General features: G+C 57.1%; 1 protein-coding gene across 1 annotated transcript; it reads left to right on the plus strand.

Annotated features, from left to right (window-relative positions):
• Window positions 1–248: 248 nt before the first annotated feature.
• Window positions 249–12,777, plus strand: IQGAP3 (IQ motif containing GTPase activating protein 3; the record flags this gene model as incomplete). Its single annotated transcript, XM_086478198.1, has 35 exons — window positions 249–326; window positions 527–603; window positions 762–829; window positions 1,100–1,213; window positions 1,553–1,731; window positions 2,034–2,112; window positions 2,387–2,550; window positions 2,731–2,818; window positions 2,931–3,094; window positions 3,254–3,414; window positions 3,626–3,750; window positions 3,936–4,099; window positions 4,247–4,337; window positions 4,453–4,620; window positions 4,741–4,883; window positions 4,957–5,127; window positions 5,451–5,534; window positions 5,816–5,887; window positions 6,412–6,481; window positions 6,884–7,092; window positions 7,355–7,507; window positions 7,623–7,786; window positions 7,951–8,175; window positions 8,261–8,401; window positions 8,896–8,980; window positions 9,275–9,507; window positions 9,598–9,730; window positions 10,037–10,139; window positions 10,298–10,442; window positions 10,609–10,696; window positions 11,250–11,462; window positions 11,568–11,734; window positions 11,915–12,016; window positions 12,274–12,382; window positions 12,664–12,777. Coding segments are annotated over 35 exons (4,644 nt in total), but the record flags the coding sequence as incomplete, so codon positions are not given.
• Between the last annotated feature and the right edge of the window lie 52,972 nt (window positions 12,778–65,749).

The following is a 65,749-nucleotide window of genomic DNA, read 5'->3' on the forward strand; positions in this document are numbered from 1 at the left end:
TAAAAGCTGCAGGGACCTTTCCATGGCTGATGAACGCCAAGTGAGGAGGGACATAGCCATCGCAGTCATTAAGGGACAATTTAATAGAGTGCTGCTGTCAAGGAGGTCTCTGAGCTGTGCTGCCCTGAGGGGGTCACGGGCTTTACCTCTGTATTTAACCTCATGCCCCAGCTGGGTGGGTTTGGGGGAGAGGGTGACCCCAGGGATGGGAGAAGGTGGGGTTCAGCCTGCCCCTTTCTCTCTTGCAGGCAGCTGGGCTTCACTTTCGGCACACGGACAACATAAACTACTGGCGCGATGCCATGAGCCACGTGGGACTTCCCTTGGTAACGTCCCCCGCTCCGCTCTCCCTGGGCCTTCACCCTTGGGTGGCACCAGGGCTGCGTGCTGCAGGCTTGGCTCTTTGTGGGGAGTAGTGGTGTTGCAGGGGGTGCTTCGGCTCTGTCCCCCCACCCTTAGACACCATTCTCTCTGTGGACCATCTCGGTGCCATCTCCACCTGACCTGCCTCTTGTCTTGTTGGCAGATCTTCCACCCGGAGACCACCGACATCTACGACAAGAAGAACATGCCCCGGGTTGTCTACTGCATCCATGCGCTCAGGTGGGTGTCCCTGGCCTGGCCCTGGGGCCAAAACTGTTGTCGTGGTTTGTGTTTGTGCTCACGAACCCTTTGGTGGCATCACCCCCAGCGTTGGGATGATAGCCTCAGGAGGGGGAAGCGACTGCACAGTTGTGGCACGTGTCTGCTTCATCTTTCAGCTTGTACCTCTTCAAGCTGGGGATGGCTCCGCAGATCCAGGACTTGTATGGGAAAGTGGACTTCACTGGTACGACACAGCACGGGGGAAGCTGGGCTAGGGGTTGGCGATGAGGGTTTGCCAACAACGTTCTTGGATCCCTGCGGTGGGAGGGATGCGAGGAATGAAGACCTTGGGCAAGCTTTTCCAGAGCTGCCCCGGTGATGCTTACCCTAGCGTGGGTGTTCTCTGCACCCCTCCAGTTTGTCAGGGGAGCGGGGGGCTCTGCTGGTTAGCCCTGCTCCAGTGCTGGAACATGGTGGTGGTGCTGAGCGGTGATGCCTCTGTGCTCTGCTCCAGAGGAGGAGATCGACAACATGAAGCGAGAGCTGGAGAAGTACGGCCTGCAGCTGCCCGCCTTCAGCAAGATCGGGGGCATTTTGGCCAACGAGCTCTCGGTGGACGAAGCAGCAGGTAATGGGTGCCTGCAGGGGAGCGGTGCTGGTTGGACAGGTGTGTGGGTGGTTGGAGAGGCTGTGGAGGCACCTGGTCGCTCCACTTCAGACCCATATGTGGCTGCAACGGGCTGGCCCAGCCCCTTCCTAGCCAGCAGCCCCTGGGGTTTTGCATTAGCTGGGATTGCTGTAGAGACTTCTCAGGCACTGGAGGCTGTAGGTTGCTCTTTGAGAAGTTTGGGGTTTCTCACCATCACATGCGGCGCAGCTTGTCCCACCGCACACAGGGACATAGTGGATGGCCCGTCGCAGCCCTCTGTGCCCTGTCCCACCCACCTCCTTCCCACTTCGCCTTCAGTCCATGCCGCGGTGCTGGCGATCAATGAAGCGGTGGACCGGGGGGTGGTGGCTCAGACGATGGCGGCTCTCCACAACCCCAGCGCGATGCTTCTCGACCTGCGTGAGGTGCTGGCTGGTGCCTACCAGGAGGTGCTCCACCAGGCAAAGCTGGAGAAGGGCAGCAATGCCAGGAACAGGGTGAGGAGGTCATGGGGGTGCTGGGAGAGGAGCAGCTCCTTTGCTGGTGTGCTGGTGGGTGCTTCCAGCTGGAGGGGTCTCTCGGTCAGAGACCTTTCCCATGTTTGGGGGGGTAAAACACAGCCTGGAAGCCCTTGGGCTGATCAGAAGATGAGGGTGGGAAAGTGGTGGGGAAATGATTCCTCTTTGGAGGCTGCTTGAACCTGGGTTTGGGGTCAGGAAACGAGCCCAAGCATCTGCAGGAGACCCCTGCTACGTAGGCAGCAAGTTCAGGGTGGGGAGTCTCTCTCCAGTACCTGCAGGTGATCCCCGAGGGAGAGGACATCTACGATCGCTGTCTGACCCAGGCTGAAATCCAAGGGAACATCAACAAAGTGAACGGTGAGCAAAGCTGTGAGGGGGATCTCCAGAGCTTATTGGTGGGACTGTGGTACCCCAGGCTGGAGGGGAGAGCCTGCCCGGGGTGGTGGGCACAGCAGAAAGGAGGAGCTGTCTGCTCAGGCCAGCTTTGGACACGGTGGGGAGCAGGGCTGGGTGTGCATTTCCAAGGAAAAATTAAAATTATCGGTACACAGGCTTCAACTGGAGCTCCCTGGAGCTGTGGGGTGATTTACCTGCTTCACCTTCTCTCGGTGTAAACTGGCCTCTTTCCTAGTGCACGGAGCTCTGGAGGAGGTGGACGATGCCCTGGAGAGACAGGAAGCGCCGGCACTGTACCGTGCGCTGCAGGACCCCGTCCTGGCCCTGCACTGCCTCCACCAGGACAACATCCACCACTACCTGGAGCAGCTCAGCATGGACCGGGAACAGAAGGCACTGGTAGGGACTGGCCGGAGCCTGCGGGTGTGGGGTATCCGTGCTGGGGTGGCACCCCAGGAGCTGCGGTGGTCTCCAGGAGGAGGGGGTTTCCCCCTGGGCGGGGGGGTCTGAGTGTGGCTGCTCCGTCAATGGAAGCAGTTCTGGTGTGAGAGCAGAGGTCCCAGTTTCTGCCCGCTGCAGGAGCTGGGCTACGTGGACCTGCTGGAGCAGGAGGAGGTGGAGGCAGGGATCCTTGTGGCGAACAAGAAGGGCAAGGAGGAGCGAGGCAGTGAGTGGCTGGGGTGGATGCGGTGCTCGTGCCAGGTTTTGCTGCCTGGTGCATCCCCTGCGCCACCTCCTGCAACCCACCCATGCCCACTCCCCCTGGTCCTCCCTCTCAGTGCTGCAGGCCATCAGCCGCATCAACGCAACCATCCGTCGAGGGATGCCGGCCAAAACGTTGGAAGCGCTGGTGGACCCTGCGGCGCGGCTGCCTGACGTGTACCCACCTGCCGCCCCCCTGTACCAGCACCAGCTGGCCCTGCTGCAGTGCCAGCACCCACGGGTGAGAGCTCACCCAGGGACAGGCTCTGGGTCCCATCGGCAGGGGGGGGATCGATACCTCTGCTAGGATGGAGGTGGTGCCTCCCCCTGCACCTGGAGGGGCTGCTGGGGCTGGAGAATGGGAGTATGGGGGGTCAGTGTCTCTGCCCACCCCGCACAGGGGGAGCTGGTGCAGGAGGAGCTGTTTGTGGCTGTGGAGATGCTTTCGGCCGTGGCGCTGGTTAATCAAGCCTTGGACGCCGGGGACCCCGATGGGCTCTGGAGCAGCCTGGTCAGCCCTGACCTGGGCCTCTCGGGTGTCGAGGATGCAAATGCGCAGCGGTGAGGAGACTGTTGCCATGTTTGGGGTCAGTGGTGTGAAGCAGACCCTTGGGGAGGAGGTGGTCAGGGGCCTGGGCTTTTGGGGCTTGTTTGCCCAGCCTCCCTGCCCTGTGCCTTACCTTTTCCCCTTTGAAAAGCAAGGCACCTGGCTCTGGCAGGCGCTGTTCCTGCTTAAAATGCACCACACCAATCCCCCATGTCTCTCCTGCAGGTATTTCGAGGACTTGCTGCAGCTGAAAGGCCAACCTAGGGAAGTAGGAGCGGAGTTCCTGAGCTGGAATGACATTCAGGACAGTGTGACCAACACCAACTCATCAGTGCAAGATGAAAACAACCGTGAGTCCTGCCCATGAGGGGTCTAGTCGAGCAGGGGGTTCTGCAAACTTTCCAGGAGGGAGGTTGCACTGGGAGCCCAGCCGTAGCGAGACACCAGAGACACTCACACTACTCTGGGCTGCAACTCTGTTGGGCACTCGGAGCATTTGGGGAGCTGAACAGTCTGTTCCTTTCCTCCCGTGCAGGAGTCCTTGCTGTCAGGCTGATCAACGAGGCGCTGGTGCAGGCGGACCCTGAGAAGACGCTGGCGGCATTGCTGCTACCGGCAGCCGCCCTGCCCGACGTCACCCTCCCGACCGCTTGGCGCTACCATGATGTCCTGGCCCGGGCACGAAGGCAGAAAGCCCAGGTGGGGTGGCATCCCCCCGGCAGCATGGCATCCCCCTGGCCATGCGGCATCCTGCAAAGCCAATGGCGCTCAAGGGGTGATTTAGTGTAAGACCAATGTGATTGGGGCTGCCCAGCTCCCCCTCCACCATTTCCCCCTGTCTCGCAGGCCACAGAGGACGATGGAGCTGTGCTTTGGTGGGAAGAGATCCAGGAAGGGGTCTGTAGGGCCAACCAAGATACGGTGGCAGCCAGGAGGAGTGAGTGCTCTTACCAACGTGGGTGCTGGGTGCAGGACCTGTCGGTCAGGGTGCTGCTGTGGGGTGGGGGAGGAGAGAAGGGGCTCGTGTGAGCTGCCCTTCTCTGCTCCCGCAGTGGCTCTGGGCATCGCTGCCATCAACCAGGCCATCAAGGAGGGGAAGGCGGAGCAGACGCTGCGGGTGCTGCGTAACCCCAATGTGGCCCTGTGCGGCGTGGCGAGCGCCTGTGCCACGGTGTACCAGGAGCAGCTCCTGGCTCTGATGGCCACCAAGAGACAAGCGGGTAAAAACTCGTGGGCTGCAAAAATCTCCCCCCCCCCTCCCCCCCCCCCCCGAGCTTGGGGTGCTGCACCCTTACCTGAGCCATTCAGGGGGAGCAGCACCTCTCCGTCTCGGCATGCAGGGGGTGCAAACCCGTGCTGGATCCGGCACAGGCTGATGGACGGTACAGAGTACTACCTGAGCCTGCAGACCTTTGAGGGCAGCTGGCAGCACCCACCTGACGGCGGCCTCAACACCACACACCTGAGCCGGGAGGAGATCCAGGTATGGGCAGGATGGGACTCGGCGGGTGCTGGCAGCATCCCTGGGGCTGAGCTGGTGCACCGTGTCCCCACAGTCAGTCGTCACTAGAGTGACCGCGGCACATGACCGGGAGCGCCTGTGGGCGTCCAACATCGCCTTCGTCGTGAGGCTGCAGGCACGACTGCGAGGCTTCCTTGTCCGTGGGGAGTTTGCAGCACGACGGCACGTCCTGCAGGAGCGGGAGCTGGCTGCCATCAGGATCCAGGTGATGTAGCCAGAATCCATCCCACCTCTGTGCAGGGGGGGATGCAAACCACGGGCAGCTGCTTCCAGCATCCTCTGGCATGTTCAGGGAGCACCGGTGCTTGCTGCTCCCTGTGTTTAACAGCCAGAGCTCACCCAAGGTACTGCAGAGGATGGTACGGGGCTTGTTTCTCTCACAGCAGCCACTTTGGGTGCTGGTTTCCTCCCTTCCTCCCCGCCCGCCCTGTGTTATCCTCTCGTCTCGGATGTTATCTGAAAAACCAACCGGCCATCGCAGCGACCTTGCGCAGATCTCAGTAGCTGGTTTCTTTTCCCCATGCCCAGGCTTGTTGGAGAGGGTACAAGAAGCGCAGAACTTACCTGGAGAGGTTGCGCTATCTGGAAGCCAATGCAGCTGCTGCGATAAAGGTTTGGAAGACTCTTCCTTCCCCCTTTGCTCCCACGCTGGGCATAGCTACCTGCTTGCTTGGCGATGAGCGTGGCGTTTCCCCCCTGCCCAGTAGAGAGGCAGCTGAGGGAGAACATGGCAGCTGGACCAGGACAAGGCCGGGCAGCATGCGAGGGGCTGGGGGAGCTTGGGCTGGTGGAGAACGTCGTGCAAAAATCCCAACGGTTTTCCCCCTTTTCCACCCACCTGCTTTGGCCAAGTGAGTCCTTCCAGTATCCAACTGCTTGAACCTCTCTCCCAGATCCAGGCGGGCGTGAGGATGTGGCAGGCTCGGAGAAGGTACCAGCAGAGGCTGTGCTTCTTCAGGCAGAATGTGAGTGGCGGGGTGGGGAGTAAATGAGCTCCTGGGAATGTGTCACCATCTGCGGGGATGGAGGGAGATGATCCTGAGTGTGCAGTCAGGTCTCTGCCCCCTCGAGTGCTCGTGGCGCAGCCTGGAGGGAGAAACTTGGTGCATCCTTGCAGGGGGACAGATGAGAAGGAAAAGGTGGGTCTGGAAGATAAACAAAGCATAAGGAGAGGAAAAACACTCCAGCTCCACCAAAAACCAACAAGGACTTCAAGATGCCCATTAGAGAGGAAGGAAATTTGGGGGGAAAGGGGTGTGTTGGCTGCAGGAAGCGAAGCTGCGCCTCTGGGGTTGGTGCAGTGTGTGAAATACAGCCAGTGGAGGGGAAACAGCCACTTAAGGAGGGTGAGATCACTCCTGGGCTGTGGAGACCCTCATCCCAGGCATGGGCAGAGGCAGCCCGGTACCCAGGCAGCTCTCCTCCACTTCCCGCGTGTTTCAGGGATGCTTTGGGGGAACATTCATCACCCCCTTGTTTGTCTTGGCAGGTTAAAGCTGTAATTAAAATCCAGGCTTTTATGCGAGCTCACAAAGCCCGTGGGGATTACAGGAAGCTGGGTAAGTGCCTGCTTGTCTCTGCTCTGAAGTGGTTCTAATTAATTGGGAAGGGGACTCTGCCTTCTCCCTCGTTGGCCCTGCGTGATGGGGAGGCGGTGGCAGGACGGACACCAGCATCCCCATAACAAGCATGAGAGTGGCAGAGGCTTGGTGTTCCATCGGCATTGGCTAGAGCAGCCCTGGGGCTGCTCTTGCTGCCCCTCTGCTCCAGAAGGCTTCCCAGGGAGGTGTCACAGAGCACAGCACCATCTTGTCCTGTGTCGTGGTGCTGCAAGATGATGCTTTTGTGGGGAGGAGGATGGGGGTGTCTTGGTGAAATGCTGGGGGTCCAGGGGTCTGTGGTGGGGATGGCTGCTCAGCCTTCCCTGCGAGCGTTCGTGGTGGTGCCATGCCTTGCTGCAGTCCATGCCAGGAGCCCACCACTGAGCATCGTCCGGCGCTTCATCCACTTGCTGGAGCAGAGCCAGCATGACTTTTGGGAGGAGTCAGAGGTGCTGCGGCTGCAGGAGGAGGTGGTGAAGAGGATCCGTGCCAGTCGGCAGCTGGAGAGTGACCTGGACCTCATGGACATCAAGATTGGGCTGCTGGTCAAGAATAGGATCACGTTGCAGGTGGGGAGTGCGGCAGCGGGGGGAGGACCTCAGCCACTTCATGCGGCTCAGCCGCAGTGCCCAGGCTGTTCAGCCAATGCAGAGCTGGTCCTCTCCTCCTTGGCGTCACAGCTTGAACTCCTCTCTGCTTTGCTTTTGAAGTGGTTGAAGGGGTTGGGGAGCATCAAGGTGTCTCTGGCTCCCTTTCCCCAAAAGCTGGGCTGAACGCTGGAGCTTGCTGGTGGTCACCAACGCTTTTCTCTCCTTGCCTGCATGGCTGCAGGAGGTGGTCTCCCACTGCAAGAAGCTGACCAAGAAGAACAAGGAGCAGCTCTCGGAGATGATGGCCATAGACAAGCAGAAGGGGCTCAAGTCGCTCAGCAAGGAGAAGCGTCAGAAGTTGGAGGCCTACCAGCATCTCTTCTACCTGCTGCAGGTGGGGCTGGTGGGGCTCTGCTGCGTCCACCACAGCTGGGAGATCAGCGCAGGGACCCTGGCCCCCTGCCACCCCACAAGACTTGGGATTAGCTTGGTGTTCCTCATCCCTGCAGACCCAGCCTGTATACTTGGCTAGGCTGATCTTCCAGATGCCTCAAAACAAGTCGACCAAGTTCCTGGAGTCAGTGATCTTTACACTTTACAACTACGCCTCCAACCCGCGGGAGGCTTACCTGCTGCTCCAGCTCTTCAAAGCGGCGCTGCAGGAGGAGATCAGGTGGGTGACTGTCAGCGCCCTGGTTTGGGGACAGGTCTGGGAAAAGGCTGAACCAGGGGCATCATCTTGGATGCCATTATCTCCTCTGGCTGCTGCTTTCTGTGTTGGAGAACAAACACACTGGTCCATCCCCTTCATCCCATCCATCCTGTCTCTCTGCCCAGGTCCAAGGTGGACCACGTCCATGATATCCTGACAGGGAATGCCACAGTGATCCGGCTGGTGGTCAGCTTCTACCGCAACGCACGCGGGCAGAATGCCCTGCGGCAGATCCTGGGTAGCCCGGTGCAGGAGGTCCTGCAAGACAAGACCCTCAGCATCCGCACCGACCCTGTGGACATCTACAAGGCGTGGATCAACCAGACCGAGTCACAGAGCGGGCAGAAAAGGTCAGGCCCTGGGCAAGGAGGCTTTGCCCAGCTGTGAGGTGATGGGCATTGGGACGCTGATGGGGACCTTGTCTTCCATCCACAGCAAGCTCCCATATGAGGTCAGCCCTGAGCAGGCTCTCAGCCACCCCGAGGTCCAAAGGCGGCTGGATATTTCTATCCGCAACCTCCTCGCAATGACGGACAAGTTCGTCTCTGCCATCACCTCTTCTGTAGACAAGATCCCGTACGTATTTCGATGGCTTATGTGCACGTCCAAGCAGCGGTGTCGGCTTGAGGGTAGCTTCAGCAAGGCCTTAGAAAGCAAGGTTGGTGTGACGGGGGACTTCCTGGCCCCTTGGCTGCTCTAGGACTGAGTTATTGCACTGTCGACAAGGGGAAATCCAGATATCAGCGGGTGCTGCTGCTCCAGCAGTGCCCTGGTAGGCTGGCTGCTCTTGCTGCTCCATTTCTGAGTGCTTTCCTACTGCTGTTGAGGTGCCTGCAAGGAAGAAGCTGAGCTTTGTCGTCATCTCAGAGGATGAAGGTTCCCCCAGGGGTGTCTGGGCTGACAGCAGGGTAGGGGAGCGAGCTAAGGGATGCTCTCCAGCCCCTCCTATGGGCTCTTCCATTGCCCCAAGGCTGGGGACTTGTTGCTGCTTGGGTAGTAAGCATGGGGCAGGGTGGCCAAGCCTGGTGCTGCCCTGCATGCTGATGAACCCCTCCCTGCCCTCTCCTCAGCTATGGGATGCGTTACGTGGCCAAAATCCTGAGGACATCCTTGGCTGAGAAATTCCCCAAGGCCTCGGCGGAGGAGATCGACAAGGTACCCCGGGGCTGGGGGGCCTGTGCAGTTTGGTGGGGTTCAACCCTGGGTGCGTGTGAAGGGCCAGTATTCCTCCACAGAAGGTGAAGTCCTCTTGACTTAAAAATGCCTTCAAGTCAACATTTTCCTTGAGCCACTAAGGCAATGCCAATGGTGGGCTCTTCTCTGCTGCTGTCCCCTCCGGGAGGGTCCCACCGGGCAGTGCAAGGACAGAACAGTTTTTCCTGCTGAGCTACCACCTCCTTGGGTACCATCCTGCATGCTCCCCAACACCCAGCCTGTCTTGTGCCCTAGATCGTGGGGAACCTGCTCTACTACCGCTTCATGAACCCCGCAGTGGTGGCCCCTGACGGCTTCGATATCGTGGACATCTCAGCTGGGGTGACCCTGCATCCCGACCACCGCCGCAGCCTGGGCTCCATCGCCAAAGTGCTGCAGCATGCGGCCGCCCGCAAGGTGTTCAACGGGGAGAACGCGCATCTCTGCAGGGTGAACCAGTACCTGGAGGACACCCACCACAAGTTCAGGTGGGCACCAGGGTGGCATTGGCGCAGGACAGCAGCTGCGAGCCCGTGGCAGGGGGTTTTGGGGCCAACTGAAGAGGTCCTTCTCTGCAGGAGGTTCCTCTCTGCTGCCTGCTGTGTCCCTGAGCCAGAAGAGAGGTTTAACGTGGACGAGTACTCAGAGATGGTGGCGGTGGCCAAACCTGTCATCTACATCACAGTGGGGGAGCTCATCAACACGCACAAGGTAAGGGCATAAAACTCATCTGCAGGTTCTGCTTCTGCTCCCACCTCCTGGACTTTCTGCTGTGTTTTATCATGCTCCTCTGTATCCCACCACCAGCAGAGCTCCTCCTGGCCTTTTTCTTCCTTTTTTAAGCAAGAAAATAATTCAGATTGTGCAGGTTCTCCGCTGCTTGTCCTTCACTGAACCTCATGACTTTGCAGTCCCCTTTCAGGTGCTAAAGTGCATCGCATCGTTCCTGACTGGCCTTTGCTCCCCGTTTCTTTGCACACCCCTTTGCCACTGACTCTCCTTCCTCACACCATCCAGCTCCTGCTTGAGCACCAGGACTCCATCGCGCCACACCACGGAGACCCCCTGCACGAGCTTCTGGAAGATCTTGATGAGCTTCCTACGGTCCAGTCCCTTGTTGGTAGGTAGAGCTCTGGGGCCCACCACCCACCCTGGCAGGAGGAGGATGGAAATGGGGATGCTGCTCTTGTGTGAAGCTCTAGCTGGGTTGCTTTGGACACGAGGAAGCCAGCCCTCTTGAGCCCAACATGGCTACTTGTGCTCTCTCTGCCCTCGCAGGGGAGACCGTTGCTAGTCCGGCAGACAGCAGTGCTGAGCAGGCGCTCTCCCAGCTCAGCAAAATGGAGATCTCCCTCACCCTCACTGGCAAGCTGGTGCTGGTGACTAGCAGCGAGAAAAACGACACAAGGAGCTTGCTGCTGAGGTGAAGATGGGCTCTGCGGGCTTCAGAGGAGCTTTCTGGGGGATGGGACGCCAGCTGGGGTGCTCGTGGGGAGTAAGAAGCCCTTGTCAGGCAACTAAATGTGCTGCTCTGGTGGAGGAGGGTGACAGTCCGGAGCAGATGCCTGACCTCTCCCTCTGGTCTTTAGCACCAAGCAAATGCTGGTGGATGTGATCCAGTCCCAGCCAGGAGATTCCCTCCCAGAGATCCTGTGGACACCGGCCTCAGAGCATGAGGTGGGATGTGTGAGGCTGCTGCTGGGGATGAGCTAAAAAACTTACTAGAATCACAGGATGTATTGGGTTGGAAGGGACCTCTAAAGGCCACCTAGTCCAACCCCCCTACAATAAGTAGGGACATTTCTAACTAGGTCAGGTTGCTCAGAGCCCCATCAAGCCTGACCTTGAATGTCTCCAGGGACGGGGCTTCTATCACCTCTCTGGGCAACCTGTTCTGGTGATCCACCACCCTCATATTAAAGAACTTTTTCCTAATGTCCAACCTCAATCTACCCTTTTCTAGCTTAAAACTATTGCCCCCTTGTCCTGTCGCTACTCCTTGCAGAAATGGCAAACAAGCCCTCAGCAAAAAGTTGCCCTGCTCTTCTCAAAGGCTTGGCCACTGCTCTTATGCTCCAGCAGTGGCTGGGCTCCGTTTTTCAGAGGAAACACGTGTTTTGGGCCAGGGGAGACTCATACCAAAGCGTGTGCGTGAGGGGGAGTTGGATTGCTCCATCTCCTGACGTCGTATTCCGACCGTGCGCTAGGCTTGCCCCTTTCTCATCTCCAGGAAGCCTCCCATGACCATCTCATGCAGAGGCGAGCGCTGCGGGACGCCCAGACCCCTGCCAAGCTGAAACGCCACAGCTCCCTGGCCGCTAACAGCCAGCTGTCCATGGAGGAGAAGAAGCGCAAGATCACCCGTGACCTGCGGCACTTGGAGAGCCTGGGGCTTGTGGACCCTGCCCATCAGTACCAGGAGCTCATCAACGAGCTGGCCAAGGTGAGCTGAGGTCACCTCTAAACCCTCCTGAGATCCTGCTCTGGTTCTTCAATAGAGCTTGGAACAGGTTATATTGGCTTTCTTGTACGGCTTCGTTTCCTCCAGGATATCCGCAACCAGAGGCGTTACCGGCAGCACCGCAAAGGGGAGCTCCTGAAGCTGAGACAGACCCTGCAGGGCCTCAATGCCAAGACCTTATTTTACGAGGAGCAAATAGATTATTACAACCAGTATATCAAGACCTGCCTTGACAACCTGGCAGCCAGCAACAAGTATGTTTCCTTACAAAAAAAAAAAAAAATTTTTAAAAAATATGGTTGATTTGATTTTTTTTTTTTATTTTTATTTTTCACTGCTATCTGGATGTTGTGAGTGCTGAAGATGTTGGGGGGGTCCGAGGGGTCATGTGTGGCCATAAACCAGCTCTGAGCACGTGGTCCCTCCTCTTCAAGGGTCAGCAGGAAGAACAAGAAGCTCCAGTCACTGCGCTACACGGCGGCCTGGCTGTTCGAGAAGGGGGTGCTGCTGGAGATTGAGGACCTACCGCTCAGCCAGTACGTAGCCCCTGGTCCATGGGATGAGCTATTGCAGCACCAAGCTTGGGCAGGTAGAGGAAAATAGCCCGGGAGGGTGCGCATGGGCCCACTATTGTCCCCCTGCAAGGATGGGGTGAGTTGGGATTGGGAAGGGGGGCTTTCTGGGCTGTGGATCTGGCTTCGTGTGTGCCGATGGGGTTCCTTTTGGGTGGGTGACCTGCTCCTTGGTCAGGTGTGAAGTCCCTTTTGGTAGCAAGTGGCTCCTTCCCCTTCAGGTTCAGGAACGTCATTTTTGACATCATCCCCTGCGAGGAATCAGGCCGATTCCAGGTGAAAGCCAAATTCATGGGGATTGACATGGAGCGGTTCCAGCTGCACTACCAGGTGGGGAGCCCATCCTGGGGATACTAGTGCCCCAGGGAGGCCAGGCCAGCCTGGGGGTGCAGGGGCTGGATGGTGTCCCCATACCTGACTGGTTTTGGGAGCAACTTGGAGCCCAGGGGGCGTCCTGCCCTGAGCTGGGGACACACTCGTTGTCCATCTCCCTGCTGCATGCAAACCCAGCTCCCTGCTGGCTCCCCTTGCCCCTGGGGGATGCTGCAGCTGGGTGCCGAGGGTGGGACAGCCCCTTCCCCTGGCAGTGGTGACGGTCACCTCTCCCGCAGGACCTGCTGCAGCTGCAATATGAGGGTGTAGCAGTCATGAAGATGTTCAATAAGGCCAAAGTCAATGTCAACCTGCTCCTTTTCCTCCTCAACAAGAAGTTCTTCAAGAAGTAACGGGGCGGGGGCGTGGGTAGGGAGGGCAGCAGGGGTGTCCCGCAAACCTGCCAAAGAGAAACCTTGGGGGCGCTGGTCCTGTGGCGACATGTCCCCATGGTGGAGAAAGCTGCTGCTTCCAAAGAAGCCTTCCTCCCCCGATGCCACGTGCTTGAGCACCCACAGTCAACAGCACCCAGCTGCGGGGAGCAGAGGTCCCAGCCCTGGGCACCCCAAAATCAGTCTTGGCTGGGAGCCCCCCCTCCTGCGGCATGAGCCGTCGGGGGCTGGTACCCCACCCTCCCTGCAGGAAGGATGTGGCTATTGCAGCTTTTGCAGTATTAAAATCTAGTTTTTGGGGGTGTTTTGGCTGTTTAGTTACCGCATTGTGAACAGCCGGCTGCTCGAGGACACTATGGATTTCTGGACACTACACATGTGTTCTAGTGATGAATAAAGGTATTTTAATATATTTTTTTTTCTTCCTCCTACTAAAGATGGGGAAATGTAAGGATTAGACTTTATCTGGGGGTGGGGAGAGAGGGGAGAATACAGAAGCAGTAACTGCTTATGAAGCCACCTGTGGGCTCTTCTCTTGTAAATCAAGGTGCAACAGGAGAATTTGGGTTTTTAAAAGGGAATTTCACTGCCTGCTCTCCAGCCAGGCTGGCGGCAGAAATAGAGGAGGGTGGCCTAGGACCACTGCTGTCCTGGGGCTGCCTCGGGGGCCTGAAGCAGGGACCTCTGGCTCATGCTGATACCTGGCAGCTGGTGTGGAGCAACCCCCAGCCACTTCTTAACCAGGATGGTGGCTTCTCTGTCCCCTGGTGATTTGCTCTGGTGTTTAATTAGTTTTCAAGTGTGACATAATGACCGAGTTTGGCCATTGCTGCTTTTAAAGCACTTTCTCCCCTTCTTGCTGGGAAAGGAGCTGGGAGTGGTCCCAAGCCTTGTCCCAGCCCTGTCTCCTTCAGGCACAGGAGCAGCAGGTCTCAAACCTGCTCTGCAAAGGAGTTTGTTTCTTTGGGGGGGACCTGAATGGCAATCTCCATTGCTACTTCACTAATGGCCTTAGCACCTTGAGGTGGCTCAACGGTACCCTGATATATTGGCACTAGGGCATCTGTCTTGTCTTTGGAAAGTGATGTTTATTTGGGAGGTCTCTATGTATTTTTCTTGTTTCCCTTCTGTCATATAAAAGCTATGAGCAGTGCTTGCCCTTCTGCCCTGTGTGCTGCATCCCAGCTGTGCTGCCTTTGCCTATTTACTCTAAATAAATATGTTTAAGAAAATACAGAATTGTTCTGGATGATTGTTTCTCCTTAAACCAGCTCCGTGACCCCCACCTGCTTTTCCTCTCACTTACTGGGTGCTTTCAGACTTGTGCCATTTCCTCCAGCACCCTGTCCCCCAAGCAAGGTTATGGGGATGGGAATTGTTGCCATGTTCGCCGGGAGCTGGCTCCTTTGAAGCAATGCTGAGTCAGATGCTGAGGTATCAACTCAGCACTTGCGCCGGGAATTTAGGCCACTTTCAGACACACTTAATTCTTAAATAAATACTATGATTACATCTCAAAGACTATGATTATATCTCTAAAGGAATGAATTGGGATCAAGCTGCAGCGCTCTTCCACTTTTAAAATAGGACTGGGCTGCGATTAACCTCTTCGGTGCTGCACCCCCAGCAGGGACACGATCCCGAGGAGTTGCTGGTGCAACATCTTTGTCTTCTGGTTACTGTATTTTTTTTTTTCTTCCTTGCCTTCAGAGCAAAAACAACGGGCACTTCTCTGGCTGTGGCTCAGTGGGGTTTGTTTGCCACCAGCCACCTCCCACAGCAGCCGTGGCTTTGCAGGAGCAGCATTTGACACCCTGAAACCCATTATCGGTGCTGTTTTGGGGACAGAAGGGGAGCCTGATGTAAAAGGCTCTGCAGAATGGTGACAATCCCCAGCTCTTCATTAAGCACACGCCTCACATCAGTCTCAGCACGGACCAGAGGGGCCTCTGTGTTGTTGCAGAAACGGTGATTTGGCTCCTGGAAAGCTGTGGGTGACCAGCCACGACTCCAAAATTGGGTGCTGGCTCTTGCCTCCTGCCCACACGTTTCGAAGAGGAGGTTGGAGAGGAAAATTCAGCCCTGGAAATGCCGAAGGAGGCCCGTCGGCTGGCTTGGGCTGAGCATTTCCCAAGGCAGCTCCACTAGATGTCATTGCAAGCTGGGGGAAAGCGGTGTGGCCATGGCCAGTGGGAGCCTGGGCACTGGCCGTGGGTGCTGTGGGTGCTCCAAGCAACCTGTAGCATCGCAGGTACCAGCAGCCTCCTACCGCGGGGTCCTAGATGTGACCGTGCCACAAACATGTGTGGGGCAGCCCTGGTTGGAGGGATGGATGGGTCCCAAGGTGCACAGTCCAGATCTGGGACAAGGTGACCAAGCCACATGGGCAAAGGGGACTTGTCCTCATACGCATGGCCTTTGGCTTCTCCTCTGCCCTGTGGGCTTTCCCCCAGGCACTGGGCTTGCTGGGGACTGTGTGGGGCTCGTGCAGGCTGGGACAGCCAACGCTGAAAGGGGACTGGGAGGGAAGTCAGGTCCTGCCCCAACCTGATGCTAGAGCCGTCCTGAAAGGTGTTATTTGAGGAGAAAGGGAGAGATTTGGGCTCTCCCTGAGACTCATATTTCACCCAGTCCAGCTCCAGTGGGTCCCATGCAGCGCCTTGCACCCACGCACCGCCCTGCATGGGGCCACACAACCCCCCTGTGTGGCCACATGCATCACGCTTGCAGCAGGTCCCCTCACTGACACCCTCCCCCCCACCCCCCACCCCAACCCCCCTCAAGGTCTGCACTTTCATACCCGGCTGAGATCCGGCATCCCCACCTCCGCAGAGAAGCTGGTGGCTGTGCCAGGCTGTGCCGGAGGGTGCTGATGAAGGTGCCACATCCCCAGTTGCCGTGCAGCCCCTTAACAGCACTGGCCCCACTTCCTCCAAACCTGCTCCCTCTCCCTCATTACTTACCACCATAATTGCCTCCAGGAGCATAAATGAGCAGCTAGATGGGTGGGCTTAAAAAAAAAAAAAAAAAAAAAAAATAAAGAGGAAAAAAGAGCATGAGAGAGAAGTAATGCATATAAGTATGTATGCGTGCATACAAGTGTATATGTAAGTGTACGCAAGAGAGAGAGAATGGTGAGGGGGGACAAGATATACATTATTTCTCATCTGATCAGGCTGGCTCGCAAGGCATCAGTTATAACCCCTCCGTGGCACTAGGCATTTGCAGGAGTTAAGGAGATTGGAGGTAGCTGCCAAGTGTAATCAGTGGGGACAGGTGCCACCAGACCTACCCTGAGGCTGCTGCTCTGCTCTGGGGTGGGAAAGGGGCTGTTGGGTCTGGGATTTCCTAGATTTTGGGAGGGAGAGGTGAGATAGGATGCAGGAGTGCAGGAAGGTTCATGGCTGGGAGCATCCTCTATCTGCCCCAACACGCTCGCAGGAACCCGCAGACCCAAAGAGGACGGAAATTTGTTCAATTGGGCTCAGAAAGCTGCTGCTGAAAGTCCTGATCCCACCAGCTCAGGGGCTGCCTTGGCCCAGTGGAATGGGTGCTGGGACAGTGGTTGGTGCTGGGCAGGCTGGCTCAAAGGCAGCGCCCCCGGAGAGCTGCTCTCCCCCGGCGTCACGTGCCGCAGCGATGCTAATCCCGGTTTGAAAGCCCGCGCCCCACGCTGCGCCCGCTAATCCCCCCTCGCCAACGCGGCTGCGGGGCTCGGACTGAGGAGCTGCCTCAGCGAGTCCTGGGGTGTCCATGCGCCTGGGGCCCCTCCGCGGGTGCACCCAGCCGTGTCTGCGTCCTCTGCCTGCTCCTTCTTCAGCCTTGAGGATGCTTGTGGGCTCTCTGCCCTCTGCGAAAGGGTGCTGAGTCCCAGACCCCCAAAAACCACACCGGTGGATCAAGGCTGATGTAAAAGTCAGCAGGGCTGGGCCATACTGGGCTCATCCTAGTCCTGAGGTCAGGACATCCCAGCCCCGCAGCAGCCCAGGGAGGAGGGATTCACCTCGCTTGGCCAACCTGGGTTCGGCGCAGCCCCCATCTCTTGGCGTGCGAAGACCTCGCCTGCAGCACCAAGGAGGTAGGTGAGCGGCTCAAGCCTGCCCGTATCGGACTCGGGGTTCAGCATGGCTTTATCGGGCTCCTCCCCAGAAGCAGCCGCTTTCCCAGCAGCGCCGGGAGCTTTGCAAGGCGGCTCCTGCTGGGATGGCGCAGGCTTGGTGCGCTTAAGAATAATATTGTTGTTCCCTTCTGATGGTAGCAGCTTCCTCGTGGGAGAGGGGAAAAAGCACAAACTGAACTGGGGAGAAAATAAGAGGGGAATGTTTGCCGACTGTCTGCTGTGTGTTGTTGCTGTTTGTTGTGTTTCTGCGGTTGCTTTGGCAACCCCGGGACGACATGCCAGGCTGTAGCACTGCTGGTACCAGTGCTCGGTGGCGAGAAGCCGGGATTTGGCTCAGCAGGGCGAAGCTGCCGGCCCGGCAGCATTCCCCGGTGGGGACGGGGGACTTTGGAGCAGGGGGATTGTTGGGGTCATGTTTGAGCCCAGCTCAGCTGCTGCCCTCCTGGGTGAGCCTGCGACGGGTGCTTGATTTGCACCCCTAGGCCACGGTGTCCTCTGAGAGGGACCCAGGTCTGAGATGAGCAAGGCTTAAAGGTCTGCTGGGTTATCCTCACCCACGGGGGAAAGCAGCCAGCCTGTCTGGGCCCTGGGGTGCCCAGGGGAGTATCTGGGCTCATCCCCTTCCTTCTTGCCCCGAAGAAAGGGAACAACCCAGCAATATCGTGGAGGGGTGGCTGTTGCTGCTGCACAGCACCATGCACAGCTCGCAGGAGGGGCTGCGAGGGCATCAGGCGATGCAGCACGTGTGTGCACCCTGGCTGGGTGCAATCCCTCCAGGACAGAAGTCGTTGCTCTTGTATCTGTGCACCAAAGCAGCTCGGGGAGGAGGGCGATGCTCCCAGAGTCACTCGCTGCCTCCCGCAGCCCCGGAGCTGAGCCAGGCTGACATCCATCAGAGCAGGAGCCGTGTGTGCCCTGCGGCATCCCCAGGGCAGAGCAATCAGGGGGTGGGTGAAGACTTTGCCCTTGGGGGCCAGGAACAGCTCTGTGCAGCCAAAGCAGCACCAGAGATACCTGTTAACTCTTTGGGGGCTGCAGCAGGAGAACGGAGCTCCTCCAGGACGTGGGTCCTCCTGGCGCCTGCAGACCCTGGTGCTTTGGTAGTTATTCCTGCAAGCCAAGAGTTTGGGGGCTCTTTTGCTTTCCAGCCTGCTTTGCACAAGAAGTGTCAGCATGGAAAGGTTGAAGCCTGTCACTGGTTAGAAGTGCCGACTTGATTAAATGATTTAATTGCCGCATCTCCAAATGGCGCTGGTTTTAACCAAAAGGAGAGGCCTGATGAGGAATCCTGCCCTGGACTGGAAGCTGACTCATTCTCCTCCCAGTCCCGGGGTCAGCTCTGGATTGCAAATAAGCACACCGAATTCCCACTGCTTGGTTCTGGGAACGTGTTCCCGGCCCCACGCGGAGGGTAGGGTCCCAGGAAGGGGTTGGGTATCTGCCTCCCTCCTGCTGCATCCTCCCACCCCAGGAGCAGGGGGGGACTTTGGTGGCACCTGGAGCCATCTTGGGATGGGTGGGTGGGAATAAACTCCCTGGGGGCTGTGGGGTGCAGAGGGGAAACACCACTTTGCTCTGATGAGGGTCTGAAAAATATCCCAAAGCGCAGAGATTCACTGTCCTGCTCCCTCTTCCAAATGGAGAGAGCAAGTATCAGGCCTCGGTGCTCAGTACACCCCCTTGCTGTACCTGCCAGGGGAGACTCAATCCCAATTCCTTTGCTCCCAGCCCTGCATAGACCCGTCGCCTCATCAGTGTACACTTTCCATCACAGCATCTCTGGCTGCAGCTTCAGCCCACTCCAAGTCTCGGGAGTAAGGAAAAACTGAAGCGATAAAGAGGACAGAGCTGGGACTTGAAGCTGCATCTGACTCTCAGGATGGGGGGGGGGGAAGGGGGGGGGGGGCAGTGCTTTTCACCCCAAAAAACTCCCTGCATGGGGCTAAGCGGAAATGGGAGCCAGGGGTGAGTCACCCCGTGCAACTTCCACCGAGGGAGAGGCAGGAGTGACCTTGTGCTGCTGAGCCAGCGTGGGCTGGGGGCCATGGCCTCGCCAGCCCTGGGAAGGGGAAGCTTTTGCTCAGCACGGCTGCTCCAGGGGAACAAATGAGCTCCAGGGCTGAAACCGCCAGCCGGAGGGGACTGGAGCAAAAGGCATGAGGTCAGGGAAGGTCTGGGGTCTGCTCCGTTTCTGAGAGGAGAGCGTGAGGGTTTGCTGGAGCAGGGAGGCAGGATTTGGGCACTGCCGGCCCCTCTGCCCGACCCGCTGGGCTGCGTGCTCCGGCGCTTAGCGAGCGACATGCTGCGAGCTACCCCGGGACAGGACTCGCTCTCCTTTTGTGACGCTCCAGGGAAAAACAACAACAACAAAAAAAATCTCCCCTCTGCTCCTGCCACCCTGTCCTCAGCCTTGGGATCCTTCCAGGCTGGCGCTCGTGAATGTTTTCCCCCCTTGTCAACTTGTTTCGCTTGAATCAGCGGACGTGACTCACCAGGAGGAAAGAAAGGGCTTGGGCGAGCTGCGCTCCAGCCCGCAAGGCAACACCGGGTCCCTTTCAGTACAAGGGCCGACGCGGCCGAACGCCACGGGAGCAGCGTTGCAAAGCCCCCTGCCTTCGAGGAGGCAAACTCTGGGCTGCCATCCACCTCCGTGTCCCATCGCTGTCCCCTCCCCGTGCCCAGCCCAGTGGGTGTAGCAGAGTGGGAACTGGTTGAGCCGGCACACCCCGTCCCAGCAGAGAGGGGAGATTCCTCTGGTGGGGGGGGGGGGTGACCTTTGGGTGGGGGGGTGGGGGGGTGTAAGACACGCCTGCGCCTTCATCACCGGGGTGGCCATTGCACCCCCGACGTGTGTTGCCCTTCCCTGGGGATGGAGGGGAGGAGCAGGCAAAAGCCCAGGTCTGCGCTTTGCTGCTGGTGCGGGGTAATATGGAGAAAATGGCTGTGTTGGGTTTAACCCTCCCGGCACTGGGTTAGGGGAGCAGCCGAGCAAGGGTGCCAAATCTTAGCTGGATTAGTTAAAGAGATCAAGCAGCCGAGGGATTAGGGAGTCAAGAGAGCCGAGCCACCTGCAGAGGGGGGGAAAAAAACCTATGGAGGAGGCTATGCTGGAGCTCTGGAGAGAGGTGTGCAAGGCCTGGGCTTTGGAGTGATTAGATAAGTGAATCGTGGCCTCGGAACGATTAGAGAAAGAAATCAGGTTTTACACCAATTAGGTAAAGTCCCCGGGTGATTAGATACAGCAGTGGCTGCAAAGAAAGGTCTCCCAGCGGTCCTCTGTACAGATAGGGCTGAGGATTGATTAAAGGAGCATCAGGGGCTGAGAGCAATTTGATAAGAAAACAAAACAGTGGATCAATTAGCCTGGGAAAGAGGCTCAGGCGATAACGAGGATAGGGAAGCAGGGGTGGTAAATCCAACCCCTACGGCCCCTACCATGGGGCTGGTGGAGCTTCAGGGATGGGATGGAATGGGGTGGGATAGGATAGGATAGGATAGGATAGGATAGGATAGGATAGGATAGGATAGGATAGGATAGGATAGGATAGGATAGGATAGGATAGGATGGGAGGAAAAAGGTCCCAGCTGGATCCTCCAAGGGCTGTGGGGATCTGGGGCATCAGGCTGAGTTTAATGAACTATTTCAGCTTGATATTAGCACGGCTAAGTTCACGGCCTGGCCTAAAGATGAGCTGGCTCTGGCTAGCGTGAACCCCATGCAACTCCCCATGGGATGCAGCAAAGCATCTCCAGGCTGCTGCTCCTGTGACTGAGGAGGTCTTGCTCCTCCCAACCAAGAGAAGCAGCAGCAGCAAGTTCTTGATTTCAGAGAATTTCCTTTTTTTTTTAAAGCAGGTTTTGTTCTGGGCTCACACTGTCACACACCTGGAGCAAGTTTATTCACTGGAAACGCAGTTATACCAGGGTAGCTCAGACCCGAGTACCGTCACAGATGCTCTGGGAGCTCTCAGATACGGGTGCCAGATGAGCAAGCTATTAAGTAACTCAACAGAGCCTTGAAATAATTAGAACAAGGAACGCAGCTCCGACAGATGAGTTTAGTAAAGAAATGGGAGTGTTGGAGAGATGGAGATGAGAAGGGTGATCAGGTCTCAGCACAATTATCTAGAGAAAGTCTGCTCCAGACTGATTAGAGGAAGGGAAAAGAGCTTTCTGGGCAATTAGGTGAGGGAAATCAACTCTGGGCAGGAAGAAAATAGACTGTGGAAGAGATTGGGGTGGGAGATAGCAAGTTATCTCTGCTCCCAAGTTAGACGAGAGAGCTCGATAAGGGCTTTCCAACACAGAGGCAGAAATGAGGATTAGGGGGGATTAGGGAGCGGAGGTGGGTGTGCAGCGGGTGCCCAGCACTGGCAGGGAGCGGCTGGGAAAGAGGGAGCGGGGAGAGAGGTGGCAGGTTGTCCCTGGGATGGAACGGGAGAAACCAAACCCTGCACCTGGGGAACAGGAGGAATGAAGTACTGGGATTAGAGTTAACACAATGAAACGGGGATCCTGGTTCTGGCAAGTGAGCAGTTGGGATGGCCGTGGGCTGGAGCGGGGAAGGGAGTCGCATGCTTATTTCCAACACATCACGTGGCAAAATGCTTCCTTAATCTGTAAAACAGGATTAGTCCCTCGTGCCCGGAGATGTGAAGAGCCAGCAGGTATCTTCTGCACGAGTGACTTTGACTTTAGAGCAGGGGAACTAGCAGGAAGGGAGTGCAGCCGGGCGGGGGGAGCACGGGGCGAGCAGCCCCATGGATGCCCCCCTGGCACCCACTGGCCCCCAGCTGAGCCGACGGGAGCTCACGGACAGTTGTGCAAACCGGGGTACCCGCAGCAGCAAGCTTTACCCCGGGTATTGGGGTGCTGAGCCCCCATAGAGAGATAACAACGGTTGGCGGCAGCCCAAGGTCGCGTCGCAGGTCAGCGGCAGCTGCAGCCAGAAAGTGCCGAATCCTCTGGGAACGGCTGCATTTGCTATTTAATTAGCCTTGACTGCTGCTGGAGCAGCTTTTGCTGGTCTTTGCCTCTCTGAAGCTGGCCCTGGCTTGAATTCGCAGGGCTGCGTGAGGCCAAGCTCCTTGCACATTTTTTTTTTCCCTCCCATTTTATATTATTTTATTTTATTATTTTATTTTATTATTTTATTTTATTATTTCAGTTTATTATTATTTTATTATTATTTTATTATTATTATTTTATTTTATTTTATTTTTCAAATTCTTGCAATTACAAAAAGGAAAGTGGAGGGAGGGAGCTCAGCATCACCCAAGGCACATGATGCTGACTCTGGTGCTGCTGGAAGGGGAAGCTGTGGTTTGGCTGCTGGGTCATATTTTGGCCTCTGGAAATGACCCTCTTGGAAAGACAAGCGTTGTCTTGCCAAGCGTGGAAAGGGGAAAGGGGACCCGCACAGCCATCATGGCGAGGGGGTTCAGCCCCGGCCGCCCGGTTCGTGCCGGGCTGTGAGGGAACCGGCTTCTGCACCTTTCCCCGCCACAAACCATCTGGCCTCGAAGGAGACGTGCTGGAAAACCAGTCCCAAGTTAACCTGAGCACCCTTGCATCTCATGGAGGTCTTTTAAACGTTATTTTTGTTCTTTTTAATTTTTTTAATTTACTTTTTTTTCCTCCTGATTTGCACTCGTGAGCTTTCTCCACAGCTCCTGGCAGCTGATTGCGAGTGATGGAGAGCAGAGCCGGGGCCAGCCGGGGAAGGTCTCCTGGACACTCGTCCCTCCTGGGCGTCACAGTTCTGCTTTTCACAGCGGGAGGGAGGCTCTGACATATCTCCTTCACCCTTTGGCCTCTCTGCAGATCTTGCCAGGACGAGCCGCCTGGTTTCTTTGGGGTGACAGCGTTATCTGGGACACAAGTAGAGCCAGGCTCCGCTCTGGTCCCTGTTCCTTCGCTGGCGGTGGATATCCTCGGGAGATAGCAAGGCAAATTGTCCCCCTGGGACTCCATGTGCTTCGCCTCCCATCGACAGGATGGAAATGGGGCTCTATGGCACACCCCAACCCCGAGGGAGGCGTGGGGAATCCATCCCTCGGGGGGCCCGAGGCTGCGTCCTCCTCCCAATTAGGAGATGCTGCTTTTGTTCAAACGCTACTGTGGATTTCGGTGTTTTCATGATTTTTCAAATTATTTTTTTTTTCCCAACCTTTTCCAGTCCTGATGAAAAAACTATTTGGGGAAAATAGAAATATTTAGACATTTCCCTGACAGGTGGTAGAGCTGGAAGTGTTCTGAAAGATACGCTGCGGTACAGCATCATGCATGTGCGCACTTATGAAACCTCAGCACCAAGAGTCAGGCTCAGGGATGCGCGTGTCCTCGGCAGCCATGCTCCGAGCAGCATCATGAGCCCCAAATGGTGGGGTGTGTCTAGGTTTGAAAAGACAGGTGTCTGTGGAGGAAGGCAGGAGCCTCCCTTGAAATGGAGAGTGCAACCCCCTTCCCTCCAAACTATTATAATTTTGAAATTAACGGGCCTTCAGGCAAAGATATGGGGAATAGGAATAACAGTTCTTTACTAATATATATATATATATATATATATATAACACAAGGCAGGGAAAAACAAACGACCCACTGGTTTACACTGACAGAGTCAGGAATACAACCTGACACCCTGTTAGGGTGGCAGTAGCAGTCCGATAAGATGCTGGCTGCAGTCCTCCTGAAGTGATGGGTGTAGTTCTGTGGAAGCAGCAATCAGGTAAAAGAGTCTGGTCTTCCTCCGAAGGTCCAGTGGTCGGCAGGTAGCTCTTGTCCTCTGGAACTCCAGTGGGGGGAAAAGCTCCTCTGGGAATCCAGTGGAAGAAAGGCGGCTAGGGTGTTCAAAATCTCCGTTTTTATTTGGCATGGACTGCTTGGCTCCTTCCCCCCCCTCCCCGGGCGGAGCATCTCACAATGGGATGGGGAGTCGTGAGGCAGTTCCTTGATGGGCCATGAACAGGAGATAGCCCAGGAGCGAGTTATCGATGGGTCAGGCGATAAGGCATTGTTGTGCCCAGTAACAGGAGATAGTCCAGAGGGGGGGAGGCAGGGAGCACCGCCCCACCTGGTCTCAACAGCTCCTGAAGATGGTAATAGAATATTTTTTTTTTTCCTTTTGGCACATTTTACACTGTAACCCAGGACAGGTGTCAGTGATGGGTCATTCCTCCTTCCAGCAGCCCAGCACAAGGTTGCCTTCAAGAGCCAGATAAGGAGACGGGTTTGGGCTGGTTCCTCTGTGACCTACTCTAGGTGGTCCTGCTCTGGCAGGTGGGTTGGACTAGGTGGTCTTTTGAGGTCCCTTCCAACCCCTGACATTCTGTGATTCTGTGAGATTCTGTGGTTTTGGGGAGCTTTTTGGCTTCTCTATATATGTATATACACATACCCCACCCCCTCAAATCTCGTGTATATCAAAATATATATATAAAAATTTATTTCTCGTATATATAGAAATTATATATTTTGCTTTACATTGTGCATCTGTCAGAGCTGGAAAGGGAGTTGGGGTTTTTGGTTCATACCAACCACTCATTTTCCCACCTGTGGGGAGGCTGGGTGCAAACAGAGGCTGGGCCATTTCCACCCTGAAAGGGCCGGGGAAAAAGCCCATCTGCAGCCCTGCGGTGCTGCAAGGATCTTGGGGGTGTCAGCGAGGGCTGCTGGGGACAGTGCTACCCTCCTCTGTGCTGATGGCCCTGGGATGAGCCCAGACCTCCCTTCCCAGGAGGCAGAGAAATCCCCAGCCCCGAAACTTGCCTTCCCCACCCCATTTTTCTCCTGCTCACACCCTCTGGTTTTGATCTCGGGGAGATGTCAGCCACGGAGGAGGGCTGGCTGTGTTGCCCCAAGCGGAGGGCGACTACTGCACCCTGCGCTGGGGAGGGGATGGTTTCCATCCTGCACCCCATTCCTGTCGTCCCAGCCTCTCAGGCTTCACCCCATCGCCTTGCCTAATTCCGTGGGGGCAGAGAGCCACCCCCAGCCCCTGTACCTCTGGGTCTGGCCAGCCCCTGACCCACCGCTGTCCCTGCGGCCTCGGCACCCTCTGCGTCAGCTCCCCAGGGAAGGGATGCCACGTGCATGGTGGCATCTGCGCAGCACCGTGTTCATGGGGCTGCCGAGCTGCACTCTGGGGAGTGAGAGGGGCTGAACCTCCTTTTGCTGGGACTGAAAAAGAGGATTTCAAAGCCTGCTTGCAAAGTTGCAAAGGCGTTTTTCTGCTCGGAATTTCAGTGAGGTTTGTTTTTTTTGCAGAGGTGTGCAGTTGCCCCCTCCCTCTCTGCCCTTTCCTAGTGTGTTGCTGGGGCGGGAGAAACAAAATGCATTTAAAGAGTTTTGTGGCTGCAAAATCTCTGCTGCTCTGGATCACACGCAGCCTCTGAACTACCAGGGTGGGGAGGTGCTGCTGGGGCAGGCATCCCTGGCCTCAGCCCCTGCTCCGTGGGAAGAGCAAGGCAGGGCGAACTGTTCCCAAACCACCCCGTTGTCCTCGTGTCCCTTCAGGAGGGGACCCGGAGGCGCCATTTTACCACATGGCCATGTCTGTTCTGCCTTGGCCACCCTCGGTCTAGGCAGACTCCCACTGCGGGGGCTGGAGACCTGGACAGACCCCTGGGGGACAGGAAGGGTGGAAAGGGGAGGCAGTGTGACCATGGGATGCGGTCTGCGAGTCGGCTGCCTTTGCCGTTAGCAGGGTCGAGCTGGTGCAAAGCACGAGCATCCTCGGGCCATGCAGACACGGAGGGCGTCGAGGCACTTTTGCTTGCTGGGGCCAGGGCGGCAGTGGCGGGGGAGCGCTGTGATGATGGCTTTGCCATCCGCGGGTGCTAGTTTTGGGGGTCGGAGAGGGCCCCTTCCCGCAGCCCCCCCATGCATCCCTGGCTCTATCGTTCGCCTGACCCCTGATTACACTCCGCAGGCTCTGCATCGCTGCCGTTGCCCCGGCAACGTGTCGTCGCCACAGCAACCGTGACAACCTTATGTTCATTAATTTTAAAAGGTTCACAGTGTAACAAATGAAATAGTTATAAGCTTGTCAGGGTGTTAAGGAGCAGGGGCTGACAACTCCCTCCCCCCCGCCCTCCCCCCCCCCTCCCGCCTGCACCCACTGGAGCACCCAGCCTGGCTCCAGCAGCTTTTGCCTTGAGATGCCCACCCCGGGCCCGGCTCCATCACCCCATCCTTAATTGCAACAATTAGTTTGGAGCAGTTTTTGGGGAATCCTGGTGGTGTGGCATCACTCGGTGACCTCTGTGGGGAGAGGCAGAGCTGGTGCAGGGCCAGGGGCTGGATGCAGGCGGGTGGTGGCAGAGGGTTTGGATCAAAGGTGCTCCCTGCGTGGGGACTTAGAGTCGGGGTTATCCCGCTGTCCCTGCTGGAACGAGTATGCTGTCTCTCGTAAAGGCTAATTATTTTCACGCAACCTGTAGCACTATTAAAATCCTTTGTACCCAACATGGTTGAAAGGCAGAGACAAACAGACCAAATACACGACTCGCTACGTGTCTTGTTTCCTTAGGAAACAAGACGGCATCGTAGAAACCCTGAACAGCCCCTATCCTCAGCTGGAGGGACTTAATCCTGGCTGGCTGAGCCCAGCAGCTGGGGTAAATCAACGTTTTCCTTGAAGTCCTTGGACCAGGTTGCTGGCAGGTACCAATAGGTGTTGCAGAACTGAAGATAATAAAGCCATGGCAGCTGATGCCACTTGAATATCTGGCTCTTACTTCATTATGTATCATTTTGCTGAAATCTCAGCAGACTTCAAGTTGACCGTAACCCTTTAATCTCAAATAAAGCCCTCCTCTGTCTGGCTTTTTGTAAGTGAAAACGTGAAAGGAACCAGTTTTTTTAAAAAAAAAATCTCCTGCCATTGCAATTCCACTCGATGAGCTGAGAATAAGGTCATATTTCAGCAAGAAAAGTGGCTGGTTTGGTTAAAATTAAAAAGGGTGAGTTCTGAGCCACATGTCTTCCTGGTGGAAGCCAGCCCTGGGATCACACTGGTTTTTGCTAGCTGAGACCCAGTGGTTCCTGGCTTTGATGGCTCATGCATGTGGTCTCTTGTGCTGGCAAAGTGTCATTCTGGGGACCAGATTTTGCCCTCATTTCAGCCCCTGAGCTGCTTTCCTCGTGCGCAAGAGGCGGTTGTTGCTGCGGTTACGGCAGAGGGGTTGCTCACTCCCCGGTTCCAAAGCCCAGCCCCGCTCCCCCCATTCCCATGGTCACCCCCACAGGTGAAGGAAGCACAGGCAGGAGCTAGTGTTGGAGGATTTGTGTGGCAAAGGGAGATATTCGCCGCTATGGCCCCACTCTCTGCCAGGTGCTTCAGGGCTGAGCAGCCTCCGCAGGCAGCAGCAGGAAGAGAAATCTGGTGAGCACCCGCGGGTGCTCATCTCCTCGCCTTCAAGAGATCCTTCAAACTCTTCCTCAATAATTAAACAAGCAAGGCCTAAAAATAGCACCAAGTTCTACTATATGTGGCAGGATAATTTAAGGGGAGAGCAGGGAACAGAATGTCCTCTGTGTCCCAACCTTCGCTGTGATGGCTTGGTGAGCACTTGCCGGTCACGGGGAGGCTGCTGGGTTTCGGAAGCAAGGGTCCAGTGGTGAGTGGCTGGGATGTCCTCCAGAGCAGCTGCACTTGGGGAAGTTTTCCCTCCTGGAAGAGGCTCTTTGGCAGCTTATGTCGTGGTGGGTTTTGGAAGGGCACAGGAGCCTCAGCTGGGAGGAAGGGACCTATTTGGGCACCCCATTGTATCTTGGAGAGGCTTCTCCTCCACTCCGGGCACCGGCAGCAGGCACTCGAGATCTACCCCAAAATAAGCCGGTGGCACGGTCAACCACCCAGCCCATGGTTCACGTGTTGCTGTGTATGGCAGCCCAGGAATAGCATCCCCAGCCGCGGCAGCCTGAGCCTTGAATACACACTCTCCCAAGCCCTCGCTTATCTTCAAAGCTCTCCAGCATAAAAGCAAGTCTGCGGTGGAGCAGATAAGCCCATCACCAGGAAGGTGAAGGCTCTGCTCGTGGGAGAGGGCTGCAAGGGGAGGCCTTGGGCTGGGGAAGGCTCGGCCCCTTGGGGCGCAGGGACTCGGGACCATGCCCATGCCACGTTGTCCCTTTGAGGGGAGCTTGTACTTCTCTGACCACTGGGGTCAGAGCAAAATGGGACTCAGCGTCAGCGGTCCCAGGGCACAGTGTTGTGAAACGGGCTGCAACCGGCACTCGGAGTGTAATTCATTATTCCGGCTGGGAGACCGCAGGGTTAGCCGCGATGCTGCGCCCAGCATGCCGCGAGCTTGCAGCAAGCTTTTCTTGCAGTGTGGAGGAGCCCATGGGGCAAGGAAGCAGGCCTGGACCCTGTGGGAGCACTGGGATTTCTGGAAAGAGGGGAAGAGGAAGGGGTTAGGAATGACTAGCAGCCCCAGGAGCAGGGTGAGGGAGGGAGGCAGCCTTGCTGCCTCTCTGTCCCCATTTGGGGCACCCCAGGACCTTGCCTGCTCCTCAGACGGGGTTCCCAGCCTGGCCTCCCAAAACTCCCTTGCAGCGAAAGGCAAACAGCTCAGCCACGCGTTGCATAACCGGGAAAAAAAGGCGTCCTCCAGAGCTGAGTGGCTGGCGGCCAACGTTTGGCATTAAAGTGGAGCAGAGGATACCGGGAGGGGAGCGCGGATTAGGCGGGGAGGAGATGGGATCAAGGGAGCAGCAGCGAGGGCAACCTGGCCGCTGCCTTGCAGGGGGTCGTGCTCCCGAGAGCCATGGCTGGGAGGGCTCCACCTTTTTATTCATGGTGCAGAGCACGGCGGCACGCAGCTGAAACGGTGGTGCAGAGCCCTGGGCACCTCCCATCCGCACCGAGGCAGCGCTGAGATGGGTCGGAGCCACGGCTGGGAGGCTGCTTTGACTCACAGATGATAAGGACCTCACCCAAGAGAGGGTTTTTTGTGTGTGCTGGGCTCAGTTTGTGCAGGTTTAACTGGCTGGGCGACAGGGAAGGTGCTGGGCCCTTTGATTAGGGCCAGGTGTGTGTGTAGGAATTGCAGATAACGTCTCAAGAAATGTTGCAGGAGGGGAATGGAGATTGTCATGTCCAGCAAAGAGGTCCTGGCTGCAGAAACCCAGCTCTTTGCTTTCTCCAGGCTGCAGAGCATGGGAGCTGCTCTGGATTTTGCCCTCTGATTCAGCAAGACGTTAAGGCTTGTAACTTTTGGGAGTTCCTTGAAATTGGGCTGCTCCCAATCAGCAGCTACTCCTACACACGAAGGATATGCACTTGCTGTGGGAGCCTGCTGAAGCTCTACCCCGCTGGCTGCTGCAGCTGCTGCGTGCACCAGAAAGGGAGAGGAGAGCGTAGCCGCAGTTTTCTGCTTTGGAAGGAAAAGGAGAGGTCTAGTTCGTTTGAAACAGCAAGATGCTCCGCAGAGTTTTTCTTCCGAGATAGAAGTTTTCCCAGCCTCAGTTAGCTGATACGCTGCGTGCTGGGCTAAACCCTCAGGGGTGCTAAAAGACGCAGGGAGCTGGGGGATGCTCTGCTGTCCCGGCTCTGCCCCAGGTGCTTCTGCTGTCCTAGTTGGAAACCTCCACTGCAGACCAGCGAAGTTGCTGCCAGCTTAGGCTGAGCTAAGCCCAGGCTGGGCTGAGCTAAGCTGGCTTTGCTGCCTGTAGAAGCTTTTGGACATTTCCCATCAGGGTTTGGCCCCGGCAGTTGCTCCAAGGAGCATAAGCTGTGGTGTGCAGATCCCCCACCGCGCTGTACTGCCAAGGGGTGAAGGCAGCAGCATGCCCGGGGTGCCAGCAAATGGTCCTGAGCAGGACCGATGCTTTGGGCCAGCAGCAGGGTCCTACCCACCCCCTCCCCAATTTATCAGTGCCAGGGGCCTGGCAACCTCCAGGCTGGTCCAAGCCTCCAGCCAGCCCCAGTAGCCTGGCTCCTCAGGGAAGGGTCACCCTTCCCTTGCCTTGGTGCCCCAAGCAGGGTGTCAGAGAGGGTGAGAATGAGCCGTCCCTGCGGTGGGTCCGGTGCTGGCCTCAGGGACGGCCACTGCCTGCTCCCCGCGAAGCGGTAGCCCTGACTCAGTTCCTCTCCCGGCCAGAGATGGTCTGTGGGACTTTGGGCAGGACGCTGAGGGCGGTGCCTTCTGCAGCTTGGTTTTGCTTTAATTACACCCCCCCTCCCCATGGGGGGGTCCTTTTCAAGGACTTGCTGCAATGGTTCCCACTCACCCATCCGTCTGCCTTCAAGGGCAGAGCATCTCACAGGTCTGGCTCAGTGCAGGCACTGCCGGCGGCACCAAGTAGAGGATGTTCAAGGGGAGGAGGTTTGGGGCTGCGAGTTTGTGCCCTGGGAAAATGCCTGGGGAGCTGAAGGGCAGCACATTTGCACTCAGTTTTGCATCCAAATCAGGGTCAAAGCCAGGAATCTCTGTCCCCCAAGAGCCTGGTGGTGGCAGCGCTGGTGGCACGCTGCCCAGGCTTCCCGGCCTTGGGTCGAGAATCGGGGCGAATCCCATTTTAAGGCAAAAGGTTATGGGCGGGAAGGAAGCAGTCATAAAGCAAACACCACAGCATTCTCCAACCGCACATGGCTTTGGCACAATAAATAGAAGGGAAGGAACAAAAATAGCCCATAGATTTACAGTGTGGACACAGAGAGGAAGCAGGGCTGTTTCGGGGCTGGGGGGTTGTTCTCCCAGCCCACCCCGAAGCCCTGAGTCAAGGGTAAGTCGATGTCCTGCGGTGCTGCAGCTGCAAGACAACATCCAGGAGCAGAAATGATGAGTGGGCTTCAGGGAAGGCACCCAAGCCTGTCCCAAACTTGCTTTGCCCCACGACCTTGCAAAACTCACTGCACCCACACCCTTGCAGAGATCTGGCGCTTTCCCGGCATGCAAACCCTGTTCCCATCCCTTAGGACCCACTTTAACTTAGGCACAAGGCAAAGCCCAGGTGTAAAGGCACAAGGACTGGCCGGGGCCTTAGCAGCCAGGAAGAAACACCGGGAGTCTGGCTCTAGGTTGTGGAGCAGGGTCTGGGACCTCGCACATCTAACGCAAGCTGCCTTCCCCAGCCGCCAGCGCTTCTACTCCACATTTGGTGTGGGTTTGCAGAGCAGCAGGGAGGAAGGGAGGATGCAGGCACAGATCTGGAAGCAAAATGTTTTCATGCTCTCGTGCAAGCCTTGCTCTGGGAGAGAAAAAAAAACGACCCTCATCTCACCCCAATCTGCACCGCTTCACCCTGGGGTGACACCGGGAAACACCTCCCCGGCTGCACCAGGACCTTGGTGCAATTCAGGTAGGGGGGTACAGTGGGGTCTGGGGTGGGCAGCCCCCCCTCCCCATGCAGCTCCACTGCTGGGGTGTGCAGCTGGAGCCCTCGCAGAGCCCTGCCGCTTTAAACCTGCCTCTCCCACGTGCTGTCTGGTTGTGCTGGAGACGGTGACGCAGGCAGGACGTCAATGGACGCTGTGGGAGAATTTAGACTTGGAGAGGAAGGGGGGGCAGGGAGGAAAGGCCTTTTTGCAGGGAGCAGGGGGCTGTGGGGTCGGTGGGGGTGCACAGCCAGGGCAGGAGGGACCCAGCACATGGCTTTGCGGGGTCTCCTGGGAGCATCGCCAGTGGCTTCGCTCCACGCAACGATCCCCCACCCGCCCCTCCCCAGCAAAGGCTGGGGCCTCCGCCAGCTGCGAGGGCAAATAATCCACCCGTGCCAGGGTGAGCGGTGTGGGGGGGCCAGAGTGGGTCACCTGAAGGCGACGCTTCCACCCCACCCGTATGGCTCCCCCCTTGGCCACCCCGTCTTGTCACTTCACGTGTGCCACCCTCGTCCTCCTTGTGGGTCGGGTTTGCGGTGAGTGTGGCAGCCTCCACGCTGCACTCTGCCCCAGGCACGGCAGGGGGGTTGTGGGCGCTGGAGGGAGCGGGGCTGGCAGGGACCCTGGGGGTCACCGGGGCTGTCCCTTGGCTCGAGGCTGGAGACCCTGCATTGACCCCAGGAGCGCATCTTGCTGCGCGGCTCCAGCTCCTGTCCCCAGTCAGTGTTTGCTCCCCTGTCCCCAAAGCCGGGCTGTGCCACAGTTGAGGGCATTGCTACCTACCCCCGGGGCCAGGGTCCAGCTGGTGTGGGGCTGGCAGGACACCCACGTCCCTTACCTGAAGCTCTGCAGCATCCCAAGGGCGCCGGCATTGCCGGGGGGACATCAGCACCACCGCGCCAGCGAGCCATGATGTGAGCCGTGGACTTTGATTTGTGTGACCCCGATCTTTTTCAGAGCCCAACTGGGCTCCTCAAAACCAGCATGGGAGCTCTGCTTCCGCTCAGCTCAGGGGGAGGAACGGTGGCAGAGAGAGACTGAAAGTCATGGCAAGGAGGGTAGAGATGCTGCTCCATTGCACCCAACACTCATCGCGGCCTCTTGGCTTTGAAACCAGCCCTCAATCGGCTCCTCTCCCGTCCTTCCAGTGCTTGGTGCAGGAAAGGAGCAAATATTGCTCCCACTTTAGGTTTTTTGGGTGTCTTTTTTTTTTTTTTTTTTTTTTTTTTTTTAATAGCCTAAGGGTGTAGGTGGCTGCATATCTTGGAAGACCCAGGAGTCCTGCCTCCTACCCACTGGGGTAGGGCAAGGGAAAGCAATTTCCACTGTCAAGAGGCTGCGTACCAGCTGTACAAAGCCATCAGCCTGGTGTGGGAAGGGAGTTACTCAGCATTTGGTTCCCAAGAGAAAAAAAGAAAAAAAAAAATACAGCGCAAACTGACTTTCCAAAATACTTTGAGGTTCATAGTAATGTTCTTGACTTCGTCTCATACATATCCTGGGTTGGATCCTTCCTTCGTTTCCACCCTGTAGCTCACGAAGCGGCACCAGAGCTCGGCTGCTGCGCATTGTTATGACTATTTTTATTTTTTATTTCTTTGGATACATGATCGCAGTTGATTGGAAAACAAACGCCAGAGAATCCTTGAGGAGAGACTGCAAACAGCTCTCGGTGAGATGACTAATCCCATCTCTATCTAAACCAACAGGGTGCTAAAAATAGCACTATTTCTAACAATAAATATAATAAAATAACTGACAACAAACAGCCCCAAAAAGCCAAACACACTGAGAAGTCCATTAGAAATACGTGATGTGATGCGGGAAGGAGACAGCAGGAAACTGTGTCACTGAGTCAGAGGGGCGGCAAGGGCGGAGGTGCCCATACCACCAGTGATGCTCGGGTCAGATTTGGCCTCTCCCTCAAGCGCGGAGATATTTGTGTCTTAATTTGTCCCAGATTAATGCCAGGAAAGGTGCCGGGGCCATGCTTCAGCATGGGGTGCGTGCACCAGCCCCTGAGAAAGCCCATCCTGGAGTGGCCGGCTGCGGTCGCGCCACCATCCCAGCCCCGAGCAACCGCTGTCCCCCAGGGAGCCTCAGCGCGGGAGCCCAGCAGGTCTGCTCACCCCCCAGCTTTCCCTGCAGCGTTTGCTCCCTGTCCGCGAGCCTCGCCGAGCTGATCGCTCACCACACACCTCCGATAATTCACCGCCTACTTTCCACACACTGGGAGCCTCCTCCCACACCCAGTGTGTTGCAAAATGTCCCCCTCGGCTGAGTCACTGGCATTGGGGATCCTCTTCCTGCCCTCTCGGCCTGAGATGGGGCTTGAGGAAGAGCTGTCCATGATGAGCAGCCCCAATGGGAGCACACACCAGCCTCCCAAATCACCCCGGGCCTTTGGGGAGGTCATTGGGGTTTTCTGGGTTTGGGCAGCACCTTGTGCCGTGGGGGAACCAGGAGGTCGGTGCTGTGTGCTGGTGTGAGATGGGTGGTGGTTAATGGCTACAGGCATTGTCCTGGTGAAAATGCAATGACTGGCTTTGCTCCCCCATCCCCAGCAACACCCCTGCGGCTAGTTTGTGCTCCAGGGATGCTGGGAGCACCCGAATTCACAGAGCTCTAGCTGGATGTGACCCAACAGGGCTGGGACATCCTTGTCACCAGTCCTCAGCCCTCTTGTGCTGAGACACAAGTGGCCTTGTGCCTGACACAGTCACCACTCAGCATCCCTGTCTTCAGGGATGTCAGACGCCCACCGGACCCATGCCGGCTCCACGCTGCCTGTACGGGAAGGTGGGCTGCATGTCCACCCGTTGAGGGGACCCATGAAACATCTCCCGTGGAGGCTCCAACCCCTGGCACGAGCTCGTTTTCGCTGAGAGCAGCCCCATGCCAGCTTGATTTTTATTTTTACCGCTTTCTGTGGCACAAGGGAGCCCTCCCAGGCCTGCCATGCCACGTGTGTCCCTGGGAAAGGAAAGCCTGTGCCCCATGCTGAGCCAGCGACAAGCGCCAGCCGTGCCATACGGCACTTCTCCGGCCGGCGCTCAGCACCGCCAGAGCTCATCCGGTGGGAGAACCGGCTCCTGCCGTGCCCCTCGGTGCAGACACAGGGGCACAGGCAGGAGGTCCACGTCCTTCCAGCCACCGGCCCCATCTGCATCCCAAACCTCGAGGCTGCCGGCATCTGAGGCACCAGACAAGGCGGTGAGACAGGGACGGCACCAGCTCCATAAAAACCAGAGTCCTGCCCCAACCCAGGCCCTAAAACAGTCCTGGCGTGGAGCGAGCGCTGCAGTGGGAGTCATTGTTCAACAGGTTGGATTTCTTGAGGGTAACCACAGGGCAATTTATCCGGGTTGAAGCTACAGGAGCTGGAGGAGAGGAAATGTAATGCCCCGGCTTGGAGCTGGGCCTGGGCGTTGCGGCCCTGCAGCCAAGGGTTGCAGGAAGCCTTTCGCTGCAGCCGGCTGGTGCCAGTGGAGTGTGCTTGGCTGCGTGTTCCCGGCCCTGAGGACCTGGTGCCACAGGGAAGGGCCGGTGCTTTGCGCCTATGTCCTGCGGGAGCCTTGGGGTCACAAGAGGCGAGAGCAGCCCCATGACACGGGGGGCGGCTGGTATCGAGGCAGCGCCATACCCACGAGGGCTCAGTGCTGGCGCTGGGCACCAAACCGGGACGTTTCACCACCTCCAAGCTGGATCCAGCGCACCACGGCAGAGCGGGCCCTTTCATCGAGGGGTGATGAGCATGGCCCAGCGTGGCTTTTAGGGACATGGGCCAAAGCTGACTCCGGGGTTCAGGGCCGGGGAGGGGACACACACTCCCCTCGGGCGCAAAACCCACCCCCCGCCCAAATCCCCCCGCGGTAGCTGCACACGGGGGCCTCCCCACACCTCCCATCCTGCTGCCGTGGGGAGCCGGGAAGCCCCGGGGTCGCGGCTCCCCCCCTCCCCCCTCCCCAGCCCCGGCCCGGCCCCCGCCCCCGGCCCCCGCCCCCGGCCCCGGCTCTGCCCCCGGCCCCGCTCCGCTTCCTCCGCGCCGCCGCGGCCATTGGCTGCCCGCGCCGCCGCCCGCGCCCTGCGCCGCGCCGCGTCCTGACGCTGGGCTGGGCCGGCCCCGGCGATGGTCGCTTCCCGCCGGCTCCGCCGCAGCCCCGGGAGGCGGCTGGGCTCCGCGCCCCGCTAGAGGTGGGTCCTCGTCCTTCTCTCGCGCTTTTCGTTTCCCTAACGGTGGGTTCTTTATGGGGTTTTTTATTTTTTTTTTAATTTTAAAAAATTGTTTATTTTTTTTCGTGGTGGTTTTTTTGTTGTTGTTTTTTTTTTTTAATTTTTTTAAACGTCTTTGCGATTCTGGCGTTACTTCCGAGAACGGCGCCCCCCTGCTCCACCGCGGGCCGTGCCTTTAGGAGCTCCGTTTGTCTGTGTTTGTGTGTTTATGGGAGTGGGGGAGTGGAGGTGTTCTCCGGTAGCTTCCCCCGTCCGCCCCGCTGCGCGGTGCCGCCCCGAGGCGGCGGGGATGGGCGCCGGAGCGCGGCCGGAGCGCGGAGCCGGCGGGGGCGGAGAGCACATCCTCCCCCCCCTCCCCGCCACCCCCCACCCCCCCCGCCGCTTCAAAACAAACCGTCACCAAAATGGTGCAGAGGTGAAGGAGGGAGAGAGGGAGGAAGGGGAAGAAGTGTCGCCTGGGCCTGGGCGCTGCAGGGGACAGGTGAGAGGGGCGGGATGGGGAAGGGGACGTGGGTGCAGGGGGTGATGCAAGGGGATAGGTCCCTCTGCTCGGTGGGTGCTGCTGGTGGGGTGGGGGCAGGCACTTGGGGGGTGGGGGGTTGAGTGCGCTCACCCTGCTCTGGGGTAGTGCTGGAGGGGGTTGCATCCCCGTGGGACCCCCATGGTGACAGTCCCCAAGTCCAGCCACGGCACCGCGGCTGTCCCCCTCTGCAGTGGCCTTGTAGAAGTGGGGCCCAGCAGCTTTCGGGCAGGGGGGTCGTGGTGGGGTGCCCACCCTTGTGGGGCATGGGGTGATGCTAAGGGTGCTGTGAGGGGAACCACCGTCAGAGGGGGAGACCAGTGAGGCTCGGGGTGCTGGTGGGGGGGCTGTGGGTTGATTGGCAAGAGCAGCTTTTCGGAGAGCCGGTGGTAAATCGAGTCTTGGAGCTTCAGTGGCTTGGCCGGGTGCCGGCTCTGGAGCTGACAGCTGTGATTGTTTGTTCCCCCGGGCCGGTGGCGATGGCGGTGGGGGCACAGCACCGCGGCTGCCATTTGACAGTGACCGGAGTGAGGGGGGGGGGGGGCGGGGGGCAAAGCCCCCACTACTGCCGTCACTGTGGCCTTCCCAGGACGTCGAGCATTTCTCCATCTTGGCGGGCTGAGGGGCCGTGTGATGTGGTGGATGGGGCATCCCGGCATCTGGGTGCTGGTTAGCATCTGTAACGCCTGTTTGCCAGCGGCTTATCTACTTCCCAACAGCTCTCACCCTCTTAGCTTTGTTGTTGGCTTTTATTTTTTTATTTATTCCTCCCCCCCTGCCATCCCCCCCCAGCCCTGCACCTCGTGCACAAGAGCAGCACGCACCCAGTGAGACACATGCGTGTACACACACACACACCCGCAAGGCGCTTCCCTCCGTGCCCTGGGAGCCCTGTGGCACCCCGCGGCTCCCCACGGCCCAAGAGCTGGAGTGTTTTCCCCCCCCATCCCTGGCTGTCGGGAGCTGCCATGCATTTTTGGCCAGTGACCCCCCCACCCCAATCTGCAGGCAGGGGTCTGGGCAGGGAGGCAGATGATGGTAAGTGGAGCACAGCCGGTGTGAATGCTCCCAGGGCAGTGCTTCAGCACAGCGCCTCTGCCTGGCCCCCCGTCCCCGTGCCGGGGAATGCCCGATCCTGCCCCTCCAAAGCCTCTTCTCCTGCAGTACGTGGCCCTACGCGGATTTTGGGGCTGATGGTGCCAAGGTGGGTGCTCTTAAACCACTGTCCCAGGACAGCCAGCCTGAAACCTTGGTGCCAACAGGGATGGGGCTGTGCCGGACTCGGTGTGACAGGGATGCAACTGTTACACCCTCATCCAGGTGAGGGGCTGCGGATTTTGGGTGTAGGTAAGGTTTATTCTGGGTTATTTTCTTTCCTTCCCTGTGCTGATTCAGTGCTGGTGGCCCCAGCCTGGGGAGCGCTGGGGCTGCCCGTGTCCCTTGGGAGCTCCAAGTCAGCTGCCTGCCCTGCCCTGCCCTCGGGATTGCGGCCCGTGGGCTCCTGAAGGTCACAGACCTCTGGACGGGCCTCATGGCTTCTTCTTTCCTCCCCCCACCTTGCCCTTCAGCCCCTGCAGTTGTCGTGGGTTTGCTAGGCTGAGGCATCCGCACTTGTGCTCGGATCAGAGCAGGTGGCCGACATCCCCAGAGCAGCGGGGGCCACTGCTCGGGTTTCGCCGGTGCTGCCAGTGCAGTGGAAAAGCGCCGTCGCCTCCTCCACGGCAGGGATTTAATGTGTTCGTGTTGAAGGGGCATTAGCTCCTGCATCTGGTGGCTCGGCGCTTCCACTCCTGCCCCGGCTTCCCCCCTGCCACCCCCAGCACAATCCATCCGGGGTGCTCCTTGTGCCATGTGGCTGCGTCCCTGTGTATGCTCGATCCTGCTGGGGGTCTCCAGGGACCTTGGGAAGCGCCGGCTTTGTCAGTGGGTGACCTTGGGCAAGAGTCTTTGCTTCCCCATGCTTCGGTGTTGCTCTTGGGAGGGGGGGTGGTGTTTAATGTGTTTAATCCCCCTCCGCCCTCGCTGGTGTGGGGGCTCTCGGCTCCGCTTGGGAAGTGCAACCACGGAGCTGGAAAGGGCTTGTTTCTATTTTGTCCTGTCCCTGAGCGGGCAGGGTGGAGGCACAGACGGTGCTGGAGTTGCCTGGAGTGGATTTTTCCCAGGCTGCCAAGTGAAACAAGTGGGGTCTGATTCTCATTTAACACCGCAGCCATTTACTGTGACTCTGGCAACGTAAAGGAGCCTAAATATGGTCATAAACCACATCCACTTCGAGGTCCCTCCGTGCTGCCAGGGCAGCCTAACTGCGGCTTTGTGCGAAGGAGAATAAAGCCGAAAGCGTCGGATGAAAAGTACAGGAGTGGGACCCAGCTGCCGTGGTGCTGGCACGTACCGGGAGCCACCACAGGCAGCTGCCTGGCAGGAAGGTGTTGATGCTGGTACAGGCCCCGGCTCATGGGGGAAGGATGAAAGTGAGGGGTGGGGGGTGATGCCGCCCAGCACATCCCGCAAGACCAGGAGGGCTTTGACTCGAAGGGGAGGGCTTGGTTATGGGCTCTGCCGTGGTGGCTCTGGGCGAGTCATTTCAGCCTAAAAAAAGCATCAGCAGTGAGGGGTGGAAATTGCTTTTCTCTCTCTTTTTTTCTTTTTTTCTTTTTTTTTTTTTTTTTTTCCCCCCCCCCCCAAGCCAGAGTGTTTCCCAGGCTCAGGTCAGCATGGCTCAGAGCATGCCGGGAGAGACCCGCCTTGGGATGCCGCATGGCGTCCCCCCGCCGCGATGCATTGCAAGGCCACGACCCTTTTGCTGTGGCGTGTTTGGGGAAAGAGGGAGAGCGATGGGTGTCACTGGCATCGCCCGCACTTTGCTGGACTGCAGCTGCCCCGCCAGGTGCCCCTGGTGCTGGTGGAGATGCCGTGCAGAGCTGTGGCAGTGCCTGAGGCTTGGGAAGCGAGCAGGCAGCATCCCGTTAAATCCCGTTAATACCCGGGAAACGTACGCGGGTCCATGGTGAGCTAAGCGTGGGCAGCAGCGGGGGCTGCCGTGTAGACGCCGTGCCGGACTTCCCCATCTGCAACCAGAGCTAAAAATATCCCCTCTGCCTCGCCCTGTAGCCATCCCATCTGTTCGGAGGGCGAGCTCCTCAGGCCAGGGCCTCTTTCTTAATTTTATAGCAATTTTGGCAGTTCCTAGAGGCTGAGCCGTCCGGAGTTCAGGGGTGACTCTATTGCAAATGACAGTCCTGCCCCCAGGAAGGTACGGCTCTGCTGCTGAGCCAGACGTGGTGAGCAAAAAGCAAGTGAGTCAGAGCAGGGGCAGGGAGGAGGAGGAAGGTTGGGGAGCGAGGGGAGGCGTGGAAACCTGCGGCCGTGCTGGGTGCTGTGGGGTGGGAGCTGGGTGCCCCTGGCCATGCTGTGACTGCAGGACCGTGGGATGCATCAGCCCCTCGCCTCCCCAAGACGGTATTTATTATTAACCATCCCATGCGCCTCTCAGGGTGGGGGTTTTTTCTATATTTTTCTTTCCTTTTTTCCTCTAATTAGAGAAGCTTTCAATAAAAAGCTGAAATTTGTTAATCATTTTGTTTGATCAGAGCTTAGGCAGTGCCGGAAGACCTCTAGGTTTTTCCCTCTGCCTTGTTTGAGCAGCAGTTTGCTTTTGCTTTCAAGATGGATCTAGCCGTCTGCCTGCCAGCAGCTCTACCTCCACAGATCTGTCGCTTTTCATCTCGCACTCCAGTTCGGTTTGCTTGTGGGTTGGGTTTTTTTTTTTTTTTCCTCTTTAATTTTTCCTCTTCCCTCACTCTTGGTGACTCCCTGCTGTAACTCCCCACTGCTTGAAAAATGGACAAGAGCGTGCATCCTTTAAAAAATTAGAAAAAAAATAATGAGCGCCCACATGGAGTGAGGGCTTGTTAAATACGCGGGGAATCAATTCGGAGCAATTTATTTTGGGGGTGGGGTGGCCTGTATGTTTGCTTTCTCTTAAATGGTGGCTAAAAAGATGGGGTGAGTGTGGCCTCTGAGCTACACAGGGAGAGTTTTTTGGGGAAGCTTGGCCCGTTTTCACTTGGTTTGTGCCGAGGCTGGGGGGATGCCGGAGCTGCTCCCCAATTCCCCAACCACCCTCTCTCAAGCGATAGGTGAGCCTCTTCCCCTATATAGAAGTGGGGTGGTGAGTATGGATATGAGGCACACGCAGTGGTGTTGGGGCTCCTTGCTGCCAGGGCCTGTGTTGCCTGGAGGGATCTGGTCGCGGTGAGATGTCCTCCTGGCCGCAGTTGAGCTCTGGGATGCCGGAGCAGCTGCTGGGGCCTCTTCCCAATGCCGGATGCTGCCATGGTGCCTGATGGGGCTTTTAACAGCTTTGTGCCGCTCCAGTCCCCGCAGGAACGGGCAAGCGGTGCCGCTGCTCCCTTGCCTCCCGAAAGTGAAGCCCGAATCGGCAGGAGCATTGCCGGGGCAGGTGCCTTTGGTGTGTGAGGTGAGGACGAGCTGGTAGGGCAGGATGGTGCCTGCTCTGGGATGTGTCAGGCTTCAGCCGCCACCCAGAAGCCACCACGGCGTCCCATCCTGAAGCAGCTGGACTGGACTGCGCCAGGGCCGCACATTTCACTCCGTGCCGAACAGGACACGTATTATTTCACAACGTGCAATTAGCTGTTGGTTTTCCTGGAGTCAGCATGCGGCCGTTGCCTGGTGGCTGTGTGTGGAGGGGCTCAGCAGCCCCCACGTCCCTGACCCTCCTTGCTTTTATTGAACAGCACTAATTGAAATCTAGAAGGGGGAGAGCAGAGTCCTTGCCATCCGTGCTGACATTGCTCCGACGCCCAGGTCCTGCTGGCATGAACATCTCAAGGTCAAAGCCGTGCCGCCGTGTCTTTGGGCTGCTGCTGGGCTTGAGCCGGCACGGGGTTGAAGTGCTCCCACCTCCTGCCTTGAGTCAGTGTTGGTTTGGGGTTGGAAGGGTGGTAATTAAAGGACCTATTTATGGGCAGGGAGGAAGAGGAGGAGGAATCGTTTCTCTTTCCAGAACTTCAAACAGCTTCCAGCAAGCGTACGGCACAAACCCAAAACCGCTTCCAGGAGGAGGTGCCTCCGATTGCCCCCCAGCCGGGATGCTCGAGGTGCGGGACCGGGTGCCGTGGAGAAGGGCGATCTGCTGCAGCGCTGCTGCTACATCAGCCTTTTTTTGGAAGGAGGCACGGCAAAACCACGGTCCCCCAATTTAGTATTTCTTTTTTTTTTTTTTTTTTCCCCCAAAAAAAAGGGTAAAGAGATTTGGGAGGCAGCGCCCGCCTGCGGGGCTGGGTCCTCCACTGGAGCTCCCTCCGGGGCTGCACAGGGATCACCCTCTTGTAGGCTCATTGGCAACAAAGGGATTCATTCCTCCTCCTGCAGCAGGGGGGATTGTTTGCTTGCCAGCAGGGCCGAATCCTGCGCTCCGCGGCAGGGTGCTGGGGGCTGTCGGCAGGGTCTTGCCTGCCCAGGGGGATGCAGTGGAGCTTGCGGGGCGGAAGGTGTTATTGATGGATGTAGCAGCAGTTATAAATAGCCCTGGTTGAAAGTTTTCATCTTCCTTTTTAAATGAAAGTGCCTTTTGGAACAACGTGACACTTCACCATCCTTTTGGACAGTGTCTTTTTTTATTTCTTATTTTGAAGATGAAACTTCTTTTTTTTAAAAGAGAATTTTTCCTTTCCAATTATTGGAAGACTTCAGGGAAAACTTGCTAGGCATCGCAGAAACAAATACCCAGGAATGCATCCCATGTTGTGCAGGTGGAGAAAATATGTGGGGTCAGATTGATTTGGTTTGGTTTTCCTCAAGAAAAGAAATGGAGAATGATAGAAAACTCTCACTGACGCCGTGAGCATTTTCCAAAGTGGTCAAAATTGTCGGGCCTGCACAAATGGGGTTGGCTTAAAACCTGCTGCATCAAGCTTAAAAAAAAAATATATATTGGACGAAGGACTTCTGTTTAGTAAAAAGCTGGCATCGTTTCTAGGTTTGTCTGGAATTTTTTGGTTGTAAAACCTGAAATCCTCCCCCACCCCAAGCAGTAACCTTGAGACATGGAGCTGTAGCAGGAGTTTCCACTGACAAGGAAGAAAAAAATTAAAAAAAAAAAAGTGGACAAGTTATTTTGACCGACCAGACATATTTTTCTCACGAGTGCTGTCACCAAGATCATCCTGTCCCACAGCCCCAGGCCACGGTGGTCTGCGCCAGGAGCATCTTCTCCTGGGAGCAGGAGATAGACCAGTGTGATTAGGGGCTGCGACGGGGAATGGCCAGGACTGGGCTCCAGGCGTGGGTGCTCCTGGTCCGTGGTGGCATCCATGGGAGAGGACCTTCTGCAAAGCTCAGGGCTGCAATGAAATGAGTGGGTTTTTCACTAGTCTTGGGGTGGTGTGGATGCAGAGAGGGGCTGTGTGTTTGCATAACCATAGGTGGGGCCCAAGCTGTCGTGCGTTGTCTAAATATCGTGATAAATGTCCCTGTGGAGCTGGTACCTGAAGGCTTCCCACCGAGCTTTCAGCCTGAGGAGGAACAACCTGTCTTGTCTGAGCGATTGGGGACTGTGGCTGTCCCCAGGGTGCGGTGTCCCACAGCACCTGCGACGTCTCTGGGCTCTATGCCACCTTGTCCAGGAGAGGACCGTGGTGCTGCTCGGCTGGACGAGACAGGTGGCAGGTTGGAGTGGCTGAAAAACCTGTGGCTTGTTAAAAACCTGGCATTGCTAGAGCCTGGCTCTGCCAGCCAGCACCCTCTTCCTGACAGGCAGCACAGGGGGAATTTTGCTCTTGAAAATTCTGCCCAAGGGAGCTTTGACTTGGAGCGCAGAGCCTGGCATGCAGTGCTTGGAGCAGTTGGGAACTTACTGGAAAAACTACGGGGGGAAAGCAAAGCGTTTGCATGCAGCACTGAGCATCTCCTCTGGTGCTCGCACCACTGGGCAGGTTGTGGCAGAGGTGAGGAGGTGCCTTCTGGTATGGATATCCTGGTGGATAAACCACATGCTCCCTGGAGATGCATCTCTGCCCTTAAGAAAACCCTGTGATAGCTGGGCACCGGGGTGGAGTAGTTGGGTGAAGGCAGGGCTTGCTCAGATGTGGACTCGGGGCAGTTTCCAGCCTGGTATTCCAGTGAGGAGCAGTGCTTGGGGTCGTTCGGGCAGCATGTGTGTACCTGGCTCTCCTCTGAGGGCATGGGCCAATGTGGGGGGGTCGTGGGAAGGGATTGGGGCACAGCAGGAGCCAGGCGGCTCTCCAGCCTTTTCTCTTGGGTGATGCTTTCTCAGAGAGCTTGATGCGCTGCTGGACATCTCGCTCTGCATGGCTTATGAGGACTCGACCCCCATCTCCTGGGTTTTAAGCAGAGAGCGATCAATCGCGGATCCATCCCAAACCTTCCCTGATTCGGCATGGCCGTCCTGCCCACACGCCGGCAACGAGCCGCCGGGAAAACTAGCACCTCTCGACTCGCTCGTTCAAAAATATCCTCGGCCCCGTGTGGATGCCGCTGCCAAGATGGGGAGCGGAGCCGGCACTACCTCTTTGCAGAAATCTGTCGCCTCGCTCAGTGGTGGGGAGGTTGGGAGCCGCGGAGAGCCGAGCCCCATCGCTTTCTAAAATAGAAGCAGAACAAATGGTTGGAGCAGGATGCTGGTGGCGAAGGCAGCCAAGCCTCTTCCCGCGGCAGCTGGTGGCTGGTATGCTGCTTCTTGCTCCCTCCATCAATCCTCTCCCCAGAACTGGTGTTTTATTGCCGGGGGGGAGAGGCGAGGAACTGTCTTTTGGGGCGGTGTGGGGGGCACACCGGTGTCTTTTGGGGTTTGGTGTGATCCCCCTCAGGTTTTGGTACGGTTGAGCTTTAACCAAGCTGTGGGGTTGGAGGGGCAAAAGGGGTTTTGGTGGCAGCGCAGTGTGTGCCGGTGTGAGATAAGGAGACAGGGAGTTGGGTGGTGCCAACTTGCAAAGGGACTTTGTCCCAAAACAATGAAGTAGGAGCTGGGTTGAGCCTCAGGCATGGCATGGAGTGGGTGCCGACCCGGTGTGTCGGATGGGTGAGCGTGGAGCTGCTGTATCTTCCACCTGCTCCTGTGGGAGGGTGGGGGTCCCGGCAGGGTGAGGTCTTGGGTGCTCCTGGGGTCCCCAGGTGTAGTGGGAGCCACGTTCAGGCCAACCTCTCCCTCCTCTGAAGGAGCGCAGCTGGGGGAAGGCTCACTGCGCCCAGCTGAGCCGCAGCACCTCACTGCACCCTGCCAAGGGTCAGGTTCCTCCCCTGCAGTCGCTGCTCCCGAGGGGGACGAAGCGTTGTGTCCCTCGCTCCGGCTGGCCGCTGGCACCCAGGAGAGGAAACGGTGAGACCGACTTTGGTTGCAAGTCAAGAGAGTTTGGAAAATACCTGTTAATTGCCCTCTGATCTTAGAGTTTTAAGGCTAGACAGGAGCATGCGCTTTAGCAAACAGAATTTCACGCCTGCCTTTGTGCCGGAGAGGGCTGCTCCAGCTGGATGAGATGGTAGTGGGACGGGCGGGAAGAGGCTTCCTGTAAGGGAAGGTGTTTTTCCCTTATCCTTTCCAGCAGAGAGGACCAGCCACCGCCAGCACAGCATCCGCTTGGGTGACCTTCAGCATCTTCTGCTTGGCGAGAGAGGAAGGCTGCTTTGCATGCCTTCTCCCTGCGATGCTACACATGCACCGAGCCACCGGGGTCTTTTTGTTATGCAAATGTAGCTTTGTTTTTAGCTTCCTAAAGATAAATACCTTCGAGGCTAAATATGGAGCTCAGGGCACTGATAAAAGCAACCCTGACGGCTCAAGGGCCGACTGGTTGGACGCTAGAGCTGATGGTTTGGGGATTTTTGTTTCCTTGAGGTTATACAAGCTTTTTTTGCACTGAGGAGCGTTGCGAGACCTGGCGTGGGGTCCCATGGCTGGTGTGCAGCACCCGCTACCCCCTGCCTGGATTTTTGCAATGATGCGCTGTGGTATTTTTTTTCCCCAAGCATTTATGGGCTCAGGAGAACCTTTTGTCCCAGTATCACGCCGCCTGCCAAAGATGCCCACTTTAAGCTGCCTTTCGGAGCTGTCGCTGGGCACTGTGGCTTTGACGGTGATTTCCACGCACCCCCTGATACCACTCACCTGGGTTTTACTGTCGGGGTCTTTTCTCGCAGAGAGGGAAGCTGAGGGGTGCAGGCTGCACGGCTGGAGCGGTGCTGGACGCTGCGCCAGGTGCCGTGCACCAGACCGGAGCGCCCTTTCCTCACCTCCCTACTCGCAACCACGCGCTGGAAGGGTGCGTGGGCGAGCATGGCGTGCAAGGTGTCCCCCGGGCCTTTCTGGCTTCCTTTGGGACCCCGCTGGCAGCCCGTCTCCCTTGTGGTGGGGGTCACGGGCCGTTGGGGTGTGTTTAGGCAGAGGTGTTTGTGTCCGATCTTATTTTTATTTGCGCGTCTTTCGGAAATTTTTCATCACGGCGGGTGCTGGTTCAGTGCCTGGCAGTGGGGTGGGAAGGGGCGCGGCGGGGTGGGATGGAAACGTGGTTAAAACTAGTTGAGCTTCTGCTCGTGCAATTTTCCTGTTCCTGTGCTGCAGCAGAGCTTGAGGCTCCTGGGATTTGAGGGGGGTGAAGCCCTCAGGGCTCCGCCTCAGGTCCTGCTTCGTCCCTCCTGTGGGGTCACAGGTCACCTTCCAGCCTGAAAACTCACTGACAGCAGCCCAGGGGCTCTCTGGGGCCGAACCATGATAGCGTGACGCTGAGAGCACCCAGAGGTGTCTCATGGCCTTGTGAAAACACGGAGCAGCTGCTGGTTTTTCTTCCATAGAGAGCAGGACAGGAGCTCAGGGACTCCCACATCCTATGGGATGCCACTGGGACCTGATGTGGGCAGAGCAAGATGGAAATGAAAGGTGGTGGAAAATAAAAGTAAAGAAAAAAAAGGGCTGGGCAGCGTTTCTGGAGCTGCTGCTTTGCAAAGTTGATCGATTTTGCTGCCGGGCAGGTGCTGAGCTGCGGTGGGCAGAGCTAAGGCTGCCCCAAAATTGGGTGCTCCTGCTCGGGACGGGTACTGCAAGGGCTGCCTGGGAGTTTAGGACTTGTCACGTTGTCCTGGCAGACTGACGGTCTGCGTCCTCTGAAACTGTGGGGTCTGGAGCATCTGTGCCTGGGCAAGCTGATGCCCCAAAGCGGGTACCCTGGCCTGGGGGCAGGGGCTGACCTCCATCCCCTGCGTCTCCCCCGCTCCTCCAGCACCTGCTGATGAAGCCAAGGTGCTGTCTTGGTTCTTTCTTCCTTCTTTTTTTTTTTTTTTTTCATTCTTTTTCCCTAAACACATTACCAGTGCAGCTCGTCCATATTTCAACCACCTTCTCCCTCCTGTTCTCACGCTGAAGTCTATAATGCTGAAATTATAGCATCACCCTTGTCACCATGGCAACGAGCAGGGATGTATTTAAAAAAAAAGGAGGAAAAAAAAAAAAAAAAAACGGACCAGAAGCCCTCCAAGGATTATGACTTCAGTGAGGGATCAGGCTGGAGGGGAATCTGGGTCATGGCTGGAGCAGGCTTTTCTTCCAGCCTGTCTTTGGTAATTCCCCTTGCTGCAACTGGGGGGACATGGCAGGGCAGGGCAGAGCCGCCGTTAGCACCCATGGGTGCTCCGCAGGGTGTCTCTGGCCACCCTGGGAGGTGCTGTGCTCCCTGTGTAGGAGATCACTCAGCAGCTGTGTGCACCCCAGGAAGAGCATCCTCTGCAAGCTCGGTATTCCCACCCAAAATCCAGGCTTTTTAACCAAAAGTCTTTGCTATTCCAAAGCACGTGGTGCCTGCAGGAATGCCAGAGCCATGCTCCCTGTCCCCCCCCGGTTTGTGCATTGCAAGTTTTCTCTCTCATCCCTCAAAATAAACAGTTGGGGTTTTTTTTTCCTAATTTTTTTTCTTCCCCCCCCCCCTTTTTTTTTTCCCTCCTCCCTTTTTCCACACCCCCAGAGCCGCTGTTGCTGGTGGCAGGGAGCCCAGACTCCGTAGGAACTCAGAAATGCTGCAGATCCAAGCCCCGGCTGCCCTCTCAGTTTCGCAATCCTTTGGAAGCAGGGGGAGAAAGAAGGAATAAAATGGGAGGGGATTTTTTTTTTTTCTTTATTAGAGATTTATAGACTTTCCCACCAGTAGGGACAAGGAGCTGGAGCCGAGCAGCCAGTTTTCTCCAGTAAGTTTCCAACACTGCTCCTCTCCGGCCTCTGCGAAACCCTCTGCGGCTTTGCCTACGGTGGGTTGGTTTAATTTTTGGAAAACCATCAGCGATGCTGGTGGGGGGGTGGTGGTGGTGCGAGGGCTGCTGGCGTGGGGGGTGGTGGTGCTGCTCCGTGTGCCGGCACCTCCCATGGCAGCGGTGGTGGGTTAGGTGATCCTAATGGCCAGCAAAAGTCAGCTCATGTGGGTTTTTTGAGCTGGCAAAGCCTTTTTTCTACCTGTTTTATGGTTGTATGTGAACCTTTTGGCTTGGGCTTCCTGGTGATGCTGTGACTGTCGCTTGTGGCTGGCGGTCCCTCTGGCTTGCCGGGCTCTGCGCTACCCAGGCACCTTTGCTGCCGTCTTCATCCCCCTCTGCCATTCAGTGTCTTGGGGTTTGTGGTCCGTTTATTTTTAGGTAATTGCAGTGTCCGGGCTCTGAAGTCGCCGGTCGGTAACGCGCAGCCAGACAAGGGAGTTTTTTGTTCAAGAGTGTATTTTAAGCAGCTGGATTTTTACAGGTGAGAGGCGCCGGCAAGCTCCTTGTGCTGGCGTGGAGGGATCCGGCCAATGCTGTGGCCGGCTTCTATCCCTCAGATGTCACCTTACCTGCACTGGGTGCAGTGCACGGGGCAGGGTGCGAGGGTTCGGCTCCCCAACCCCACTCTGCACCCTCGCTCAGGATCCAGCCCTCCACCAGCACCAGAGGCAAAAATCCTCCTTCGCAGAGCTGCCTGGGTGAGGTCTGAGTCTTGGCAGCTCTGGCCTGAATGTCCAGTGATTAATGGGATTAAATTGGTGCCCCAGTGAGGTTTTTTTATTTTGCATCTGGTTTTCTCAAGACTTTTTAAGCAGGAGGGGGGCAGCCAGGGCTGCATCATGCTGAGATCTGATTAGATAAGGGAGAGCTGCCTGTGAACAAAATTCCTACCGGATAATTATTTATACCTCCTTGTGCGTCACTAGTAAACATCTGGATCCGCTCCAAACATCTTCATTTGATTTGTTTTGTAGTCTCTTAACGGGGAGGTTTGTCAGAGCCCCTCCCCACCTCCCTTCCGATGCGTGGCTTTGGACGGCTCATCTGAAATCAGGGGTGGGCTTTGAGCGGTCGTCCTGCTGCCCACGGGACAAGCCTATCCCTGCCCACTCAGCGCCAGCCTCGCTTGCCCGGTCAGCCCTGGGCATTGCCGGTGACTGGTTTAACAAAATCCCAGCTCCTGGATTCCCGTGATGGGGTGAGAGTCACGTTGCCCTTTCTTAGGAGGAGAAAGTTTCTGGTGTTTGTGGTCGCAGGAAAAATCCGAGTGGCCAAAAAACCCCCAAAAGCAGTCCCATATGTGTTGCTTTCTATTTTAAAACATCATCGTTTGATTTGGGAGCTCTTGGAGGCCAGGGCTGACTTCTTGTTCTGTTTGTGTAGAGCCAAGAAATTAGTATTAATAACTTTCCCTGAATGAGAGTTGAGTACCTGCTTCCCTGGGGCTCCTTGGAAGGCCCTGGCTCAGGGAGATAACATCAACAGTCATTATGAACGGGACAGAGAGCATCGTTCCCCGCGCCGCGTGCAGCTGGGATGCAGATGGGAAGGGACTGGTGTGGGAGGAGAGAGATGAAGGAAGCCTCTGGCTCGCTTTTAAAGTGCTTTGGGCAGGGCTTTCAGGCGCCATGAGCCATTTTTTGTGTGTGTCTTCCTCCATCCTTTTTGCAGACCCAGCCCCTCTTCACACGACCCTGGCGGAAAACCATCCCGAGTCTCTGGATCTAGTGACAGATGCTGGCTCCCACCGTGTTGGCAGGGGCTGAAATCTGGGTCTCACCTCTGCTGGGCTCTCAATAAAAAAAAAAAAAAAGTTTCAGTGCTGCACCCAGCCTTAATCTTTTTAAACTGTATTTCGCTAATCCTTCATTAGAATCTCATTGTGAGCTTGTTATCCCGTTAGGGCTTAGAGCCACGCGTGGCGGCATCGCCCTCAGAGCCGGGGCAGGAAGGGGCTGTGCCATCCCTGCCAGTGCCATGTGCTCCGCCAGGACATGCCGGCAACGCTGGGGTGCCTGGGTGAGGTGGGCTCTGCTCTGCGGGGGTGGGTGCTGCTGCTCCGTGCTGCTCCCACCGTTTTCGGTTGCTCAAAGAGGAGTGGGTGACAGGGTGCTGGGCACTACGGTCCCGGTGTGGACTGCGGGGGCACCGTTCCTGTTTGTCTTCCCATCTTTGGTGGACGGGCCCATCTGCGGTGTCGGTGCTGGGGAAGGGGAGGCGTAATGTAAAACAGAGCTGGGTTTAGTTAGCACTGAGGCTAGGTCTGCCTGAGGAGCATTTCTGAGCAGCCTCGGCTGCCAAGGGTGAGGTTTTAGCCAGGGTTATCCGTTGAGCTCACGAGAGGTGACCCTGAAGGCACTCCAGGAGTGGGGTGAGCTCGGTGCTTGCTTGACCCCCTTCCCGCTGCCACAGGAGCCTTAAAAAGGGCATCGGCTGGACCCGGCGTGCCACAAGCGGATTCCTTCCCTTAGTGAGCGACCGCTTTCCTGCTGGGAGGCTGGAGCCGGTGCCCTGCTGCTCCGTGCCGCCGGTTCCCCCAACCTATCCTGGCACAGCCATGCTCCCTGTCGCAGCACCTGGCCTTTGCATCCTTCCCCCATACGCAGGGACCATCTCGGGGTGGTGACTGGGTGATGGCAACAGCTCTGCAGCACCCAGGGAGTAGGGATACCTTGCAAGCCCTGTTTTTGGAAGCTGCTTTGGAGTAGGAAAGCTGCCTTGCAGGGGAGGTGGAAAGTCTCGGTGGATAACTGAGCGGGGCTGAGCACGCTTGCCTTGCAGGCTGCGATCTGCAAGCTGTCAGGAGATGGTCTGCGGAGTGATTGCAAAAAGCAAAACAAAACCCACACACCCACACATTCCCACATGCGCAGGCAAACCAGGAAGCGAGCGTGCAGGGGGATAAGCGAGCAGCCGGAGTTGAGGCTCAGTTTGATTTGATGGAAAATGAAAACCATTGCGTCAAGCGAGAGGGTTCTTGGCTTTTTTTCCCGGCCCTCAAAAAAAAAAAAAAATGAGGTGGGATTTTTATCTTCCTTGGTTTTTGTTTTGGGTAGAAACCTGGCTCTGAAGAGGAGCTTGGTGGCTAGAAGACCTGCTGCCTGTTCTAGTGCTTTCCTGTCCACCCTCCTCCTTGCTGGAAGCTCTCACAGGCACCTATGTTAACATGTCCTCGTCCACTTCAATGTGCCAGATACGGCAGGGTCAGGAGAAGGGAGGTGCCTCCTCTGACATTGCTCAGCGAACGGAAACGAACCAGGGTCTACAATTGCGTGGGGTTTGCCCAGGAGCGTTTGCTGGTATTTGATGCACATTTATTTTCCTTCAGGTTGCAGAGTGTCTCTGCAGGTCGTGCTTTTTGGCAGCTGAGGTGAGAAGGCCTTGTGCCATCGCTTGGCTATAGGAGATGGGGTCTCCGCAGGGAACCAGAAACGCTCGGATTCCCTGTAGGACTGAGTGACTTTGGTTCTTGCTTAATTTATTTTCGCAGCCTGTGCGATGCTTGTGCTGATGCTCAGCCTGTGCTGGAGCAGCGCCGGGTCCTGCTTCCCCCTGGCTGTGGGACTTCCCTTCTGCACAAGAGCATGCGGGAATCTGGGAGCATCACGAGCCTTTATCCTCTCAGAAAGGGGAAATAGTGATGTCCAGGAGTGCCGAGTCCCTTGGCTTCACTCTCCTTGCCTCGGGTTTTGCAGCCCCTTGGGGTGCTCCCACCGTGGGGCTCAGCCGGGGCTGCGCCACTGGGAAGGTAGAGCTTTTCCAAACGCCTCTTTCCCCTTTTCCTGTGCCTATAATTAGCCCTGGCTCCCCGCCACCATATACTGTACGATCCTGGAAAGAGGTCATGGCTTTGCTGAAATTCTTGGGAACAGAGCTGCCTTTGCAGCTGGGAAAGCGGCGCAATTTCCAAGCAGATAAGAAATAGGGCAAATGCAACTCTTTTTTTTTTTTTTTTTTTTTTTTTCCCCCTGCTATAATTTATGGGCTCTGGCCATGGCGTCCGACAGCCTCCTCCCTGCTCTGGCTCTCCTCTTCCTTGGGGGACTGAATAAATCCATCTGGATCTCAGCAAAGAGGTTCAAACCGGCTCCTGCCTCCGGTGTGCTGCCAAACGCCGCCGCGGTGGTGGGGAGCGAGGAGAGCCCCTTCTTCTCCTGGGCTACTGGGTCTTGTTTGCCCTTTCTGCTACATCCCATCCAAGGTCTTGCCCAGGGCTGGAGAAGGAAACAAACCCTGTTCCTGGGTGTTTGTGGTCCTTTCCGCTTCTAAAACTTCCCATCTTTATGAAGTTCCCAGGAGCGGGGCTCCCTTTGCAGCAGGAAAAGCGTCATCTCGATGATCTTTCCTAAATGATTCTGTGATCTCCAGCCGGGTGAGGAATAGGACCTCGCTTTTCTCCCAGGGAGGGGCAAAGCAAACAGGAGCAGAGGGGTCGGCTGGGGCTGGGGCTGCTTTTCCTGCCTCTGAACCTTCCCGTGCAAACCGGTGAAAAACTCAAAGTGAAAAGAGTATTTTTAAAATAGAGAACTCCCCTCTTCATCAAAGAGAGACAGAAATAGAGGAAAATCCCCTGTTAAAAAGTTTCCCAAAGCTCTGCTATTGTTTCTCTACCCCTGTACAGTAATTCTGAGCAAAAGTCAGGATGAATATGACCAAAAAGGATGGGAATGGAGATCAGGGGCTCAAGGTGCCATCCTGTCTGGGACTCCGCACGTGCCATGTCCCCCCGGCAGCATCCCGCTGCCGAGCTGATCTTCCCTTTCCAATGGAGAGATTAGCTAAAAAAATTACCGAGATTAAAAAGCAAAACACTTTCCATTTGTTTTAATTGGCTCCTAGGCCAGAGAGCTGCTTCTCTTCCCTCCCTTTCACATCTGAACACTGTGATTTTTGCTCTAAATGACAGGACTGTGGGGCTGGGGTTTTAAGGAGAAAAAGCGCCGAGGATGCTGAGGTCCTCGGTACCGCTGCCAGGTCCCCTTTTGCAGCACCAGTAGTTTTCCTGGCAGTTGCACGACTTCATAAACCCCCTTTTTTCTTTTTTGCGTTTGCTGGCGTGTTCATACTGGGGGTTGCATTTGAGATTTAGGATTTTTCCAAGGGTCATCTGGGCGGATCCGTCAGAGGGAGGTGCTGGGAGGTGATGCTTGCACCGGCTGGGGACGTTTCGTTGCTCCACGGGGGATCGAGTCATTCAGGGAGCAGCAGGGCAGTTTCCTACAGATTTGTGCCGCTCAGTTCACTGGTTAACCAAATTACAGAGAGATCTTCTTTTCTCTCTGTATGTGCCTATAAAATCCCCCTTCTGCTTTCCCCTCGCAGCAGTGTACGTGGGGGGCGGTGTAGGAGTTGCTGACGACGACACCGAATGTGCAAGCGTTCCTTTGCACCTTGCCGAGAGAAATATTTTAATTTTTTTTTTTTTTTTTTTTTAAATAGGTGGATCTGAAGTTTGGGGAGTAGGTGCCCTCCCCGTGGAGGTTTGCTGAGGATGCAAGAGGTTTGGGGGGCTTTAACCTGTAGATTTGGGTAACCCCAGGGCTGATTTTGTTCTCCAGCTCGGGGTTTTTCCCCCGCTGGGTTTTCGGAGGCTGCCGGGGTTCAGAAGCTCCCTCCATCGGGATGTGGGTCCTGCTTTTCCAGATGCAACCCTGACTTTGCAGCCGGTGCAGAGCCGTGCTGGGCCACCAGATCAGTGCTTTGCCTGTTGGCCGAAACAGTTTTTGCACGAGGGGTCAGGGTTTGCACGCCGACTTGAGGGTGAACCCTCTTTTTGCTTTTCGGGAATGACCAGCCCTGGCTCCTGCTCATGTCCCAGCTGCACCAGCTGGTTTTCAGCCCCTCGCAAGGATTTCATCTGGAAGTGATCTGGTGGGTGCTGGTGTCGGTGGCTGTCACTGCAGGCTGGGTGTTGGGGGTGTGAGGTGAGGAGGGGCTGTTGAAGGGTGCTGGGTGCCTGGAAGGCAGCAGCAGCCCTGGCTGTAGCTGGCTCAGCTCAGGACACACCGGAGGGTCTGTAGCACAACCCAGAATTAAATGCAAATCTCTCAGGCGTCCCGAGTTCGACCACAAAGCCATCTCTTCTCTGCAGAAGGAGGACCTTTTTCTTTCTTGTTTGCAAGTCACCCTTATAAACAGGTTTAAAAAAAGCTCTCGGCTTCCAGCAAGGGCCATGGAGCTGAGCTGGGATTTTCTGGCGTGGTGGCAGTCCCCATTCCCCAGGGTGGGGGACAGCAGCGAGGGGCACAGGGAGGTTTGCCCGGTCCCCCTTCCTAGTGAGTGCCAACCTGCTCCCTCTCCATTTGCACAGGGTTTTGGGGGGCCAGCCAGTAGCCCCTCTCCCCTTCCCCAGCCCACCCCAGGAAAGTCCTCTGCCACGCCAACGTGTCACCTAATCGCAGCCAGGAGGTGATTTAGGATCCGCCGCTGTTTGTCAGAGAAAGGAGGTGGATGGGCTGGAGGTTTTGGACTTGGGCGAACGTGTTTGTTTGGTTTCCATGGGGAGAGGGTGGACTGAGTCGCCAGTGACAGCCCGAGCTGCCCAGTGAGTCTGCGGCGATGCAAAACGTCCCCAGAGCCATCGGCTGCTGACTCAGCCGACAGCAGAGCACAGTGGTGAGGGCCCAGGCTTCGCTCTTAATTATTATGATTTTCTCCCATCCTCCCTCCCACTGGGCTCTGGCGCACACTGGCATGCAGCCTCGGCTCGCCACACCTCACCCGGTGGCCCTGGAGTTTGGACCTGCCTCGCAGAGCTGGGGCTGTGCTGCCGGCCTTGATGCCGGTGGGTGCGGGGACACCCAGCCTGGCCGGGTTCCCGGGCTCAGCATGGGGGCAAGTGCTGCGTCAGCCTGGACCAGCTCCCTTGGGGAGTTGTTCCCGAATATGGGGGTGCAGGGAGCTGGCACCCAGTTGTTGGGACCCCGTGTGCTTCGCCTGTGCCGGGTATACGCGCGGCAGCTCCTGGCGTTGTCCATGAGCCTTTTGCGTGGATCCACGTAAACACACAAGCCCCACCTGGCATGGGGCCGTGGCGGTGGCCAGGCTGGCGCAGATGCGCGCACAAGCGTGTGTGGATGAGTGCCCCAGCGCGCTGGGATGGGGTTGAGGATGGGGTCCCTTCCATCATCACCCGCCTGATCGTTGTCCCAGCAGCCCCTGCCAGGGCACACGGCTGGACCTGCTGCCCTCCAGAGACACTGGTGGGTGCCAATGTGTGTGTTGAACAAAACTCGGTGTTGATTTTTGTCAGGCTCTGCTCTTGTCATCCATGCACGGTTGTGTCGGTCGGTGGTAGCAGAGCATCGGTGATAAATTGCCAGTGTACGTCGGCATGCGTGCCAGCGGGGTTTGCATCCCCACCATGCCTCGCATGGGGTTTTAGGTGGATGTGAAGCAGCTGCAAAGCAGTGGCAGAGGATCCGTCCCTGCTGTTCTACAGAAAGGAGAGTGTGGCTTGACAGATGAGTGAGGATTGGATCCGTGGTGTTTGGGGAGTGGCAGGAGGGGTCGGTGGGGAAGTCAGGAAGGCTTAGAGCGAGCCTGGGGGAGGCAAAATGACTGATGGTGCCTCCTCTGCTTTACCTCTGCCTTGGAAATGCTGTCAGGAGCTGGAATTTCAAATCCAGGAGTAGCTGTCACTGTTGCTGTAAAGCCTCCTGCATCCCTGGAGCAGCACTGGGGCCTTCCATGTGATGCTGCGGTGGGTACTGGGGGATATGAGCAGGGTGGGGGCACCTGAAGCCCCTCTTGGCACCTCTGGGATGGGTTTGGACATTCACGGTCCTGGGCTGCCATGAAGTTGGATAAAATTAGTTAAGGGCAGCAAGCAGCGGCTGCTCCAGTCAGACGTGGCGGCGGCCGGTTGTACCCGTGCCCGTAACCCCGCTCACCTGCCCGGTGCCTGGAACGGCACCTGCAGAGCCACTGCTGTCTCTGCAGGGGCAGGTGCAGACGCCTGCGGCTGATGCTGGTGCCATTGGGCCCCGGGGCCGGAGCCAGCAGGTGGCAATGTGGCCCGAAGCATTGCCTCCGTCACCAGGGCGAGAGCTGGGTGCTTGGGGTGTGGGGCACCCACATCTTGGCATCCCTGGGCTTTCATGGGAGCCCCTGTGATGTCCTTGGGGTCCTCCTGGTGCTGGTGGGTGAGCAGGATGGGACAAAGGGGGAAATGAAGGGCTTGCTCAGGGGGAGGTAATCGGGGTTTGGGCTGGGGGATGTTTGTGTTTCCAGCTCTGCTGTTTGCTTTCCCTCTCTGTGCCTCAGTTTCCCTGCTCTGGGAGGAGCAGACGGTGCTGCGAGGCAGTAGGACCACCCCATGTGGGCAGTGGTGGTCCTGCTGATCGGCACTAGGCTGGTGTGTGGAGACATCCTGCGGCCGTGTCGGTCCCTGGAAGGGCTCTCAGAGGAGGGGCGTGCAAACCGAAGCCTGCCCAGGTGTAGGCACCACACGGCGAGGGGTATTTCTGCTCCTGCCAGATGTTCTGAGTGCGAGGAGATGGGTGGCCCAGCTGTGCAGAGAGGGCAGAAGCAGGGTGGGTGCTGCAAGCCGGTGGAGACCCCTGTGTCCATCCCTCATCCCGTGCTTCCTCCAGTCCGCCCACTATCCCTCGGTCACCAGTGTGGCATGCTGCATGGCTTGCTCCAAAACCTGTGCTGGTCTCAGGCCCTCCTGTGCCTCCCGGCCGCCCCCGCCTGCCCATACAGCTGGAGGTTTCGGTTCTGCATCTCCGCCGCCCAAGGGGGAACTCAGCCAGCGAGAGCGAAACTCAGTGGCTCCAACGGTTGCGCACATGCACCACCCCCCCAGCACCCCCTCCGTGTCCCCCAAGTCTTGGCAGGGCAGGCGGTCGCTGTCGCAACACCTGCGGCGGTGGCTGTGCTGCACGCTTGGCCACTGTGACCATTCCTGAAGCACGGCTTGGCAGGGATGGAGAGTGGCCGCCTGGAACCCATGGTGGGACCCTTCATGGAGGCAAAGCCTCTGCAAGGTGACCTGGAGGAGTGAGGAAGCAACCCGCCCCCCCCCCCCCCCCCTGCAATTCCCACCCTGCCTTGAGCTGGGGGCACCTTCAACCCATCCCCGTGCAGGTGTTGGAGGAGCACTGGTGGTGGTCGTACCTTCTGCGCGGTGTGGGCATGTCCTCGGCATGACTGGCTTGTGCCGTTGCTCTTGTGCCGTCGCTTGTCCTCGTACCACCGTGCCGGGCAGCTGAGCATCTCCTGCCGCTGGAGGTGGATTTCTCCCTCCTGGTTCCCACCTGCCTTCCTCCCATCTCCTTGTCCGCAGCCCCTCTCGCTGTGCCGGCAGTGTGACTTGGGTGCAGGATCCAGCATGATGGGCGGTTGGGAACGGCGGTTTCTTGCTGCATTTAACCGCTAGCCTGTCCTGCCCAGCGCTCCTGCCTGGACTGGGATTTCTCCCAGTTTGTCCCTTCCCACCTCTTGGTGGCAAGCCAGAGGAAACCCGAATGTAAAAGTCTCATCAAAGCCTAATTAAGCCCTGGGGATATTCCACGTGGCTGGTGCAAACTGGAGGCCAGGCCATGGCTGAGATGCTTTGGTTTCATGGGCTGGAGAAATGGAGAAAGTCCTTTTTTTTTTTTTTTTTTTTCTTTTTTTTTTTTCCCCTGGTGCTGGGACTGATCCTCACTGTTACCAGGAACCCCCTGAGATCAGTGCGGCACAGCCCTGGGAACTGGGATCGCCCTGGCTTGGGGTGGGGGTCCACGAGCCCCTGGCAGAGGAGTGGTGAGTGGGGTCAGGAGCCTGACCGGGGGGAAGTTCAGGTTTGGTATCCAAATGTTTGCAGCCCCGAGCCCGTTGCTAGAGGAAACATGAAAAAAGGGGAAGGAGCGATTGCAGGCGGCTGCTCTTCACCTCTGCAATCTGCGCCTCCCTCTTGCCCCCTTTGGCTTTGCTCTGGCCAGGAGGAGCCCCAGTGTGGGCGATTTCTCCCCGTCCATCTCCCCTCGACTTTCCCCCCGAGTGCTCAGACGTCCCTGTGGCAGTGGCCCTGTGGGATACCTCGGGGACACCGGCACCCGGGGCTGAGCAGGCCGCGGCGAAGCTTTCTTTTGCTGAGGTAGCAAGGCGAGCTCACACCGGTGGCTTAATTGGCTGATGATTGATCTAATAATGGGGCTGGGAGCTCGTTTGAGTGATTTACTGTCTTCCAGCCTTCTGCGCACAGCAAGGAGGGGTTTTCCCTGAGATCCTTCCTCCACCGGGTCAAGGGGATTATTTATTTGGGGGTATTACATGTATATATTAGGTAGCAGGGGTGTGTGTGTATATATATATATATATACACACACACACATATATATGTAGTTGTATATATTTGGGGGAGTGTATATATGAAGGTGTATATATTTGGGGTTCTTTTTAATATATATATTGGAATGTATGTATTTGGGGGTTTATATACATATATATATGGGAATATATATATATACATATTTGGAGGTATGAACAAGGACTGACTGTGGCACAGGGGCTGCCAAGCATCACCTGAGCAGATACCCAAGGTGGTCACTGGGAGCCATCCCTGCACATCCTCCGGGATCCTTCCAGGCAGGTTGGAGCAGCTCCACTGGCCACCTGCCGCCTTTGCATGGCAGCTTGGACCAACTTGACTACGTCACTTAAAAAAACAAGGGGTCCCAGGAGGACCCCCGCCACATCAGGGACGTTGTCCTGCTGCTCTTAGAGATCCTGCCCCAAGGTTTTTTGGTTTGTCGCTGGGCAAAACCAAAGCTTTGGTTTTCAAACAGGAACAGTTTTCTTGTCTGCTCAGCATATCTGTCTGAAAGTTGGACAAAAAGTTTGTCTTCTCTTTCCCCCTTTTCCTCCCCTCCTTGTTTTCACTTAGAAAGGGGAATTTACTGGCCTTTGCTGCCTCCGTCCCTGCCCTACGTGATTTTTGCTTTCCCCCCAGCTTATAAAATAACAGACCATTTGAAAACACGATACTTTTCATTTTTCACTTTGAAAACACAAAACTTTTCCCCTTTCCTGGGCAGCATTTCTCTCTTTAAAACAAAAAGGCTTCAAACGCAGGTGATGCCGCGGGGATGAGACCTGGGGGCTGTGTAGGATCCCTTGGGGCTGCCGGTGGCACAGCCCAGCCCCAACCTTTCACCCGCTCCTGGTCTCGCCATGCTGCACTGGGTCGCACGTGACCTTTTGAAATACCCCAGAATCCCGAGTTCCTGGGAGCAGTGCCAGGATGCTCGCCCGCGGGCAGCACCAGTGGGTGGGGGCTTTGCTCCTTTACACTGGCTTGAAATGCTGCAAAATGGCAACTGGGGGTTCACTGGGGTGTACTGGGGCTAGATGTACCACTGGGTCCAAGGGCAGGGGCTTCAGCCAGGGTGTGAAGCAGCGCTGGAGCTGTGGGACTGGAGAGGATCGGGCCCTTGAGCTCCTGTTTGTGTGCGCCGTGGTCCCTGGACAGTCTCTCCGTGCGTTCCGTTCAGCCCTGTCTCGGGGGCTGATCCAGAGCCAGGGTGTGTCCCTGCACTGGGCTGGGATCAGGCCCTTGCAAGGGACTGCGTGGGCTCCATCAGAGCTGCCTGCGAGGCTAAATACCCTGAGACCGATTGTGGCCTTACCATCTCGCTGCAGCAAAGCGGGAGCCAGTCGGCTGGAGCAGCTTAGCAAAGGCATTGCCATTAGTCGTCACAATCTGGGAAGCGCAACACGGCTAAGGGCTGCGTGAGTCCGGTGTTGTCCGATGGTTGTTGTCGTGACAGCCCGGTCAGTTCTGAGTGCCGGGGATGTAAGTACTGTGAATAACCAGCCATGGGTAATTTTGCTGCCAGTGCTAGGGTCTGTGTAAGTGGCACTTGGCGTGGTTGTACTGGCTATCCTGTGGCGCCAGTGTGTGGACTGGCACCATGAGCGCCACAGTAAACCCATCCCACCTGAACCCAGCTTCAGATTCAGGTTGGATGCAAGTGGGGGACCCTGCAGCCCGTGGGGATGGTCTTGGCTTTGTCTACTGGTGTCCCCTACTGAGGGGGGACAACTCCGGGTAAGGACATAGGAGGTCTGGCTTGGCTGCATGTGCCTCGTTGTGTCCCAGTGGGATGGTGGAGCTGGCCCTGGGGCAGGCAGGGGTTCAGCTGCCCGGAGCAGAGCCCATCCCCTGGGCACAGACCTGAGCCACGTGTTCGCAGATCCTCCACCCAGCCCATGGTCCCTGGTCCTCACACCAGGGTGGTGGCAGGGAGCGTGGGTGCTCTGCCACCAGCCCTGCAAGGCGCTGCGATGCTGAGAGCAGCAAGAGCTGCTCGTACCCCAAGAGGGAGGGACATTCAGGAGCCCATCAAGAGACCCTTTGCATTAAACACCGGGGATGGCATCCGTGGCACGGGTGCCAATCTCATGCAGCTCCTTGCTGCGAGGTTGGTTCCAGTCACGCTAATGTCTCCATCCCTCGGAGCCAGCACTGGCCCCGGTCCCTGCAGGTAGTGCCTGGGTTTGCACTAATGACAGCCCAGTGGGTCCTGGTGCGGTGGGGGGGCTTGTTTGCAGAGAAGCAGCCCCTGACCCTCAAGCTGGCAGCTAAGGTGGAAAGTGGAAGCGCAGGTAGTGTCATCCCTCATCCCCACTGGGAGTGTGGCACTGCAAGGTGACACTTCTTCTGTGGGTGTCCTTGTCCGCCCTGTGGGACATGCTTTTTTATTAAGGGAACTAAATGGGTGGTCCTGGGAGGGGCAACAGGTTGGTCTGGGCATTAATGGGTGCAAGCGGGGCAGTAGCTGGAGTCCCCCATCCTTGTCTCCACTGCTCTCCCATCGTGGAGGTGATGGAGCCAGACTCTTCCCGTCTGTTCCAGTGCTGTGAAACCCCGCGGCCAGTCCGTCTGCAGGACCCCACCCCACATGCTGTGTGGTTTGGTGCTCTTGGGAAGCTGGAAAGCCGCTTGTACCCCAGCTGTTTTGGGGTGTCTTCTCCGCGAGGCTCCTCAGGGGCAAGGGGTAGGTGCAGCCTCGGCCGGAGCCACGCGTTCCTCGCTCCGGCTTTGTTCAGCCTGAATTTTGTAATGTCAGGAAATGAGCTGGCCGTGGGAGGGGAGGCAGCCGGGGAGAGGAAGGCTGGTTTTGTGGTTGAAGCGGAGGATGAGGATGCCAGAAAGCCGAGCACAATTCCTTGCTCTGTTGCAGGCGCTGGGCATGAGGCTGCAGCTCAGCTTCGGGAGTGGGAGCTTGCGGCGCGTTGGGAGAGCCGGGTGCTGGCTGTGCCTCAGTTTCGCTTTTGTTCAGCGGGAGAAAGCGCCGTTCCTCTCGTTTGCGGGAGCACACCGTGGGGGACAGGCTCTGCACAGAGGAGGCACCGTCCCACACCAGACGGTGATAAAAGTCTGGCTGAAACTGCTGTGCCTTGCCCCGTGGATTGCCTCCCATCTCGGAGCGGCGAGTGAGGTGAATTGAGAAGCCGCGTTTCCTTCTGGGCAGCAACGTTGGGCCCAGGCTGATGCTTTTCCCCGTGGGGCACGCGTGAGGGTCTTTGCAGAGCTCATGAAGTTCCCTTGAAACTTTGAACGACTCGCTGCCAGGCTGGATCTCCTCCCTCGCTAACGATAGATTTTATTGTACGGTTTCTTTCATTCCTGAGCTCTTTTTAGTTTTTTTTTCGCCCCCTGGTCTCTTTAGACCTGCTTCTTTTGCCCTGCTTTCTTTTGCGGTCCCATAGATTCTCATATCCCAGCCCCAGTTCTGGGCACCAGGATGCATTTTGTAGTGTCAAAGCTCCTGGTTCCTTGCAGGAGCCTGATGAGGTCCCACCCGGCCTCTGCAGCCCATGCAGCCATCGGGGCAGTGCAGGAGTGGACCCTCAGGGTCCAGCTCCTGTCCCCTCAGCCAGGGCTGCTCTGCAGCAGCCCAGGAGCCCCTCACGGTCCCCTCTGGCCAGCCGTGCTTGGGCAGGGTGTGCAGGGAGCCCTTGTCCTTGCCGCCGTCCCCTCAGACTGATGGCTGCTCGCTTTTTCTTTGCAGTTTGATTGAGGAGTGGTGGCTGCAGCTCATCCTCTGGCAGGAGCAGAAGATGCAGGAGTCTGCATAGCAGGTAGGAGGAGAAACCCCAACTTTGGGGCTCTCACTGACCTTGAGTTTGCTTGCCAGGGGCTGTGCATCTGCCCTGCTTTGGGCTGAGACTGAGGAGGGTGTCCCCACAGAGGTCACCCCCATGGAGGTCACCGCAGCTGGATGCAGCTGAGGGGCTCAGACTCCCAAATTGGTGCAGGATCTGACCCTACAGCTCTGCTCTGGTGGCAGGAGGGGCAGCGGGTCCTGGTGCTGGCAGGGAGCACCCTGCCCAGCTGCGCACCCCTCTCTTGCTGCGGGTGCAAGGGGGTGCTGGTGAGCGGGACCGGCCAGCAGTCCCCGAAGCTGACGTAGGGCAGGGAGGTGGTACCCACTCGAGGTCCTGCAGTCTGGCGAGCAGCCCCAGTGCCTCCGTGGTTCTCCAACATCTGTCTTCTCCTTTGCTTTGCTGCCTGGTGCAGCTCTGCTGGAGCCTCGCCACAGCACTGATAGGAGGCTCTGGTTTTGGTTGGTTTTGCGCTTTTTTTTTTTTTTTGCGAAGGGGAGGTGTCAGCGCAAAGGAGGGTTTTCCTGCCCTGGTTTCTCCCTAGGTGGATGAGACTTGTGGCCAAACCCACTATTACTTTGTCTCTTATGTTCCTGAGAAATAAGGTGCCATTGGAAGAGGGCCCCGTGTCCAGGTTTGCTCCCTTCTCAACCTTCTTTGCCTGTTTATTGCTGTTACAGTAAATGTTTTTGCATCTCCCTTGTCCGCAATGAGGTTGTGGTAGAGACAATGCCGCGGACCTGTTTTATGAGGGCTCTATGGTTTTGTGTAATGTATCTTCTGTATTGAAATCAATAAAAGGAAAGATTTTAAAAATAATTTGACCCCAGCTCCTGAAAGGGGGGGGACGACTCTGTCGTCGCTGCTTAGCGAGCAGTTTTGCTGGGTTGAGATGGCTTTTTAGTGCCGGACAGGGGCCAGGTAATTTATTTGGAGGCTTGGCGCTGGGAGATGGGATCAGCAATGTCAGGACCAAGGGCTTCCTCTTGCCATCAGTTATGCTGGTAGAAACCAGGAGCAGCTCTGCAGGCTCGTGTCAGGGTAAAAGCGGTGGAAGGACCCCGCTGTATCTCAGTGATGCTTGGTTTGTGCCAGCCATGGGCCGTGGTGTGCCGGAGGAGAGCGGGGCTGGGAAGGCTCAGCTGGGTCCGTCCTGCTGCAGTTTGTCCAAGCATGGTTCTGCGTCAGAGTTCTGGGTGCTGGTATGGTACCAATCTGCTTGGAGCACAATTAAATACCAGCCATGGGACGCGCTTTTTAGTGTGGTGAATAACTAAACGGAGCGTAGGAACGATGGGACTGTCTGCTGTGGGGCGTGCTGGAGCGTGGGAGTGGAGGGCAGGACCCTCCACAGCTCCTGAGCATCACGGTCCCAATGCCCCGTGCACATCCCATCCCCCTGGCCTGGATGCTGGTGGGCAGTGGCAGGATCTCTCTCTAATTACACAGATTCTCCCCCAAATCGCTGCTTGCTGCTGGAGACAGGGTGCTCAGCTCCACTGACCCGATATTGACCACTTAACGACTGCTCCTTATTTTTGAGGCTCCCACAAATTCTAGTTTTTTGAGTGGGCAGTGTCTTCCTGCAAAGTCCCGTGCTGCTGCCGGTGCTGGCACAGAGTTTTGAGCAGGAGAGGAGCAGTTTGGAGATTCCTGCAGCTGCGGAAGTGCTTGCTCCAAGGAGCAGGGCCTTAAGTTGTGCTACCTGGGGAGGAGGTTTTCAAAAAGCATCTCTGGGGCCGCTTTGAAACTTGTCCCCTTAACTCTGCAAGCAACAGGAGCTGAGCAATTAGAAGAGTCGCTATCGACCGTACCTCGGAAGCGTGCGACGGCGAGCACTGGGCGATTCAATCCTGACGAAGCCACGTCCTCGTGTCCTGCGACGTGCAGCATCACCGCCCGCAATCAATAGGCATTTTGTCTTCCTGAGGCCAGCCCCGTTTGAGGCGCACCAGGAAAACCTCTCTGCCCAACTGCATCTGCTGCAGAAAACTCTTCTAGGGCCTGTGACCTTAATTGAATCAACTCTTTCATGTCCTGAAGAGGGTCGTATCCTCTCGCTGCAGCCATGCTCGGGAAATCACGTGTGCATTACCGCATGCACAAGCTGCAGGGTCCGTGCCAGCCTGCTTTTCTCTCGGTGAGGTTTTGCAGCCCAAGGCTGATTTCCAGCTGCTTGGGAAGAGCCCTGGGGTCACCGGGTCTTCTCCTCTGCTGTCTAAGGCCTTGCATCGTGTTCTCACGGAGGTTTAATGCTGGTGAAGGCCTGAGTTTGCAACTCCTGGGCTCCCACTGTACTCTAGGCGTGAGCGTGCCACCTCGCCTGGCACAGAGCTGTTTGCATCCGGCAGGATCTTCCCTGTCTCTGGGGAGAGCTTCTAAAAATCAGCCGGTGGGCTCACGAAAAATCCCACTTCTTGCCCCATTCCGACTTTGGGAGAGAGGTGGGATCTTGGGTTTGGTAAAGTGATGGTTTGCTGCCACCCGTGCGGCTGCTGAAATGCCGTTGTGCTGCTGGAGGTCACCTTTTAACTCCCCGTGGAGCCGGGTGGCCTTTCGTGGTCACAGCTCTGCCCTGTGCTTTGGTTTTCTGAGCTCATCCGCTATTTTGCCACCGACGGCGCACGGGGAGGGGGCAGGGGGGAAAACTGTCTTCCAAGCCCTTTTCCCTTGGGGAAAAGCCAACTTGGTCAGAAACGTCCGCGCAGAAATGTCATCTAACTGTGCTGCCCTCCTCCTTCCAGGGGGTCCCGCTGCACCCAGGGGGTCCGTCACCATCCTGTCGTGTCCCCGGGTTTGGGGTGGTGGAGGCAGCAAGCCCGGGGGCTGCTTTCGGCAGCTGTTGGCAAGCAAGTGGCTTTGGCCGCTCCCTTCCCTTCCCCCCCCCCCCCCCCCGGCACGTTTAACCACCTCCTCCTGCCTTCGCATCTGCCTCTGTCCTTTAGACACTGCCGCACACCCCGGCGCTCACCAAAGAGTGTTTTGGGGGAATCAGGGGCCGGCCAGCAGCCTCGGCAGTGGTGACGGCCGCTCGGGGTGGCAGCGGGGACGGTGGCTCCATCCCTGCACACTTCCTCCCAGCCACCAGTGCGCAGAGGACGCAGCCACCCTGGCTCCTGTAAGTACCTCTCACTCTTTCCACTGGAGTGTTAAAATTAGCAACTTCTTTTTTTAAAACAGACGTCGCTTTAAACCTTGCCAGTCCAACTGGGTTTCCTTTTATTCCCCCCCCTGCCGCCCCCGGCTCTTTTTTGCTTGATTTTTTTTTAAATTTTTTTTATTTTGTTGTTATTGTTGAACGTATGCGTGCACTCTTCTCCCTATTTATTTTTTTAATCCCCCCCCCCCCCCCCCCCCCCCGCCTTTTCGTTCCTTCCTTTTTTAAACACGGGTGACGCTGCAGTGTCGGTGCGGAGTTTGGAGCCAAATAAACAGCCCGGCACTCCCCCACCCCGATCGCCTTACAGAGCCCAGTGCTGGAGCCCAGCGCCAAATTTAGAGCCCTTATCTATTGTCAGGCTCCGCGGTTGCCGCTGCTCTGCTGGGGGGGGTTGTTTGCCCCAGACCCCCTTTTTGCTCCTGACACTGATCTTCAATGTGAGTGTGCCTCTAATTATTTTTTCCCTCCCTCTCCTTTGTGTTTGTGGTAAAGCATAGAAGTAAATCAGGACCCGTTGCTTTTTCTCCAGGGCTGTGTGGGGAGGGAGGGAGGGAGGGAGAGGGGGGTCTGGGCAGCGGGGGGGAGTTCCCATGTTGGGAGGATCAGCTGCATGGAGAGAGGGGGAAACTGAGGCACAGAGGGAGGACGTGGCTTGCCAATGGGGAGTGGGTGAGCCAGGATTTCCTCCTCTTAAAATAAAAACAAATATAGATGAGCAAGGAAAATGCAGCAGGCGTGGGCTCAGATGCAGGGTTGGTGCCTGTCCCCAGGGGGGGCATAAAATCCAGCCCTTTGGGGAAGCTTGCACCCGCCGTCCCCCATGATGCCAGGGACCAGACGTGGGGTGGAGTGTGCCACAGCCGGCGCAGTGCCGTGGCCAGAGCTCTGCTACGCTGGGACGGAGCTGGTGGTTGGAGGTGGCCATCCCAGCCCGGATCTGCGAAAGCAAACAGGAAGGTGAGTGGGGAGCAGCCCACCGTGTTTACTCGGGGAGGTTATTTGTTGTGGTTCCTCTGAGGTTGGTACTGGGGTTTTTTAACGCCTTCCTGCTCGGTGCCGTTTCTGCTCGACTGGGGCTGGGTGCCTGGTGCAATGGGAGCTTGCAGCTCGTGCGGGGTGGAGAGCTGGGTGCCATGCACCTCTCCACACCCAAGCATCAGCCACTGATGGCAGGAGCATCAGGCTCTCCCTCCTATTCCT

This window comes from Leptosomus discolor, chromosome 26 (genome assembly GCF_034619465.1).
Source record: "Leptosomus discolor isolate bLepDis1 chromosome 26, bLepDis1.hap2, whole genome shotgun sequence".
NCBI classification, from domain to species: Eukaryota; Metazoa; Chordata; class Aves; order Leptosomiformes; family Leptosomidae; genus Leptosomus; species Leptosomus discolor.